The sequence below is a fragment of the Lithobates pipiens genome, unplaced genomic scaffold, assembly GCF_037356315.1.
Source record: "Lithobates pipiens isolate NorthernLeopardFrog02 unplaced genomic scaffold, aLitPip1_a1.2 Scaffold_13, whole genome shotgun sequence".
NCBI classification, from domain to species: Eukaryota; Metazoa; Chordata; class Amphibia; order Anura; family Ranidae; genus Lithobates; species Lithobates pipiens.
The window spans coordinates 306,998,967-307,071,055 of record NW_027507718.1 but is presented as its reverse complement, the minus strand read 5'-3'; the positions used below and the strand labels follow the sequence as shown (position 1 = coordinate 307,071,055).

The window sequence follows — 72,089 nt, the reverse complement described above, 5'->3', positions numbered from 1 at the left end:
CATTTCTTAGGTCACTATTTTCACTCAATATTTATGACATATACTGAATTTATATATTTATTATTCTGTCACTATTAGGGATATCTCTGTGTGATTTAATTTAGGATTATTTTGATTTAACACTGCTCCATGCATATATTTACTATTTGATTGTGCATGTGATTGACTTCTGGTTGTGGCAGCTTTATCTATGTTATTGTATTACTATTATTATTTTTGAATTTTATTTTTCTAACATTTTAGCCATTTATTCCTTTGACAGTTCCATATATTTTTCTGCACCTACGTATTTATATGCAGAGTAGTGCACCAGCCACCTATTTTACTTATTTGTAATTTTTTTACTGCTGTCTGTGCCCCCTTTAGAGAAATTCACTCTCTTTATTTCTATTGTTTTGCCTTATCATTGAAAGTGAAAGAAAAAGAAAATACCACATTTTGGGTTGATATCAGAGCACTAATAGTGGGGGAATCTGTGCCCCAACATATGAAGAAAAAAAAAAACCCTGACAGGGGTTCTAACCCTCCCTTACTCATCCAAAATGGAAAATACAGTCGTTTTTGCTATGATATTTGGCAAGGTCATTGCTATATATTTGGGCGTGTCTGTTTGTCTTGTTAGAGAATAGCTATTTTCATTCTCTGTCGTTCTTGAAAGTGTCACTCTGGTATCCAATTGCCAAACCATAAAATTGATGACACCCCTCTCCTAACAGATCAAATTTTACACTTGTGAATACTTGTCTATTCCTAATCCGCTTCTGGTTTGCAAAAATTTGCGCCAAAAATATGTAAAAATAAATAAATAATTATAATCATATGACATATGTTCTAACAAGGGATTAGACCATTGTAATATGTACTGTATGTACATTATATTATGTTTGGAGTGATTTGGAGGTCTATGCAGCAAATCATCTTTATGCTTGTATATACTGTCTCAAAAAATCCAGTGAAATGACAAGAGAAATGTAAAGAAAAAATAGATATATTTATACATGTGATGATTTACTAAAGGCAAATAGACTGCAGTTGCTCTAGAGCTTAGTAAATGAAGCTCTGCCGACTTCCATCATCCAATCATGTGCAAGAAAAAATGCATTTTTTTAAATTTCCTTGCAAATTATTGGGTATTCTTTTTAAAATGAAGTTTAATTTACTAAGCTCTAGAGCAACTTACAAAATGTACAGTCTATTTGCCTTTAGTAAATCAACTTCAATGTTTGTGTGTTTTTCCATATTTTAGTTTCAATGCACTACCTTTGAGAGACTGATACAAAAAGTTAGAGACTACTCCACATTGGCTTTTATTTTTTTACATTCCTTAAATATCACATTCCTGGATCACTAGTTATTTCAAGTATGCATTTATTTCCTTTAGTGAATTTACTTTAATGCTGTTTTATGAGGTGTTTACCAGGCAGTTTAACCTTTTTTTTAAGGTAGATACCGCATAAGGTGATAGTGAATTGACATTTTAAGCATTGCATGTGAGATATGGGAAGAATGTGTCAGATCACCTAAATACTGCATGCAATCTGCTTCCGTCAATGGAGCCCATTGTGTGACAAATTAATTTTAAATATCCACTTTGTCTCTCACATCTGTTCAACCCTTATGGACCAGAGCTATTTTCAAGTTTCTGCTATGAGCCTGTTTATTTGACGATAATTTTGTCATTACTTAACCAGTTGCCGACCGCCGCACGACGATGTACGTTGACAGCATGGCACGGGCAGGCATATGGGCGTACCTGTACGTCCCTGCCTTCCCGCGGGTCGGGGGCCCGATCGGGCCCCCGCCCGGTGCCTGCGGCGGTCGGTTTTCGTCCGGGAGCGATCCGGGACGAGGGGGCGGCCATTCATTCATGGCCACCCCCTCGCGATCGCTCCCGACGAATAGAAATCCCCCGTGACATCACTTCCTCTCCTGTAATGTAAACACAGGAGAGGAAGTGATGTATTCTCTCCTCTGTGTCGGTATTTTTCGTTCCGACACGGAGGAGAGAGGATCGGTGAGTTGCACCAACACTCTACACACACAGTAGAACATGCCAGGCACACTCACACCCCCCCAATCACCCCCCCAATTACCCCTGCCCCCCAGTCACAGTGACACCAATGTCATTTTTTTTTTTTTTGCATTGGTGTCATTTGTAACTGTAATAACTGTTAGGGCAGTTAGGGTTAGCCCCCTTTAGTTCTAATGTACCCCCCTAACCCCCCCAATAAAGGTTTAACCCCGTGATCACCCCCCGTCGCCAGTGTCACTAAGGCTGGGTTCCCATTGCAGCGGTTTATGAGAACGAATGTGATTCGCACCGCACTGCAGTGCAAATCACATCCGATCTCTGTGCGATTCGAGTTCAGCCATTCGCCGCACCCGCCACACCCGCCGCACCCGCCGCAAATTCGCACGGGACCCTTTTTTTGGCCCGCAGCAGAATCGGATCGCATGGGTGTTCACACCATGCGATCCGAGTTTGCAGATCGCACTGCGATATGCGAACTGATCTGGGGGTGTCAGTAACATTTCACTGACACTCCCAGCAGTTCGCATAGGGCAGTGTGAACTGCCGCCGGGAGGCATGCGATGCGGGAACCCGCCGCGGATTCGTGGCGTTCCGGCATCGCTCCAGTGTGAACCCAGCCTAATAAGCGATCATTTTTCTGATCGCCGTATTAGTGTCACAGGTGACGCTAGTTAGGCAGGTAGGTATTTAGGTTCGCCGCAGCTTTTTATAGCGCCAGGGACCCCCATATACTACCGCATAAAGCCCCCTGATTGCCCCCTAGTTAACCCTTTCACCAGTGATCACCATATAACTGTTACAGGTGACGCTGGTTGGTTAGTTATTTTTTTATAGTTTCAGGGCACCCGCCATTTATTACCTAATAAAGGTTTAACCCCCTGATCACCCGGCGGGTGTCATTTGTGACTAATAACTGTTAGGGCAGTTAGGGTTAGCCCCCTTTAGTTCTAAGGTACCCCCTAACCCCCCCAATAAAGGTTTAACCCCGTGATCACCCCCCGTCGCCAGTGTCACTAAGGCTGGGTTCACATTGCAGCGGTTTATGAGAACGAATGTGATTCGCACCGCACTGCAGTGCAAATCACATCCGATCTCTGTGCGATTCGAGTTCAGCTATACAGATAGTATGGCTGAATTCGTGTCGCACCCGCCGCACCCGCCGCAAACTCGCACGGGACCCTTTTTTTGGTCCGCAGCAGAATTGGATCGCATGGGTGTTCACACCATGCGATCCAAGTTTGCAGATCGCACTGCGATATGCGAACTGATCTGGGGGTGTCATTAACATTTCACTGACACTCCCAGCAGTTCGCATAGGGCAGTGTGAACTGCCGCCGGGAGGCATGCGATGCGGGAACCCGCCGCGCATTCGTGGCGTTCCCGCATCGCTCCAGTGTGAACCCAGCCTAATAAGCGATCGTTTTTCTGATCGCTGTATTAGTGTCACAGGTGACGCTAGTTAGGCAGGTAGGTATTTAGGTTCGCCGCAGCTTTTTATAGCGCCAGGGACCCCCATATACTACCGCATAAAGCCCCCTGATTGCCCCCTAGTTAACCCTTTCACCAGTGATCACCATATAACTGTTACAGGTGACGCTGGTTGGTTAGTTATTTTTTTATAGTTTCAGGGCACCCGCCATTTATTACCTAGTCTCACTAGTGTACCCCTAAATTTAGGGGTGTCTACTTTCCAAAATGGGGTCATTTGGGGGGGTTTGTGCCATCTTGGCATTTTATGGCCTTCAAAACTGTAACGCCCTTAGAAAGCCTGAAGGCGGTGCTTGGTTTTCGGGGCCCCGTACGTGGCTAGGCTCCCAAAAAGTCCCACATATGTGGTATCCCCGTACTCAGGAGAAGCAGCAGAATTTATTTTGGGGTGTCATTTCACATATGCCCATAGCATGTGTGAGCAATATATCATTTAGTGACAACTTTGTGTAAAAAAAAATATATATATTTTTTTTGTCATTATTCAATCGCTTGAGGCAAAAAAATAAAATATTCAATGGGCTCAACATGCCTCTTATCAATTTCCTTAGGGGGTCTACTTTCCAAAATGGGGTCATTTGGGGGGGTTTTGTACTGCCCTGCCAATTTAGCACCTCAAGAAATGAGATAGGCAGTCGTAAACTAAAAGCTGCGTAAATTCCAGAAAACGTACCTTAGTTTGTAGATGTGACAACTTTTGCGCAAACCAATAAATATACAATTATTGACTTTTTTTTTACCAAAGACATGTGGCTGAATACATTTTGGCCTAAATGTATGACTAAAATTGAGTTTATTGGATTTTTCTAATAACAAAAAGTAGAAAATATCATTTTTTTTCAAAATTTGCGGTCTTTTTACGTTTATATCGCAAAAAATAAAAATCGCAGAGGCAATCAAATACCATCAAAAGAAAGCTCTATTTGTGGGAAGAAAAGGACGCAAATTTTGTTTGGGTACAACATTGCATGACCGCGCAATTACCAGTTAAAGCAGCGCAGTGCCAAAGTGTAAAAAGACCTCTGGTCATTTACCAGCAAAATGGTCCGGTCTGAAAGTGGTTAAGATAACAACTTAATACATATATTCTATGAATATTGTCTTGCAACAATCATTTTTTTCGCAATCCTTAAGACAATTAAAGGTAGTAAAACTAAACAAAAGGCCCCTTTTTTGTGGAGCAATGTTTAAAAATTTAAATTATTATTTTGTTACAAAGCATTGCAAAGCTATTTACAAATGAAGTAAAATAGTTTTTTTTTCAATTTTGTGCTTTTTGCTTCAACTGACTGCATCTAGAGATCACAGTCCCTTTCATCTGGAGATAAATAAACAGAAATATACAAAATGAAAAACAATGTTTCATTGTATCTTTCTGTATTCAGGGCTGAACAATATTGTTGATAAACATAGATAGACAGTTTTTTTTTTTTTGTTTTTTTACAGTTCATGCTGCCGGGTCCTTCTCTGTGTTGCAGCTATGATTCATTAGAGCTGAATTGCCATGTACTGTGACAGCAGGGATCCCAGCAGCAGGGCAGAAGGATTAGACATACTAGAGAAGCCCTGTGTACAATGATGACATTTTTGGTGGCGTGCCTAGTACGCACAGAGTCTTCAACTGGACATTGGTAACTTTAGCCCACTGGTAAAATGTGAAAAACATTGGGATCAGTAAAATAATATTGATAATGTGTAGAGGTGCAAGGAGTTTCAAATTTTAGATGTATTTAAAAATCTCTTTAAATCCCCCCAAGTATTGTAAATACATTGAAAATGTTTGATGGCATATTATATATAAGAATGTCAAAAGAAGATGGGCAGTCTTTCTCCTTGATTTAAAATTTTCAGACTAAAGAAACACTCCACTCATACATTAAATTTCAGCATTTAAACTTACTGTTTTCTAACAAACTTTGTTCATCATTCTGGCATTCATTTTGTGAAGTCTTCAGAGTTTCTCACAGAATCCATATTGGTTAATTTTTTGTTAAGTATACAGTGAATCCGGAAAGTATTTACTGAGCTTAACTTTTTGTTATGTTACGGCCTTATTCCAAAATGGATTACATTCATTATTTTCCCCAAAAATCTACAAACAATACCTCATAATGACAACGTGAATGACATTTGTTTGATCTCTTTTACAGACTTTGCTAATACTTTGGACCTTTGGCATCAATTACAGCCTCAAGTCATTTTGAGTATGATGCTACAAGCTTGGCACACCTATTTTTGGGCAATTTCTCCCATTTGTCTTTTTAGGTCCACTCAAGCTCCATCAGGTTAAATGGGGAGTGTCGGTGCACAGCTATTTTCAGATCTCTCCAGAGATGTTCAATTGGGTTCAAGTCTGGGCTCTGGCTGGGCCACTGAAGGACATTCACAAAGTTGTCCTGTAGCCACTCCTTTGTTATCTTGGCTGTGTGCTTAGGGTGGTTGTCCTGTTTGAAGATGAACCATAGCCCCAATCTGAGGTCCAGAGTGCTCTGGAGCAGGTTTTTATCAAGGATGTCCCTGTACATTGCTGCATTCATATTTCCTGAAAAACTTTCCCACAGCATGGAGCCACCACCATGCTTCACTGTAGGGATGGTATTGGCCAGGTTATGCTCATTGGGACTTTGCTGCAGAAATTTTCCTGTACCCTTCCGCAGATCTGTGCCTCAATAAAATCCTGTCTCGGAGGTCTACAGACAATTCCTTGGACTTCATGGCTTGGTTTTAGCTATGAAATGCCCTGTTAACTGTGGGACCTTATATAGACAGGTATGTGCCTTTACAAATCATGTCCATTTAACTTAGTTTTACTACAGGGTCCTGTAATATTTTGTACCACACCTGGATTAATCATTTTTTTCATTGTGGAAGATCGAGCTCCCAGCTTTCCTTTATCTACATGTCCTGTAGACAAGATCTAAATATGTTTCACAATAACCACCATGGATATACACATTTTGTGTGCGCTAAATGTCTTTGTAAACCTAGCTATTACTTTGTTATAGTAGTGGGGACATCATCATTGTGTTGCACAGAGCCTGTAGGTCCACCCACTACAGGCTGTGTGCAGAAAACTACAAGAAGGAAGCAGCTGCAAGACCAATCACCCTGCACATGAAGGGAGAGCATTTGTGTCCAGTTTATTTTTATTTTTTTCAAAACTTCTTTTATTGAACACAAGAAGAGAAAGATTACAAGAGCATCAGAAAGGTGTGCTACATTCACAAAAAACATAACAAGATCTTATCAAGAAAATAAAATAAATATAGGTGGCAAGTATGACATTAAGAACAATAGTAGGTTGAGACAGTAACAATAACAGTGGATACCATTTCTGCAGTTCCAGTAGGGAGATGTAACAATCTTTAAAAGTAGGTCATATGACCTCCAGGGTGTAAATGTTGTTTCCGTTAATCCTCTCTTTTCAAAATGTACCACTATTATGTGCTCTGGTTAGTATGTGTCTGTTGGGAAAATAGAATCTGTTTTAGACATGTATACTTGTACATATATGCTTGTATCCAGCACAACAATTGCATTTAGATCTGGTCTTGTATAAGGAATTAATGAGGGGGTAGTGCTTTTGAGAGGGCTAACTAAAGGAGAGTGAATATGGGAGAGGGTTTGGGAGGTTGAAGAGGAGGTGAGAGGTGTGTTATGGTGGTTATATGTGTTGTTGGGTTTGTAAGGAATGGATGAGTAGGTTTTTGTAATGAGTATTTGTAATTTACCAGCATGACAGGTTGCATTTACGGGTAGAATGTTTAATGTCAGATAAAGTATAATTTTGTCCTAGACTCCTTCGTCTGTAGCGGGCGATTTTCTTTTTTTTCTTTTTATTGCGGGAAGAAGGTTCATGGTTTGCAGGTATTCTTTGGAGGATTGAAAAAATTGGTCCAGCAATTCCATACAGTAGTTAATTTATGCAGAGAATTCCGTGACATTGAGATGAGTTCCTCCATTTCTGCAATTTTACTTATTCTTTTGTTACCAAACTGAAACAGACGGAACTCTATGCGTACCCCATAGGGTCGATGTACACATTTTAGCTGCGTTAACTAGCATCAGGGCTAATTATTTATAATATGGTGTGTCATTCAATTCATGGTGGTGTAGTAAGAATTGCACATGTGTAAATTCCAGAGAGTATGTGGTTATTTTTTTGATTCATTCTTGGTTCTGTTTCCTGAATAGTTGGGCAGTTCTACCATATGTGCAAGAGATTGCCCAGAACTTGTCAACATCTCCAGCATTTGCAGCATGTGTCAAATCTGTGTAAAATAGAGGGTTTGCAGTACCAATGTGAAATAATTTTATAATTTTTCTCTTGGATGGAGACTTTTATGGGGCCCTTGTGTACATTCTGGTATATTTTTTTCCCAGGCGGCGTTTGCCAGGTTTGTGTCTAGATCTTTGACCCAGGCCTTGCAGGCTTTTCTCTCATCAGCCTGAGTTATTGTCTCAGAGCATAGTGTAGATCTTATGCCGATCGAATTGTATGACGTACTTAGTCCGTTGAAACGCATTTCAACGGACAATCCGCTCATGTGTGGGCTTCAGCGGACTTTTTCAGCGTGAAGTCCGGAGTACTAAGAAGGTCGGTTTGCACACCAATCTTCCCGTCGTACTTTGGTTTCAGCGGACAATACGTTCGTCAGTATGCTAGTCCGACGGACTAAGAATGGCGCATGCCCAGAAAGGATTTACAGGGCGGAAGCGTTCTGTCTTGTAAAACTAGTGTTCGTATTGAAGCTAGCATATTCGTCATGCTGCTAATTTTGTGATCTTTTAATATAGCACATTCTTTTCTTCTTCATAATGCGAGAAAAGTGAAGTTGCTTTGCTGCTTATATTCACACAGAGTTATCACAAATGTCTTTATTCATCCTCATCTTATGATTAATATTCCAATTCGAGAATAAAATAAAAATAAAAATAACGGACGAATTAAGCTGAAGTCTGAAAAGCGCAAATCGTCTCTAACCAAACTTCCACTAACGCAAAGTCAGCAGAAGGAGCCCAAAGGGTGCTTTGCTGTGTCTTGGACTTCCTATTTCTAGTCCCGTCGTACGTGCTGTACGTCATCGCGCAAGCTTTCGTCGGACTGTTTGTGTATCCGTGTGTGGCCAAGTCCGCCGGATTGTCTGCCGGATTGTATGACGGACTAAGTACGTCATACAATTCGATCGTGTGTACGCGGCATTAGAGATAGCATGGCATGTGGTTTAGGCATAGGTTTTCAAATGAGGTTAAAGCTTTGGACAGGTCTGTTTTGTGTGGAATACCGTTTATATAATGTTTAATTTGCAATTATTCTAGGAAGCCTACATTTGATTCAGCCAAGAGTGTGTTCATGTGTTCTACAGTAAGTAGTTTGCCCTCCCAAAGAAGGATGCTGTATGAATAAACCTATGTCTGGTTGTTTATTGTATAGTAGATGGAGGGCCATCCCTGGAGGAAATTGAGGGTTCATTAAGATTGGTGATAGAGGGCCCAGAGTTTTGGAAAGTTTGAGTTTATGGCAGACTTTGCTGAAGCACTGCAATGTAGGGCCTATGGTGGGGTGTTCTCTTAGGTCTTTTGGTGTAAGATTATGACTAATCCATGGGATGCAGCTAAGGGGTTGTAAGGGGAAAGAGTTTTCTAGGGCTACCCAGTGTTTTACCTGGTAGTGGGTGTGCCAGTCTATGATACGTTGTAAATGATAGGACCAATAGTAATGTATGTCAGGTAAGCCTATTCCCCCTTTGGTTTTGGGTTTTATTAACTGGGTCTATATAATTCTGGGGTGTCTTTGATTCCAGAGATAGTTCCTATATATTTTTATGAATGCTTGTATAAAGGTGTTGGGAAGTTTTATAGGTATCGTTTGGAGGAGGTATAATATGCGTGGCAGGATATTCATTTTAATGATAGCCAAACCAGGAAAAGTGTGCTTTGTTTAATTTCTTAAGATCCTCTGTGATAGTCTTGAGAAGTGGTAGATCATTTTTCGAGTATAGGTTTGCTAATTTTGAGGGCATTTGAATCCCTAGGTAGGTTATCGCGTCTGTTTTTCATGCAGATGGAAAGTTTTGTTTGCATTGCAGGACTTGTGGTTTTGTTAGTTTTACATTGAGAGCGTTCGACTTTGTGAAATTGATTTTGAAATGGGCTATGAACTGGAATAGACGGAAGTCTTTGAGGTAGTGTACAGTTTTATTGTAGGAAACTCGTAGGAGATGTTTTATGCTGGATTACTGCATCTGGATGCAAAAATACAAATATTTATAAAAGAATAGCCACATATCTAACACAATCAGTACATTCATTCTTTACAAATGGGGTAAAATCAAATCAAAACTAAAAATAAAATGGTTTGGGAAAATACCACATTATGGCTCCTAGATGTAGCTGAAGTTTATAGGAATTATTAGTAACATAGTAACATAGTTGGTAAGATTGAATAAAGACAACAGGCCATCCAGTTCAACCTATATGTGTGTGTAGGAAAATTATTTGCCATACCCCCTTAAATTGTTTTCATTAGGATGAACATCCAAGAGTCTTTTAAAACTATCCATACTTCCTCCTGACACCACCAATTGTGGAAGAGAGTTTCACATCCTTACCGCCCTGACAGTGAATAACCTATGCAGCTTAAGGTTAAACCGCTTCTCTTCTAGTCTCATCGTGTGGCCCCGTGTCCTGTTACACTCCCTTGGACTGATAAGTTTCATCCTTATGCTGGGATCACCATTGAGATATTTGTATATTGCAATCATATCTCAAGTGTCTCTTCTCCAGCGAGAATACATTTAGCACTTGTAGTCGTTCCTCATAATTGAGATCATCCAGTCCCCATATTAATTTAGTTGCCCTTCTCTGGACTCTCCCCAGCTCCAGCACCTCCTTTCTGAGGATTGGTGACCAGAACTGGATGGAATACTCCAGATGTGGCCGAATCAGAGTTTTATAGTGGCAGAATAATCGTCTTATATCTGGAGTAATTTGCCTTTGTATGCATGCTAATATTCTGCTGGCTTTGGTAGCGCAGCTTGACACTGCATGCTATTGTTCAGTCTGTCTTCTACTAGGACTCCTAGATCCTTCTCCATTCTGGAAGCCCCCAGGGATTCCCTCCCTAAAGATTAACTTGGGTTTATATTTTTACCTCCCCCAAGTGCATTGCTTTACATTTTTCAATGTTAAACTTCATTTGCCATGTAGTAGGCCACTCCATTAATTTGTTCAGGTCCTTTTGTAAGTTTCTATATCCTGCTGTGTTGTTATTGCCCTGCATATTTTTGTGTCGTCAGCAAACACTGAGATTAAGCTATTTATCCCATTTGCTATATCATTTATAAAAAAAAATAAACAGAATTGGTCCCTGGACAGAGCCCTGGGGTACACCACCAACTATTCTAGACCATTCTTAGTATATGTTATTTATTACAGCCCTTAGGACACCCCCCTGTAGCCAGTTTTCTATCCAGGTACATATTCTTTGCTCCATGCCTACAGACCTCAGCTTGTAGATTAAGAGTTTTGTGGGGGACTGTATCAAATGCCCTTGCAAAATTCAGATATACCACATCCCCTAGCCACATCCCCTAGCCTACCTGTTCAAATGGCAACTCACTTCCTCTTGGAAATTTAAATTGGTTGGTTTGGCAAGAACGACCTTTTGTAAACCCATGCTGATTACTGCTAATTATACTGTTTTCATCAGTAAATTCTTGGATATGGTCCCTTATTATCCCCTCAAATAGTTTACAAACAACAGATGTTAGACTGACAGGCCTATAGTTTCCAGTAATAGATCTATGCCCTTTTTTGAATATTGGTACCATGTAGGTTTTTCGCCAATCAGCTGGTACCAATCCTGTCAGTGTGCTGTCCATGAAGATTAGGAATAGTGGTCTGGCTATAACCTGACTGAGTTTTTTAAGGGCTCTTGTGTGTAAGCCATCTGGTCCTGGTGATTTATTTATATTAAGCTTCTCTAATCCTTTAGAGATTCTGGCCTTTGTTGGCCATAAGGGTAGATCCTGTGGTGTATTGCTAATAATTCTGTCTTGGTCGTTATACCCCTCCTTTCCTGTGTGAAGACTGAGGAGAAGAAAGCATTTTAGCACAGCTGCCTTCTCCTTGTCATCTTTAACCACCTTCCTTTCCTCGTCCTTTATGGGGCCTGTGTGTTTTGTCCTCGCTTTTTTACTGTTAATATATTTAAAACATTTATTGGTATTATTTTTACTCTCCTCTGCTATGTGTCTTTCATATTCGTTTTTAGCTGCCCTGATTGCATTCTTACACCTTACATTGCATTTCTTGTATTGTTTGAATGCTGACACTGACCCGCTCCACTTTGTACTTTTGTACTTTTGTACTATGACATTTTACTTTTTGGTTCAACCACCCAGATTTAACCTTTGTTCTTCTTACGTATTACCCCTTGAAATGCACTCGGTGATACATTTATTTAATATATTGCTAAAGCATTCCCATTTTGTTCAATGTTTCAAGGATTTGGTCCTACTTAATATTTTGCAACATTAAGCACAGTTTAGAAAAGTTGTCTCTTTTGAAATGTAGTGTTCTTGTACTCCCTCGTGCCTGCCTTTCCTATTATTTATGCAGAATGTAATAATCCTTATTTCCTATGACCTTCAGCACCATCTAGTGGTCATAATGCAGTATATTCCCAAACTCCTCTAGTTTTTATGAATTAATATTGTTAAACCTGTATAAGAAATAGAAAGAGAACATTCATTTTTGCCCCATTCACACATAACAAATGTACCTTAAGTTTTCATGGAGGAATTGCTATGTCAATTTTAATTCATAAATACACCACCAAGATTGAATACAATTTGCTCTTGTATCACTTATTGCTTACTTATTTTTGTTATTATTATTAGTATTATTATTTGTAATATTACTTATTACTTTATTATTTTTATGATTTAATATTTGATCTTGTATTACATATTGTAACACAATATTCATGTTCAGCTTTAAAGCATTTCTAAAGCCATTTTATTTTTATTAAAATAGTAAACATGTTAAACTCAACTACTCTGTACATAGAGGCGATTGGCCCTTGACCTACTCTTCTGGGGTCCCCTACCAGTGATCTTGGCTCTTTCTCCTCTGAGTTGGAACCAATAGTAGGCTGCTTGCTATGGGGCAGATGTTTAAACTCAGCCCAGGAACTGCACACACAGCCTGGCTTGGCCCCATCCTGCTCTCTATGCTCACAGGGTTTGGCTGATAGCAGCGGGAGCCAATGAGATTGCCATTACAACAGACGCTGCAAAAGCCAGCTGAATTTGGCTTATATCGATTATATAAAATAAAGATACTGTAAAGGGTAAACTAAGAGGACTCTCTGGCATTACCTCCATTGCAGTGTCTTCTGGATTGCATTAGCAATTCTTTGATTGATTTAACTGATTTTACCTGTTTTCTCTGGATGCTTTTTTCGTAAATACTATGATAAATGTTTAAACTACTGTTAAGATTTTCAAGTCGTAGCAAGTATATCCAGCAATATGGAAGTGTTTTTTCACACTGGTCAATGTGCATAGTGCATTACGATTTCAAAGTAGTGTACAGCATTTACAGATGTTGCGTGTATCATTGACTCTGCAGGCAAAATCACGCCTCTTCATCCCCTACTGCATATCACACTACATTTATTGAGGTGATAATGAGGTGAATTGGCAGCGTCTGGTACTCAGCCCTTCATGGTTATGAATCAAAAAGCTATTGGATTAAACTACAAATAACAGAATGTGAGTAAGGCATCTGTAAATCAGATCATAAATAAACATATCTTATTTACTAGGCAAAGTGTTTTTGGAGCAGAGATACAGTAGAATGTAAAATGCTGGAGTAAAGTGGTTCACAGATTGTGGATTCAGACAGAGAACTCTGTGTCCCCCACTTACATTTATAACTGTCAATGCCAAATTAAGTAGTATAGCCCTCTACATTTGCCGGCTGAACCGCCTGAATTTCAATTAGTGTACAGACAGTATCATGAAAAAACAATACCTGGAAAAGGTATTTTAGTTAATATACACAACTATAACATTTACTGTGAGGACAGTTGCTAACTCCAAAGTAATAAAAGTAAATCTTTGTTATTGTTGCTTTTTTTTCTTAAAAAAGGCTCCTTCGTTGCACTTTATCCCTTTAGTTTGTTCTTTTTCTAGAGATTACCTTAAAAAGGGTAAAACAGTCCAATAAAGTGTGCTACAGCTGCTGTGACTTAAGAAAATATGATCTCCTCTATTTCTATGTTGTATTCTTTGCCACGTGGATCAATTTTCGCCACTGATAATGGAAAAAATTATTGTCATGAGTGATTTATTTTATTCTGCACTCTGGGAAAATTTGGAAAATTTTAAAGCACTTTCTCACATTTGATGAATGACTTGATAAGCTGCCTTGATAGTTCATAGACCTTCAAATATCTCCAGGCTCAGAGTCATCTTTACAAATGTACTAGTCCTCTAAGTCCTTGAAGGCCATGTAGTTGTATAGAGACCTGAATAAAAAATAACTTGAGTACTGCACACAAACATTAAATAAATACGACAGAGTATACAGAAATAATTTCTATATTTTCCCCTTTCTTGATACTTGGGTGTTGATTTACTAAAGGCAAATAAACTGTGCACTTTGCAAAGAGCAGTTGCTCTAGCGCAGGGATCCTCAAACTACGGCCCTCCAGCTGTTGCTAAACTACACATTCCACGAGGCATTGTAAAACTCTGACATTCACAGACATGACTAGGCATGATGGTAATTGTAGTTCCTGAACAACTGGAGGGCCATAGTTTGAAGACCCATGCTCTAGAGCTTAGTAAATGAACAGAAGCTCTGCTGATTTCCATAATTCAATCACATGCAAGCAAAAACTCTTTTTATTTTCTTTGCACTCAATTAGGTATTCTTTGCAAAGTGAATATTTACCTAATTTACCAAGCTCTGGAGCAACTGCTCTTGCAGAGTGCAACTTTGCAAAGAGCACAGTATATTTGCCTTTAGTAAATCAACCCCTTGGCATCTCTGAGCAAGTACAAATATGGGCTTTGGGGATTTCCCTTATGCTCATAAGTACATGGTGGAAAGGAGCATTGATAACATTCTATGAAAATGATGTGTATTCTTGCAGCACCCTAACAAAGACCCTACCTGGTCCTATATACTGACAGTACTGTTACTGAAAAACAACTTTGTAGTCACCTCAATAGCCTTAGCAAAGGCACATTTTGTTATCACATTTCTTTTGGGCTCGTTTGTATATATGTTGCTAAGTCCAAAACAGTGGAATGTGCATGGAAACTCAGTAGATGTTATTATGTTAGTTACTGATTTTCCACAGTGAAAACATTTAAACCCTATATGAGACAAGAATGGAAAATATGCAATTTTTAATACAGAGTTAAGGGTTGAATTAAGCAAAAGCAGATTTCGAGATTGTTAGCTATTATCAGCTGGCCACATAGCATAAAACCTAATGGCATTTTAGAAAAGAATCAACCATTTTTTGGGAAAAAGCATATATTCAAAATGGTTTCTGGGGTCCCCATAACAATGACAACCCTGACCAGTCCTGTTTGTTTTTGAGGTATTTGTAGCTTGTGTAATAATCCATTTATTTTCATCAGTACCATCCCTTGAACCGGGTTGAATCATATTTCCATAACTGTTATTAATACGTGAATATTATTGCAATTCTTATTCAATTTGATTTATACTAACAGGGATACAACACACAACAGGGATAACAGGGATACAACATAGCTATCAAATGGAGAATCTTAAGTTTGTACCTGAAAGTATGTAAAATGTAAAATTTTGTGAACAGTGCTGTTGGCTTCTGACTGGAAACATATGATAGCTTCTCTTTAAATCACTTTAAAATGGCCACTATGAGAATAGATCAATAAATGTTACAGATAAACTAATTTTGAAAATGGAAAGTAAATTATACACATAACTGGTGTATGATGGTAGTACCACTCAATATGTACCAATTTTCCACAGAAGCACTATCTTCTGCTGTGTAATGTGTAGTTAAATACCTACATAGGTATTAAAAAACACATTTCCATGGAGTTCCACCATAATGGAACTAATGTGGAATAAAAGTTGGTAGGTATCTAAACAGCACTGAAGCCTAAAACATGGTATATTTCTGGTATGAGCATTATTGGCAGTTCCAACTCTGAAATGTTTTCTTGGATTATATCATATTTTATAAAATGTTAGTCACATCTGTTCAAATTCCAATTGAGCTGTTGCTGGAATACAGATGTTACCCATATTTATGTCTTTTGGCATTCTAAACACACACATTATAATTGAATGCATTGTTTTGTCACAAATCAGCACAGATTTTATTTAAAAAAAATGAATTCATAAGAAAGTCCACAACATTTTCATACCACTTTCTATTTTGTATCTGGCACTTAACTGGATTATAAGATGACACTTCATACCTGGCTGGCTTAAATAAGCCCTATAGTCTTGACTGGAAGCATCTCTGCTCCTGGACCATATACTATTCCTTGGACATAAAAGCTAATTTTATTCAGTTACTGTAAGTGAAGTCAGTGTGAGAAAAATTACAGCCCCAGAGCTAGCAACAGCCAGGACATCTAACAATGGCCACTTTCAGCAGCGGATATTTTTGTTATTGCTGAAGCTGTAAATTGTAGCTTCTCTTTTCATAAAATGATATACCATATGAACCTTTTTTATTTATTAATAATAAAAATGACCTTTCTAGTTCAATCATTAGCCAGCTATGATCTTCTAAACCAATCAGTTTGCAGGTTTTTTTTTTGTCAAATCTGAAGTTAGAAGCTGATTGGCTATATGCACAGCTGAACCAGATGTGCACTCTCCGGTTAAGTAACTCAACCCCATTGTACTTTTTACCTCAACAGTACAGGAGTTTCACATTAAATATTTCTAAAGATAGATCTCTTAATACTATAATATAATATACTATAATATAATATAACAAAAATGAAAAGAAAAAGCAATCAGACTTCACAGGTACCAGGAAAACCACAACATACAAAAGATTACAAAAAGCTTTATTATATCATTACAATTTTTGTACTAAGATACTAAGGTAATATAGCAAATAACAAAATAACCATAATGACTCATACATTTTTTTTTTCCCTAAATTTCAAGGACTTTACTGCACTAACTATATTTTGGAGCATTGATACAGTATATGTATACATATTTTAGCAAATTACTTTTTTATTGCAATTTTTCATTAGAGTACAAAAGTGTACAGCAACAGCATAAAACCGCGGTAGCGGAAACCAGAGAACCACTACAAGAAAAAAAGAAAAACAAAACAACTAAACAAAATATTTGCCCTGTCAAAGATGAAAATTTAAGAACAAGTAATTTCCATGATGCCAATGTTGGGGCAGAGGACTTCTTCCAGGACAAAATAATCACTTTCCTGACATAAAACAGTAAAAGGGTGCATATAGCTCTAGTGGTAGCCAGAGGTTCAACCAGGCTTAGTAAACAGACTTCAAATGAGGGGGGGGAATCGAGATGGAAGTGACTGACTGTATGCATGCAGCAATTTCCTGCCAAAAGGGTTTAATGTTAGGGCACTCCCAAAAAATATGCAAGAAATTTGCGAGAGGTGTGGAGCATCTCCAGCATAAAGACGATTGGCCCCTATATATTCTAGCCAGGCTATCGGGAATAAAGTAGACTCTGTGTAAAAATTTGTAATTAATCAAGTGGTCTCTAGTGGAGACTAGGCACTTAAATGGAGGTTCCCCAAAAAGTTTTTTTTTAGAAAGATCAATAATTTTGTTACTAATCAGATTGCATGCTTTTCAGAATAAATTGACTTTTGTTTCCTCTTTACATGTTGTATGTCAGGCATAAAAAACTGATAATTTCCCAAAAAACTAGTAGAGATATTCGTGGAAGTGGGCATTATTCAGCAATATCACGATACTCAGCCTATATTACAGTCTGTTCAAACATGAGCACTATATTGGTGCTTCCAAATTGTCACCTACTAATGTACTCAAAAATAATATATGGCAGGGGAGAACATAAAATAGACATTTTGATCATTAAAGTGCACCTATACCAAGACTATGGACATTAAGTTATTCATTACCGACAAGCAGTAAAAGCTCTGAACTATCTATCTGCTTGTAATGTGCAGTAATTTATTCTCAAAGAGCACAACAAATATAGGTTTGAATTGGTTTCTAATGGCCTGGAAACATCTGCTGTGTATTTATATTAGAGGACCAACAGAGTGCTATGCTTCTGGTGCCATAGAAAGCATTAAAAAATGAACATTTCTGTACCCCAATGTGAATTTTGAAGGCAAAATTATGCGCATTGTCCAAATAAACATAAGTAAATGAGAAAGGGTTTGTTTTGATTTTACTGCTTGGTTGGGATAATTGGATGCAGGGCTCAAGTCCTGCAGGAACTCACGGGAATGGAGTTCCTGTACTTTTTCCACAACAGGAACTCAGTTCCCATTAGCAGCCATGTCCTGCAAGACTTTGAAGTATGCGAGCTGTATGGCAGGTGCTACACCAGCAGCCGCCAACACAGCTCACAATAGTAAGTCCCGCACACCTGACCATTCAGGCATTGCCAGTAGGGGGCCCCATGACAGCTTCCGCTTCAATCTACCTGTCAATCACAGCTAGCTGACGGGTAGATCAGGTCCCTGCTGCTAAGAGATTGTATTTAGTCAGACCTCTCTTGATACGCTCCTCCCCGCTGGCCCCTCCTGATTTTCTGTCTCCTGATCCTCCCCCCCTTGTCCTGCATACTTGCTCTGTGTGTCCCGCTGAATGTCCCCCTCCTCTATCTTCCATATGATGAGAGAACCCAGAGGAGGAGCACAGCTATTCTGCTCACAGGACATGCAGGGAGAGAGGTGGGCTGAGGGAGGAACATCCGTTTGGGGTGGTAAGCTGAGCACAATACCTGGCAAAGTTTAATGCCAGGAGGGAAGTTTATGTGGAAATAGCTTAGGTTGGAATAGCAGCGAGTGTGTGTTGGAGCCCTGCAGAGTTTGCAGCCCCCCAAGCTAACATAAATCTCCTAAGCAGGAACACATCACTATCTCCCCAAGCATTCTGTCCAGATAATGTGCAGTTAATTTATGACCTTTCTGTTTAACCCTGTGTTATCCAAACTCTGTTCAATGAAAAGTGTAAACTCACCACATAAACACTCTATATACAAAATAAAATTCCCCAATAAAGATCAGAACACGATGTTAACATTTGCATGGAAGCACAATTGAAAGAATGCTGATTATTCAGAGAATTACCGTATTTATGTTTATTGAGAATTGTTTTTTTTTTATGTACTAACAGTTAAGCTTCATACAAACAATATGAAAATTGGATGAAAAATACCAATTTTGAAGCATTTGTGCATAGGAGCGTATAATTTATTTATTTTTGGTGGGGGGAGTGGATCTTGGGTGGGAGTTCCCACACTTTTTCCCCCAGGACTTGACCCCTGATTGGATGGAACTGCGGTGTATTCTCCATGTCCTTTTGGGTAGTGCTATATGAGCCAGCTAAATTCTCTGTACAGGATCAGAGGTGCAGAGTAAATGAGAAGTAGGGGCATTGCTAGGGGGTGGCTATTAGGGCTATAGCCCTGAATCTGGGGCCCATAGCCCTGAGTCTCTTGCCGCAGGGTCCCTGCCTAACCAGTGGGTCACAGCTGCGGCTGTTGTGGCAGACGGACTGGCTGCATGAGACAGGCGGAGGAGAGAAGTGAGTGGGCGGACAAACAGAGATGACATCTCTCGCCGCCCGCTCCACATAAGCGCTCTTTACAGCCGCGATTCTTCAATATGGGAGCAAGGTGTGGCAGGAGCAGAGAGATGATATCATCTCTCACTGCCCGCCATACATCAGCACTCTTCTGCCCTCACAGCGCAGTGGCGAAGAGGTCACATGCTTCCTGTCATCAGTGGAGCTCTGTTTGCTGCCAGTCTCCCTTGCTTCATTGTCAGAGGTGCAGCAGGGAGCAGCGAGATGACACATCTGGTGGCCAGTGAGATGGCAAGTGACAATCTGCAAATGGTGGCAGGTGACCTGGCAAGTGAAAATCTGCAAATGGTTCCAGGTGACGTGGGAATTGATAATCTGCAAATGGTGGCAGGTGACGTGGCAAGAGACAAACCACATCTGCTGCCAGGTGAAAGTGGCAAGTAACAATCCACATCTAGGGGCAGGTGACGTGGCAAGTAAAATCATATATCAACCACGGTGCCATGATGATTGAAGTGCCAACACCAAAAATTGCCCGCAAAATATGGCTTACCACCGGTGTGCCCCCCCACGGGCCTGCAAAAAGGTTGGTGACCGCTGCTATGGGCTCTAGCCTCAGATTTTTTGCAGACCTAGCAATGCCCCTGATGAGAAGCATGAGAAAAGAACCTAGACAGCCCCAGGGGGCTGCTGAACAAAGGTGTGGATAGTCACATCAGAGGGGCCGCTGGTGACGCAGATTACATCTGGTGAAAGGGTCCAGAATTTAGAGACCAGTTATTTATAACAAAAAGCTTTTCCTAAGGTGAATGGCCACTTCACTAGAAGGTGGCTGGTGGAGTTCACTCATTCACTATTTTCTAAGGTTTGAGTATGTCTGGTAACAGGGGTCAATCGATTGTGGATGAAGCACCTGCATGTTTTTTGGACTATTACGTTACATATGTAGTTTCTGAAAAGAAAATGTTTCTAACACAATTTATTTTGAATTTATCTATAAATACCAACATCGCATATGCAAAAGGACATTTTATCGTAATATAAGTCAATTTAGGCCAATTTGTATTCTTCTACATATTTTTGGTAAAAAAAAAATGCCAATTAGTGTATAATGATTGGTTTGTACAAAAGTTATTGCGTCTACAAACTATGGGATATATTTAGGAACTTTTTATTTTTTTTATTTTGTACTAGTAATGGCGGTGATCAGTGATTTTTAGTGGGACTGCAACATTGTGGTGGACACATTGGTCACTAAGTGACACTTTTTGTGGACCAGTGACACAAATACAATGGTCAGTGCTAAAAAAAATGTACTGACACTGTATAAATGACACTGGCAGTGAAGGGGTTAACATCGGGGACAATCAAAGGGCTAAATGTTTTCCCTATGTGTGCTTTCTAGCTGTGTGGGGGATGCTGACACTAGATAAAGAGAGATATTGGTGTGCTTGAGTAGTCTCTCTTCCTCTGTGACAGAAGAATGGTCTGCCTTGTTTACAAAGGCAAACTGCCATTCTGTCATTCCCCCGAGCAATCGTGGGTGGGCATTGCAGCCTCCGGGCCCGCTGATTGGCTCCTGCTGTGTCCAATCACAGCGGGAGCGGGCTGCCAGCGGTGCGCGCGCATGCTCAAAACCAGGAAGTGCAAGCAATGTACAGGTATGTTGTTTCGCACGGCCCGGAAGTAGTTAAAAATGTGCCTGCTTTAAAAGGGCTTGGATTATGGAAACCTTGCAGATGACAATTTTTAGATTTTGCCGGAGGAACCACTTATACTTTAGTATACCTAGTCTGGCACACGTTCACTTTAAAATTGAAACAATGTGGTCAAGTGCTTTACAAATCAGACTTAACTTGACTGCCATCTAGGTAATGGATTATAAGCTGCCTAAAGCAAAGGTAAGTAAAGGCAATGCCAAAGAAAGAAAATCAGTTTTGTTGTTTCTAGGGAACCCAGAATATTATACTCTTGTCCCTGAAAGGAAAACGTTACAGTATACCTGCTATCAATAGCATAGTGTTTGTGAACTCTCAACTCATTAAAACGTGGTTTGTCACTTGCATTTCCAGCTAAACCTTGCTTGAGATTATTAGAAAAGGCTGCACATTCATTCTGTCTCTACTAGAAAAGATTACAGGCTTAATATGATTTATCCAGGTTCCACTGCTGCAGCAGTAATTCATTCTAAATGCCTTGAGGTAAATAATAACATTAGATAATGAAGGTTCTAGCATCAGCAACATATTTTGTTCTTAGAAATTCTTTCGTATTGTCTGCAATTTATACACTTGGCACTAAAAGTGAAATTGTGATGCTACACTTCAAAAAAACAGAAACTTATTAAACAAAATGAATTGTGTTAATCACTGAAACTTAGCTGTGTTTTCTCCCACATGACATATGGTGATAGGAACCTATCATTTTTTAAAGAATACAAAATATCATTAAGTAAACGTAGTGTTCCTAATACAAAAGGTGGACATAACAATACCAGAAAATAGAATGTGCATTAGACTTCCCAAATTACCTTACTAGACTTTCCAAATTTAGTAAGTTAATTACTGTACAAGCATTGTTATAGACATTGTATAGGAATGGTATAAGGCAGGGGTAGGGAACCTTTTTGGCTGAGAGAGCCATAAACGCCACATATTTTAAAATGTAATTCCGCAAGAGCCATACAATATGTTTAAAACAATTTTTTTTTTTTAATCGACTAATTTCAATTATAACTGTAATATCCACGTCATCTCCCCCACTGTAATATCCACATCTCCCCTACAATTGTCTGCTTGCTTACCACTACACAGGCAGGCAGATCCACGAGCAGTTGAGGTGGGTGACGATGACGTCAGCACGCCGGGTGTACCAAGGTGGCTGCAGCTCCAGAGCTAGGCCGAAGCTGTGGCCTTTCCTATGGGCTCAATCCACGGATCGGCACACCGCACAATCTTGAGAGGTGAAAGCCAGATGCAGCCATCCAAAGAGCCACATCTGGCTCGAGAGCCGTAGGTTCCCTACCCCTGGTCTAAGGCATTGTCGAAGCAAAAAATGCAGTACAAAAGCAAATAGGGTCCACTCATGAACTTGTGTTCTCACTCAGCAAATGATAGTTGCTTCAGTATTTTGAATGACTGATCCACAACACCTAATCCGATAAGGTGTTCTGTCTTTCTTGATATACATGCTTGTTTTAGATTATTGACACGAGGTGTTCTGCATAACATCAAGGTGGTTAGTATTTTCACAGATCCAATGACTGTAATTTATTTATTTTATGAATGGTTATTTCACTTAAAACAAACGTTCCCAAATATCAGTACATCTTCCAAGTGAGTCACCAAGCCCTACTGAGAAACTGGGCGTTTTCCTGGGTCTGTCTAGAAAGGGGCCTGCTCCTTGGTACACCTTCCTCCAGACTAGGGATGAGCCGAACACCCCCCCCCCCCAGATCGCAGCAGAACATGCGAACAGGCAAACATGTGTTCGAACACGCGAACACCGTTAAAGTCTATGGGACACGAATGTGAAAAATCAAAAGTGCTAATTGTAAGGGTTAATATACAAGTTATTTTTATAAAAAGTGTTTGGGGACCTGGATCTTGGCCAAGCAAACATGTATGAATGCAAAAAAGTTTTAAAAACTACAATTTTTTCAGGAACAGTGATTTTAATAATGCCTAACTGCTTGCGGACCAGCCGCCGCAGTTTTACTGTGGCAGGTTGGCTCCTCTGCATGAAATCACAATATTGTACATGTCATTGTGAGGCTTGGCTAGCAGACGGGCGCGAGCTCCGTGAGTCCGATCGTGGGTCATCGAGTCTGCGGGGATACCCACGATCATCTCACGGAGAGAAAGAATGGGGAAATGCTAATGTGAACAAGCAGTTTCATGTTCTGCCTAGTGCAGTGATGTGTCACACACAGCCCATCCCCCCTACAGTCTATGCATTAAGATAAAAGGCCTTCTATGTGCAGTAGCCCCCCCTCAGCCCAACTAATACTTACCTGAGCCTCTTCTCTGTCCAGCGATGTTCACGAATGTCTCGGTAGTCCGAGACTCTCCCTCCTGGTTGAGAGACAGCAGCGGCACCATTGGCTCCCGCTGTTGTCACTCAAAGGCAGCTGTAAACCTGTCCAAACAATTCCACTAGTGGGGTAATGTGTCACCCCACCTCCATATATCCCAGCCCCTGCTGTCCCTCTTGGGATGTTCATAGTGGATGACAACAGGGAGAGTGGAGGACAATCTGTGAACATCTGTTTTATGTCCTCTGCAGTGAATGAAGCTAAAAACGACAAGCATTTTGTCACTGGTTTTAGAGCTGCCATTGCCTGGTTGCTGTGACTGGGAATGAAGCTAATCAAGCACAGTAGATTGCAAGAGAGACATTAGGGGTCTATTAAATGCTTGCTATCTCATTAAAGAGAACCTGTCACTTCCATTGTTCATTTTACATAGCGGGATTTAATAAAAAAAAAAAACAAAGTTAAAAAATGAAACAATGTACATGTACAGGCGCATTCAAACAAAGCTGTTTAGAGAGATCAAGAAAAATCAGTTATCAAATGCTTTGTAAATGCTTACATAGGCTCCTGCTGTCCACTGTAGCGTTCACAGACTAAGATCAAGAAATAGCCCTAGGTTTAGAGTCTTGGAGTTTTCCTCTTTTTATCCCACAAACACTTGCTGGTTGCATCTTGCAGGATGTCAGGATAGTACAAGTGATGTGAATTGACTTAGTCATGGGAATTGCAGTAATGTTTGGGATGTGTTACATTTTAGTGTTCATCATATACTGTAAGTAACCATAGAGAACACCTGTGTTATCTTTAAGATGTATTTATCACTTATTTATAAAGTGTTAGAAGCGTCTTATTTTTTTATATGGTATACAAAATATTTTTTTAATTAAAAACACAAGTCGAATGAAAACAGGTAACCCGCGATGTAGACTGCATATCTTGTGTTTAAGTAGATCGTTAGACATCCACAAGTTTCAAATGGAACCCCAAAAAATAAATAGTTGTTTACCTTTGGAGGGGACCCAAAGGAAAAGCAATAGAAATGATCACAGTCCTAGAAAACTTTCCAGATGGTTTAATTTCAAAAACAGACTGAAGATTTCCCCACTGTAACTTGAGAAAATTAGAAAGCTAAGCTGTCCTGAGGTTACTGATTCAGACCTGCATACCTACTGTTTTCCAGTATGACTTGCTTAATGCTTGGCCATACTTTTGAAGGGCTTGGCACTGGCTGCTTCCATAACAGTAGATTGCCACAATATCTGAGACCACTTCAATCCACCATAATCCTGTTTCATACGTTTAGAATTCTGGTCCATAACGCAACTTTTTCTTTTACTTTTTTTTTATGAAACCCGAGTCTAAATCATAAATACTTTATGGAACAGGAATGTATTCTGGCCATTATTTTTGTGGCTGTCGTCTAGATGCTTCAGTAATGCTCTGTCTGATGTGATCTCAGGCTAACAGCATAATAATAAGAAAAAGAACAAAATGTAAACTGCATAAGAATATATTGTATATTCTATCATTATAATTTCCTTATTCTAATTAAAGGCGAATTCTTTTTTTTCCTTCAGATAGCACTACGCTTTACAATTCTTACAGCCAAACCCCTTGTTTCCTGTTGTTTTGGATAGAGTGAGGAAAATTAGTCAGGTTTTATTATACTGGTTTATATTACAATTATTAAGTAAACCCTATCACAAAAATGCCATATAATTTTTTATCAACAGCTTCTATTAAAATAATACCTGGTAACAATACCATGAAGGTTCCTGTTCTTGTTCTTCAAGAATGTACCAGCTTCTCTACTTCATTATTACTCTGTTAACCCCCCCCCCCTTTCCTGGAGATTATAAGCGACTGTGCTGACATTCATTATTATTATTATTATTATTATTATAATACAGGATTTATATAGCACCAACAGTTTGCGCAGAGCTTTACAACATGAGGGCAGACAGTATAGTTACAGTACAACTTAGTACACTAGAAATCAGAGGTCCCTGCTTGTTAGTGCTTACAATCTTCACATGTTCCACCATTGTCACCAGTAAGAAGTCTGCCCTCAGCAATGACATACATCTGCATACATGGTGCTTTAGTTAGCTAAATGCCATTCATTTAGGGTTGACAACTACTTAAAAGGACAATAGTACCTCTGTTATCAATTATCTTTTAATGAATGCAGTCCCCTTCCACTCTGAGTGCAGCCCACCTGGTCCTATACTTGCCTTCATTCTCGATCCAGTAATTTTCACTCTACATACCCACATTAAAAAAAAGGGGCGTCTTCAGACTGTGCATGCACACTGCAACCACGTTCATTTCTTTGGGAGCCCTACTTATTTTTTTCTCAATGAATAAATACTTCTATAAAACTTTTGAAATATATAGTTTCCATTTCAAGTTAAGGAAAAGCATGCTTGTATGAAAGTATAAATGCTGACCATATAAGCTTCTATAGCTGGAGCAATGTCAGGTGTGTGTGCAAAAGATGGTCTTCATTGTCGTAGAATTGATATTGGCACATGAAGAATTTCTACATATGTTAATATTTTGGTCTCAAGGCATGTGCTTGAACTACCTGCTTGATTTACTAATCCTCTAACAAGCTGTAAGCCATAGTCTACTTGTCATTTCCTGTTGCGATTTAATAGACCTTAAAGATCACATTTGTAGGCTCTAGAATACATCACTGAAAGGTTTATACCTTAGGGCATGGCACATAACTGCCTCTTTGGTATTCTTTACATGATATTTTAAAGATCGCTTATCTGAAACAGATATATAGCTTTACAATCTAGGATTCCCAGGGTCATAGTGTACAGTGTGACCATTCTTAGCGAGTGGAACCGCAATGGCAGTTTTACAACTGTCTGGTATGTACATTGCCTCTAAGGAGTCCTGAAATTCTCAGCTAGGGGTTTGTGTTTATTTTAACTCAGTGGTGTATATTTTTACTGGACTCTGGGACTTTACAGAGTCTAAAAAAAAAAAAAAAAATCCTGAAACTCAGCTGAGTTTTGGTTAGCATTCATGAAGCCAACTTATTACGCTTAAAAGACTAATTTCAGTAGATATTGATTCACAGTGCTAATCCAAGTTACTAACTTACATCCTTTTAGATTTTTTTTAAGGTTCCACATTTGTAAACATAAAAAAAAAATGGGTAAATTAATTAAACCAGTGAAAAATTACTTGCTAAAGACATATAGAACCAGATAGATTTTTTAGATGCAGTAGGTAAACAAATAGCAGAAGTGACTCCAGGCAATTTTTGGGGAAGTGTTGTGTTGGTACTGGCAGTATAAGTGGGGGAGCTAAAGCGACCCCAAAAAAGTGGGTATGATCAAAAGCAGGCATGGCCAAAAGTGGTATTTCTTTACAGTTTACGGCTTGTAGTGTGCCAGCTTTTCCCTTTTATAAAGACAAAATAGGGGTTTGGGGCACACTGAAGAGATTGTGGCAATGGTAACCCCCTGTAAGTGCCAATAACCCCCAGCAAATGTAAAGACAGCAATGAAAACTCCCAGCAAATGTCAGGGCCAAAAATGATAGCCCTCTAGAAAATACCTCCAACATATGTCAGGGCCAGCAATAACCCCAGATATATGTCACAATAAATTAACCCAGAGCATTGCACAATAATTAACCCCTGGCAAGGCATAAAAATGAACACTGAGAATAGCACAATAATTAACCACTTGACCTCCCAAAGGTTTTGCTATTCAGCACTGAGCCACTTTAACTAGTAATTGCGCGGTCATACAACACTGTACGCAAATTAAATTTATATATTTTTTTCACACAAATAGCTTTCTTTTGGTGGCATTTGATAACTACTGTTTATTTTTTATTTTTTGCTATATAAATGAAAAAAGACCAAAAGTTTTGAAAAAACAATGTGTCTTCTGTATACTGGTCAGTGTGTTCCCTGTATACTGATCAGTGTGTCCCCTGCATACTGATCAGTGTGTCCCCTGCATACTGATCAGTGTGTCCTCTGCATACTGATCAGTGTGTCCTCTGTATACTAGTCAGTGTGTCCCCTGTGTACTGGTCGGTGTGTCCCCTGTACACTGGTCAGTGTGTCCCCTGTACACTGGTCAGTGTGTTCCCTGTATACTGCTCAGTGTGTCCCCTGTATACTGATTAGTGTGTCCCCTGTATACTGATTAGTGTCCCCCCTGTATACTAGTCAGTGTGTCCCCTGTGTACTGGTCGGTGTGTCCCCTGTACACTGGTCAGTGTGTCCCCTGTATACTGATCAGTGTGCCCCCTGTATACTGATTAGTGTGTCCCCTGTATACTAGTCAGGGTGTCCTCTGTGTACTGGTCAGTGTGTCCCCTGTACAATGGTCAGTGTGCCCCCTGTATACTAGGTAAAGTGTTGTAAATGATACCAAATAAATTACACTACAACAATAGATAATCTTAAATAAAATATAAACGTACTCCACCAAAAATATAAAAGTGTATATTATCACCACTAGTTGCCAATTTTGTGCTGGGTAAATCTTTACCATATTGTGAAATAATAAACATTAGATAAATCATCAAATGCTGTTCCACCCTAAACTGAAGAGAGTCCATCGCAAATATGTAAAATAAACGTCCTTGGTGAATACACAGATAGTTCTTTGTTATGATCTTCAAATATGTAAATTACGCAATTCCTCTCCACCTTAAACTGTAAGTGCTCCACCACCAGCAGAAATGCACGCTCACATGATTTGCAAAGTTTAGTGATATCACTTCCAGTCTGGAGTTGTAATCTGGACGTCTTTCCGTTCTATACTGGTTATAGAGCCTGAAGGCTCAGGTTTTATTGTGAGTAAGACAACGTGCTTTTACTTATTGTGACTCATATAAAAAAATACTTCACTATCTGGGGCTTCCCCTCTTCCCTTTATGAGTTGTATAGAGATGATGCCGAATTTCTAAAGGGGACCCGCTGGAACTAGAAAGAGGACCTGTTTGTACCATCACTCCTTATGTGATGTGGATGAATGGATTTTTAGTGCAAAAAAGGAGCTTTTGGAACTTGTTGGGTCCATGAGTCAGGTGAGCATGCATTTCTATTGATGGTGGAGCACTTGCAGTTAAAGATGGATCATTACAAAGAATTATTTGTGTATTTACCAAGGAGATTTATTTTACATATTGGTGGTGGACTCTCTTCAGTTTAGAGTGGAACAGCATGTGGCCCACACTGGACCACCAGGGACGCCACCAGACCACCAGGGATGCCCAGCACCAGGTATGTCACCCTAGACCACCAGGGATGCCAGTCAGTACCCACAATGGATGTCAATCAGTGCCCACAATGGATGCTAATCAGTGCCCACAATGGGCATCACTGATTGGCATCATTATTGTTTGGCACTGATTGGCATCCATCAGTACAATATAATACAACACAATGCCGCCTATCAGTGCCCATCCATGACACCTATCAGTGCCCATCCGTGCCACCTATCAGTGCCCATCCATGCTCATCCATGCCGTCTATCCATGCCCATCTGTGCCACCTATCCATGCCCATCCATGCCGCTTATCCATGCCAATCTGTGCCAGCTATCAGTGCCAATTTGTGCCACCTATCAGTGCCCATCTGTGTCGCCCATCAGTGCCACCTATCAGTGCCCATCAGTGCCACCTACCAGTGCCAAATATCAGTGCCCATCAATGCTACCTCATCAGTGCCACTTCACTGGTGCCACCTCATCGGTGCCCATCAATGCCGCCTTATCAGTGCCCATCAGTGAAGGAGAAAACATACTTATTTACAAAGTTTTGAAACTGAAACAAAAAAACATATTTTTTTTCAAAATTTTCCGTCTTTTTTTATGCGTTTAGCAAAAAATAAAAACCGTAGAGGTGATCAAATACCACCAAAAGAAGGCTCTATTTGTGGGAAAAAAATGATAAAAATTTCATTTGGGTACAGTGTAGCATGACCGTGCCATTGTCATTCAAAATGCGACAGCTCTGAAAGCTCAAAATTGGTCTGGGCAGGAAGGTGTTTAAGTGCCCGGTATTGAAGTGGTTAAAAAAATATATAAAAAAGTGTTAAAAACAAATAAAATCACTTTTGAATGGTTTTCAAAGAGGTTTTTGAATTCAAATAGTTTTAAAATTTGAATTTGAAATGTTTTTGAATTGAAATAGTTTTTGATTTGTTTTCCAATTTCCAAAGAGAATAAAATAGAATAGAACATAAAGGAATGGATTGGAATAATAAAAAAAGAATAGAATAAAATAGAAAGAATGTAACCATCTTCTGAAATTCGAATTTCAAATAGAATAAATTTTAATTTGACTATATAAGAAAAAAAGAATAGAATAAAAGAAAAAAGAATAGAATAGACTATAACAGAATACAAAAGAATATAATTCAAAAAAAGAATAGAATAGAAGAAAACACAATACAAAGAATATAACCATTTCCCAAAATTCTAATAGAATCAATTCAAATTTGAATATAATAGAAAAGAATAGATTTGACTAGAATAGAAAATAAAATAATAGTATAGAAAAAAACAGAATAGAATAGAATGAATATAACCATCTTCTGAGATTTGAATTTTGAACAGAATACATTTTAATTTGAATAGAAAAGAATACACTAGAATAGAAACGACTAAAATAGAATAGAAAAGACTAGAATAGAATAGAAAAGAATAGAATAAGCAAATAAAAAAGAATAGAATTAAAAAAAACAATAGAGTAGATTAGAATAGAAAGAATATAACCATTTCCCAAAATGAAAATAGAATCAATTTAAATTTGAATAGAATATAAAAGAATAGATTAGAACAGGCAGATGGTTCTATTCTTTCTATTCTATTCTGTTTTTTTGTATACTATTCTGTTATTTTCTATTCTATTTTAATCTAATATTTTCTATTATGTTGAAATGGGAATGCAGAGTCTTGGGTTTAGTAACACTTTAAAAAATATTCTTCTTGCAATATGCTCATGAAAATATTATGTAAAAATCTAGAATAGTCTTTCTATAACATAACATAAATATAAACAGGTGTTTTGCCTAACAACCTCACTTTTATTATCTGCAAAAAGCCTAGGTTTATAAAATGGAAATTTAATAAGGGAGGAAATGTACTCAATGGAACCACAAACTAAAATGAAAAAAGAAAAGAAAAAGTTCCATCCCAATGTAAACATTACTATTATTAATACTTGTTTTCAAATTGGGAAGTTTTGTCTTCACTGCCTTCTCTGTGACCACACGGGAATTGAGGGAAAGTCTCCACAATGGAGAAATCCCCTTCCTAAAAATAGAAATACCCCCACCTAAGCAAAAAACATCCCCCCCATAATCAAATGGCCCAGTGAACTGCACATAAAAATGGCATTGTGGATCAGGACTTGGGACACCTGGAAAAATATATGCGACATGTGTGCTGGGTTGTGGTGGAAAGAAATGCTCATGATTAGCTATATTTTTTTTCCATCATTATTTATCTCATATAAGGTCATCTGCACATTATTACATAATTTAACCACTTCAGCCCCGGAGCATTTGGCTGGCCAAAGACCGGAGCACTTTTTGCGATTCGGCACTGCAACACTTTAACTGACAATTGTGAGGTTGTGCGACGTGGCTCCCAAACAAAATTGACATCTTTTTTTTTATTACAAATAGAGCTTTCTTTTGGTGGTATTTGATCACCACTGCAGTTTTTATTTTTTGCGCTATAAACCAAAAAATAGCAACAATTTTGAAAAAACACATTATTTTTTACTTTTTGCTATAATAACTATCCCCCAAAAATATAATAAAAAACGTTTTTTCCCTCAGTTTAGGCTGATATGTACAGTGCCTTGCGAAAGTATTCGGCCCCCTTGAACTTTTCAACCTTTTGCCACATTTCAGGCTTCAAACATAAAGATATAAAATTTAAATTTTTTGTGAAGAATCACCAACAAATGGGACACAATTGTGAAGTGGAACGAAATCTATTGGATATTTTAAACTTTTTTAGCAAATAAAAAACTGAAAAGTGGTGCGTGCAAAAATATTCGGCCCCTTTACTTTCAGTGCAGCAAACTCACTCCAGAAGTTCAGCGAGGATCTCTGAATGATCCAATGTTGTCCTAAATGACGGATGGTGATAAATAGAATCCACCTGTGTGTAATCAAGTCTCTGTATAAATGCACCTGCTCTGTGATAGTCTCAGGGTTCTGTTGAAAGCGCAGAGAGCATCATGAAGACCAAGGAACACACCAGGCAGGTCCGTAATACTGTTGTGGAGAAGTTTAAAGCCGGATTTGGATACAAAAATATTTCCCAAGCTTTAAACATCCCAGGGAGCACTGTGCAAGCGATCATTTTGAAATGGAAGGAGTATAAGACCACTGCAAATCTACCAAGACCTGGCCGTCCCTCTAAACTTTCAGCTCAGACAAGGAGAAGACTGATCAGAGATGCAGCCAAGAGGCCCATGATCACTCTGGATGAACTGCAGAGAACTACAGCTGAGGTGGGAGAGTCTGTCCATAGGACAACAATCAGTCGTACACTGCACAAATCTGGCCTTTATGGAAGAGTGGCAAGTAGAAAGACATTTCTCAAACATATCCATAAAAAGTCTCGTCTAAAGTTTGCCACAAGCCACCTGGAAGACACACCAAACATGTGGAAGAAGGCGCTCTGGTCAGATGAAACCAAAATCGAACTTTTTGCCCACAATGCAAAACGATATGTTTGGCGTAAAAGCAACACAGCTCATCACCCTCAACACACTATCCCCACTGTCAAACATGGTGGTGGCAGCATCATGGTTTGGGCCTGCTTTTCTTTAGCAGGGACAGGGAAGATGGCTGCAGCCAAATACAGGACCATTCTGGATGAAAACCTGTTGGATTCTGCAAAAGACCTGAAACTGGGACGGAGATTTATCTTCCAACAAGACAATGATCCCAAACATACAGCAAAATCTACAAAGGAATGGTTCACAAATAAACGTATCCAGGTGTTAGAATGGCCAAGTCAAAGTCCAGACCTGAATCCAATCGAGAATCTGTGGAAAGAGCTGAAAACTGCTGTTCACAAACGCTCTCCATCCAACCTCACTGAGCTTGAGCTGTTTTGCAAGGAAGAATGGGCAAGAATTTCAGTTTCTCGATGTGCAAAACTGATAGAGACATACCCCAAGCGACTTGCAGCTGTAATCGCAGCAAAAGGTGGCTCTACAAAGTATTAACGCAAGGGGGCCGAATAATTTTGCACGCCCCACTTTTCATTTTTTTATTAGTTAAAAACGTTTCAAAAATCCAATAGATTTCGTTCCACTTCACAATTGTGTCCCACTTGTTGGTGATTCCTCACAAAAAAATTAAAATTTTATATCTTTATGTTTGAAGCCTGAAATGTGGCAAAAGGTTGAAAAGTTCAAGGGGGCCGAATACTTTCGCAAGGCACTGTATTCTTCTACATACACATTTGGTAAAAAAAAAAGCAGAATAAGTGTTTATTGATTGGTTTGCACAAAAGTTTTAACATCTACAAAATAGGGGATTGTTTTATGGCATTTTTATTAATAATTTTCTTTTTACTAGTAATGACGGAGATCAGCGATTTTTATCATAACTGTGACATAATGGCGGACACATCAGACAATTTTGACACATTTTTGGGACCATTCACATTTATACAGTGAAAAATGCATTGATTACTGTGTAAATGTGACTGGCAGTGAAGTGGTTAACACTAGGTGGTGCTGCAGGGTTTAAGTGTATCCTAGGGAGTGATTCTAACTGTGGGGGGGAGGGGCTAAATGTGACACATCACTGATCACCGCTCTCGATTACAGGGAGCAGTGATCAGTGACACTGTCACTAGGCAGAACAGGGAAATGCTTATTTACATTTGCATTTCCCATTCTTCCTCTCCGTGAGATGATCACAGGTATCCCCGCGGACATCGAGTCCACAGGACCCGTGATCCTACTCAACGGAGCACGCAGTGGGGCGGCAAATTCAAAGAGACGTACGTGTACGCCCATTTGTGCAACCGTGCCATTCCGTCGACGTACAACGTTGTGCGCCGGTTGGGAACCGGTTAAAGTCAGGTTGTGATCAGTAAAAGTAGAAAATGTTGGTTTGGAAGTTAAAGGTTCTGTGCCTACAGGCTTCAGTAAAGGAAAGCCAGCTCTCTCCATGAGTTTTTGTAACCTCTGTAGATGTCCCAATAGATTTCAGAGAAAGAACAGTCCAGTATCAACTTCCCTAACCTATTGCAGGTGTTACTCCAAGATAAGGCTGGGGAAAGAATGTTTAGTCAGTGATATGAATATGCATGTTTTTGCCATGTTTCTTCAAAAGAATATTTGGTTTGCAGACAGACTGACAACTCCAGTTTTTACGCAAATTTGAAAAAAAAAACACCCTCCTCTATTATACGGACACCACTCTGGATGAATGAGCACAGTGGGCAGATGATGACAGCAACATTGTCAGTCTTAATCTTAAATGTACCAACAGATTTAAATGCACTAACAAATTGAAGCTGGACCCCAGCAAATACTTTACAATCAGTTACAGCAAGCATTTTTTTCTCTTTTGGGATAAATGTTCTACAGAAATAAATAAAAGCTGACCATTTTAAGCACCCCTGTCAGTGTTAAATGGTCTGTCCCATCTATGTAACTGTAAGGCTGGCCATACATGTTCAACTCTCTTATACAATTTTTCTTTAGATTTACAAAAAACAATATTATATGAGGTCAAAACTAAACAACACTTTCAATTTTATCCAGTTAAGCAGGCCCTTGCATTACATAGTTGAAGGTAAATCTAAAGAAAATTGTACAGAAAATTGTAAGAAAAATGTATAATGTATGGCCATCCTAAGAGGGCTTGTTCTTTTGAAAAACAATAGACTTACTGGCTGTATCATCAGATGGAAATTGAAGAAAGAAAGCCTAAAAAAGGAAAATAATGCAGCCATCACATCTATAAACAGCAATATATTAAATGTTTGCTTTTGGGTTTGATACTACTTTAACCTCCCTGGCTGTAATATTATTTCGGATTTTAGGTGCTAAAAGCGGTACCATTATTTTGCATGAAAATTTGGTGTTTTATATTGTAGTCCTGCAATTCTTAGGAATAACTCACTTAAATCTGTCCAAACCAGAGTCTAGCAGACATCCCGGGTATAATAAAGTTTGAAAAATGAAATAATAAATTATAATATAATAAATAATTATAAATAATTGTACCAAATAATAATATAACAATAATAAAAAATATTCAATAATGTAATCAAATCAAAAACACTGAAATTTGCTCAGTTGCAGAATTGTCACTGTCATTACTTTTCAGTATTTGATGACGGATCTCCCCACAAATCGCTATCGCTCAATTCTGCGAGTGATTCCAATTTATTATCGCTGTTTTCTAGCTGGTCTAAAACCATTTTTGATGTAAAGGGACAGTTTTGGTTGCTATGGACAATCTCCAGTTTCCAGGCATAAAGAACAGTTTTTATTACATAAAACTGCATGCAGGACAATGGGCAGACCACTAGGGACAAAGGGGGTGTGAAATATTTACATACAGCAATGTAATCTGTAAGATTACATTATACTGTATGTTTACGGTTTGTTTCACTTTTTGAATTTGGCGCCGATCTCCGTCCCCGTGCGTCGCAGCGCTCGCAGGGCACGGAGATCGGCGATGTGATGCATCGAGCGAGACACGGCTCGCTCGTACAGCGGGGAGACAACGCTGGATCCGAGGGAGAAGGTAAGTAAACCTCCTCCTGGATCCAGCGATGCAGTCCCGAGTCTGGCTCGGGGATACCGCTTTTGGTATGAAAATTCCACCCCGAGCCAGACTCGGGAATACCGCCAGAGGGGTTAAATAAAACACTAAGGGGGTATTTACTAAAACTAGGTTTTGGTTACTATGCTCAGCTCCACCAGATTCTGAGTGTTCCAGTTTAGTAAATCTTCCCCAAAATGTTGACAGAACAAATAAACCCAAATTATCACATTGTTAAACTTACTATTTTAAAACTTGGTAAAACTATCAATATCTTCACAAATGGTGAATGGAAGCTTTTTTTCTCTATGTATGACACACTAGTGAACTAATTTTAACCCTTTCACGCTTAAGTCTATTTCTGACATTTGTTGCTTAGAAGTTAAAATCCATATCCGAAATTACTTAGAAACCCCAAACATGTTATATATATATATATATATATATATATATATATATATATATATATATATATATATATATATATATATATATATATATATATATATATATATATATATATATAAAAGCAGAGACCTTGGAAATAACTAAAATGGTGATTGTTGCAATATTTTATGTCACACGGTATTTGCGCAGCAGTCTTTCAAACACAGTTTTTTTGGGAAAAAGGAACTTTCATGAATAAAAAAAAACCTGAACTGTAAAGTTAACCCAATTTTTTTTTATATAATGTGAAAGATGATGTAATGCCAAGTAAATAGATATGTAACATGTCATGGTTTGAAATTTCGCACACTCGTGGAATGGCAACAAACTATGGTACCTAAAAATCTCCGTAGGCGGCGCTTTAAATTTAACAGTTACCAGGTTAGAGTTACAGAGGAGGTCTGGTGCTAGAATTATTGCTCTCACTTGATCGCGGCGATACCTCACATGTTTGAACATGTATTTTTTAGATTTTTTTTATAATACTTACCTTACTTAGATGTCTTCAGTCCAGACACCAGTGGTGATGTCTTCTTCAGCGAGCACCTGCTGCCTGTTTCGGCCTACTCCACCCTTATCCCCTATCGTGCTCGCATCCATGCTATTCCCCATTTCCCACTCCTCTCTCCAATCCCTTCTCTTTCCTCTTGTATCCTACTACCCCCCTTACCGCACTTTATTACACTAAACTAGCTAATGTACCTAACCATGGCTGCCAGCAGGTCTGCCAACCATGGGAACCCCCTTAGATGTATGTAAATACCACCCTATGCAATTTGCCATCCTGAAGACTATTCTCATCCACTACCATACAGAGATTTTCCTAAGCAATTTCTCTTGTCTCAAGAAATCAGCTCAATCCATAACATAGTCAACTCCAAAACAGACTTGACTACTCTAAAAATAGGGTCCTTCCAACGTTCATACTTACCATATAAATCCTGCAACTCATGTGCATTTCCTTTAGCATATTATAGTGTTGCTATACAACTTTTTGTCAGAAACGATAAACCACTGTTATGGTTATGGCATGCATGTATATCTTTAGGCCATTGGGCCCATGTAACTTCTGTTTTTCTATGCTCTTCCCTCTCTGTATCCCTACTTTAAATTTTTTGAAAACAAACTCTTCTTCAGCTGTGGACAGTCTTCAGATAGTAACGCTGGGTGCCACCGAACCCAAAAGACTGAAGGCATTTAGTGGCGGAAAGAATAATACCTGCACGGAACAACACTGGATATGAAGAGGTGAGTATGGCAACTTAAACTGCTTTTCATTTTAAAAGGCACTGGGTAATGCTTTAAAAATTCTCCACTCATGCCCCCTCCCCACCACCATCGCCATAGTCTTCTGGTGTGAAAGGGGTTATTAGAACTAATGGAGCTGTCTATTCATAGAAGTCAATACTATAGCTTCTATAAATGAATCAGGATCTATGAATGGAAGACAAGTGGATGAATAAAAAGTCTGCCACCTCCATTCATAAATACTGTTTCATATATAGAAGGTGCAGTATTGGCTTCTATGAATGCAAGAGTTGGAAAGGTGGTAATAGTCAGGCTTTCTTGACTAGTGCAAATGACAGCTCCCACTGTTCTATTAACCCCACTGCATCAGATGATTATGGCAGGGAGGATAGGAGTGATTGTTAAAAGAAGGAGAGCCCTAACAAACACAGGGTTTATAGAAAAAGCACCTCTATTCATTACCTATATTTTAATTATTGCATTATTTCCATTATTTCATATTGTCTTCACATAAAAAGAAGAAAAAAATACATGAACGCTATAAACAATGTTAAGAAATAATAAAAAAATGATACTTTACTTAATTATGCACATTTGCTATTTTGCTCTATGTTCAAGTATAATTATATTTAGAAAAATGAATGTCAGCTGAATAAGTACTGAGATATATAAGGAAAACACTAAATGTTGAAAGAGCAAAGAAATCTAAATGATCTGACTGTAAAACGTTCTATCCTACAAATTGGTGAAATTATTGATGTCTTCCTAAGAGTTGAATGGAAGTTTTCTTCTCTGCGTGTGACAAGTGCCTATCAGCAAGTAGAAATGCCCCCCTGTGCACAAGACAAAAACAATCTTTCTTTTCAATAAAGGTCTATTCACATTTCACTTTATGTCATTTAACCTTTGAACTGTTTCCTGTACATTTAGGAAATTGATGTGTATGGCACAACATAGAAGGGACTGCTGATTTGTATCTGGAGAGCATCATAGTAGCTTAAACAAATGTTTAGAGAGCATCTCCAGAACCTGTCTAAAGGACTCCGGAAATTAAAGGATATTATTCTGAAAACGAGACCAGAAAAAAAGTTTTTACATTGTAAGGGCAGCAAACTGATTGTGGAATTAGGAATTAGAGCTGTTTGTTCAATTATATTTATAAAATCTTATCACCTTCTATTTTCTTCATAAAGGTGTTTCACACTTTTATTCAAGAAAATGGAAAGTGTTTTTAAGTTCTATGTCTTTTCTGTTGTGATGTTGTTTATTATATATGAAATTATCTAGATAAGGGAATTTTATATAAAATAGGGATGCACCGATACCATTTTTTTTTCAATGAGTACAAGTACCAATACTTTTTTTTTAGCACTCACCGATACCAATTACTGATACCTATCACAACTGTTTTGTTTTAACTTCAGCTGTCAGCAATGGTACAATGCATTTCAAAGTTATTTACAAATTAAATGAATAGTTTTTTTTTTTAATTTAGCATTTCTTCAATGTGAAATGTGTAAATATATGTTAATATATATATATATATATATATATATATATACACACACACACACACACACACACATATATATATATATATATATATACATATATATTTATGGTTCAGAGCCCTATGTCCGGTACGGATAAGGATGACAAACAGGGTAACACAAACTTACCACTTGAAATGGACCTGAAAGTGTGCCTTGGTCTAACGTACGTTATACCAAAATAAGGGGGCATACCCTAGATAAGAAATGAGGATTAATGAAATGAAGATGAAATTAAGTGAAATGAGTACTCTCGTGAGGAGTATGATGCTTTGAGAAATGCCCTAAAAAGGGGATGGGAGGGTGGGTATCGCGCACAGGAACCGACAAGGAACACAGCCGAACGGGCTGGTTAAATACCCCTCCGGGCTCCTCCCATAATTTCAGGCCACCATATTGGCCTTCTTATTTATGGTTCAGAGCCCTATGTCCGGTACGGATAAGGATGACAAACAGGGTAACACGAACTTACCACTTGAAATGGACCTGAAAGTGTGCCGTGGTCTAACGTACGGTATACCAAAATAAGGGGGCAAAAACATTCTGGTAGGGGATAGTTCTTTATTGATTGAGTTTGATCACTGAGTGAGTTTAATAAATGCCTGAGCCATTTCCACTTGAGGATTGTGGCTGTGCTGGGCGAAGCAGGCAGACTCCTACCTGCCTAGCTTTTCAATGACATGGTCTGGGGCCCCGTGACGGGATGCTGCTGAGGCTGCCCCAGTGCGGAAGGAGTGACGAGAGTACCGGATAGGATTCAGGTGAAAGTTGCGTAGAAGTACTCTGATGTGTTTCATAAACTGACCAGTACTCAAGGGCTTGACGAGAAAGAAAGAAGGGGACTGGAGTCCGACTGTTGGGGGAATAGCGTCAACAGTTGATTGAGTGTGGCAACTGGACACCCGCTATTATCGATTTTGTAAAGTGGATGTCTACGCTGGAGCCTACTTGCTGCTCTTTAGAAACCGCTAGGTGAAGTACGAAGTGATCTTTGTAGCAGGCTAAGTAGCATTTACGTAGCTCTCGGCCTGCTGGATTACCGCAGGTGAACTTTCCAGGTCGCAGGGACCTGTAGTAGGCCAACACCTGGCTGCTTGTAGGACCATGCTAGGGGAGAGACCAAACGAATAGGTAGTCAGGATGGTCGGTATACCCTTAAGGATGTCACCTGTTCGGGTAAGCATTTGGCACCGACCATCGGTTGGAGTTCTTGGACTTCACGTAGCATGGTTCAAATAGCGTGGGACATGAATAAAGAAGGTTTGCGGGGTCCCGCAAGGACAAGAAATGTTGCATGCCGGCTAGGTATAGCCGAATAGTGTTATGGGATAGGGCCAGCTGGGTATGACAGTATGAGATAAAGGCCAGTATCTTCCTGATGTTGGAAGTTTCACAGGAGTGGTGTGTTCGGAATTTTGAAGGCCCTCCAGGCCGTCTGGTAGGTTGAGAATGTTGCGAGAAAGTGAGACGTTTACGAGCTTGGTCGCTGTTTGTAGATATTGTGCTAAACAGGGGTTTAGGTGAGACCGACCAAGGACAATGGCTGACACTGGATCGGCTCCAGTCAAACACGACAGCGCATCTGCTGCGAGATTGCTCTAGCCCAGGAACAATGTACAGTCAACTTTAAACTGAATTTATAATGACAGCTGTACCAGCCTACACAGGAAGGACATGACTGCTAGGGATTTAGACCTATCTTTGCAATAATCTCTGCTGGTTGTCGGTGGTGAAGGCCATAGTGCCCTGTCGAGCAATGACCCTAGAGCTGTGCGGCTGTTACTATGGGACAGAGCTACCATGACGGGGTGTAGCTAAAGAGAGAGGAAATCCGGGTAAACCCGGGGTTTAAGAATATTTCTGGAGGCCATGGTCCTGCATACCAATGGTGGCCAAAAAATTGCAGCGAAGCCTGTGATGGTCGCTACATCTGTCACTACCTGGGGTGATAGGGGCAAGATAGACGGTATGAACATTGATATACCGATCTACGTAGTATGGAACCTCTGACATTGAAAGATCCGTGGCGTCCAGATTAAGGGTCTGACAGGGGCCCTGAATCTGGGAGGGGAAGACGAGGATGCGTGACATAAAGATGAACCCTGGGGAATGACCATATTGCAGAACTGAGCATTCTCGAAACAGACTGAAGCTGCTTCTAGGTATACCCCTGTGTGTGGGTGAAGCGTTTGAAAAACTGACCTGATAGGGTCAGCTTGTCAAGGGGGAAACTGGCGTGCGAGGATATTCTACATGTCCCTAAAGATGGCAGTTTGTGATGGGCAAGCGTCTAGCGTCAGCTAAAGGCTGATGTTTCTGGATACCAGTTAGAAGGGATCTTACTGTATGGGCCATAAACAGATGGCTCACCGGGGTCCTGTAAGGATAGAAATGTCGGATGCTGGCTAGATATAGCCTGATAGTGTTATGAGAAGAAGCAAGCTGCGTGTGGCAAATTGACATCTGGTGTAGAACGGAAGCTGAACTCAACTGCCCAAAGGGAGAAATGAGCGCCAGGAACGGCGAGTGGCTCGTATGAAAAATGCCACTGGGGCCAAGTGGCCAAATGAGTACCGCTGAAAATGATGTGTGGCTGAGTGCCACCAAAAGTGCTTGCAACGATTACAAGTTATGCTAAGTTGCGCGCCTAGCCATGATAGCAAGTGTTGCGCTTAAATGTGTGCTTAGAATGATAGCAAGGGAGTTAACGTCACTAGAAATGTGTTTGTGATGGCTGGGCTCGGTCGTGTCGCAGACGTCCGGACACAGGGCTGTGAGCAGTATGACTGCATGTGCTTGCGAAGACTGAAGAAGTTATGCCAGGATGCATGCTTGCTACGATTGCAAGAAGTTATGCTAGGATGCATAGTTAGCTAGGTTGAAAAGACAAAAGTCCACCCAGCCCACGACAAAATCAACAATTTAGACAAACAACATTGCACAACCCGACACACCCAATGCTATACCCACAGCTGATCCAGAGGAAGGCAAAAAACCCCTGCAGAGCATGCTCTAATTAGCTACAGCAGGGGAAAAAATTCCTTCCTGATCCCTCAAGAGGCAACCAGATTTCTCCCTGGATCAACCTACCTACAATATAGCAACCCGTTATACTACGTACGTTAGGAAAGTATCCAGGCCTTATCCAGCAATGCACTGAGCCAGCTAGAACTGCTTGCCAGCAAGGATAGCAATAAGTTTGTGCCTGGGGCTTGCTAGCGACAACTGCAAAGTTTATGCTAGGATGTGTGCTAGCAACCATTGCAAGAAGTCTATGCTTGGATGCGTGCTTGCAATGATTGCAAGAAGTTTATGCTTGGATGTGAGTCTGCCACGATTGCAGGGAGTTATGCCTGGGTGTGCTTGCGGTGATTGCAGGACGTTTGTGATTGGATGCGTGCTAGCAACAATTGCACAAAGTTGTACTTGGATGTGTCCGAAATGAATCCGATATGAATCGGATGTAGGTGTGAAATGAATCCTATGAATTGGTTGTATGTGATAAATCTGACACAAACGATCGTGGAGTGTATGAAATGAATCCGATATGAATTGTTGAGTTATACCCGTAAGGCTGAAATGACGGGTGCGGATCAATGCATTGCTGGTTTGAGTGGATTCGACTCGGTAAGCGATAAGTATGTGAAATGAAATAAATGAAATGTTTGCCGTGATATAGACAAGAATTGGTATGTTGTGATTAATGATGAGTTTAGACTGTGGAGCACAGAACGAAATTAGGTCAAGACAACTGGGGCATGCCTAGACGAATCAGTGCATGGGGGATGCTACTGGACTCGACTGACCTGCAAATATGAAGGCAAAACCAGTTGAGAATTCCATACCTGTCATAGACAACTGGCTAAATGGCGACTTTAATTGGAGTGGTGAGTTTTGAAATGAAATGAAACGAAATGAAATGAAATGAGACAAACAAACACAATGAAATGTTTTTTCTTTATTTTTTTTTCCTTTTTTTTTTTTTTGAAATGAAATGAGACGAACAAACACAAATGAAATGTTGCCATGGAATGAGACGAACAAACACAAATGAAATGTTGCCTTTAGGTGAGAATCTGCCATGACAGAGGTGCAGCTCAGACGTGTCGCTGACGCAACTGACAACGAGCCGGACTCTGGAGCATGTACTGAAATGAGGCAATTAGTGAAATGAGGCCAAATGAGCATGGCCCCCCGGCTAGAACCTGAACATTTTAAAACAACTGGGTTTGAACCGAGGTGCAGGAGGTGACAGTAAAATGAGTGAGTCCGCCATGATAGAGGCCTGGATCGCCATGCCGTAATTTTGCGACTGAGCACGAAATGGACTCTGGAGCATGTACTGAAATGAGGCCTGTCCTGGGGCACGCCGAGACAAATGTTTTTTCTTTATTTTTTTTTCCTTTTTTTTTTTTTGAAATGAAATGAAATGAAATGAGACGAACAAACACAAATGAAATGTTGCCATGGAATGAGACGAACAAACACAAATGAAATGTTGCCTTTAGGTGAGAATCTGCCATGACAGAGGCGCAGCTCGGTCGTGTCGCTGACGCAACTGACAACGAGCCGGACTCTGGAGCATGTACTGAAATGAGGCAATTAGTGAAATGAGGCCAAATGAGCATGGCCCCCCGGCTAGAACCTGAACATTTTAAAACAACTGGGTTTGAACCGAGGTGCAGGAGGTGACAGTAAACTGAGTGAGTCCGCCATGATAGAGGCCTGGATCGCCATGCCGTAATTTTGCGACTGAGCACGAAATGGACTCTGGAGCATGTACTGAAATGAGGCCTGTCCTGGGGCACGCCGAGACAAATTAGTGCACAGGCGTGACTATTTGTGTCGGAGCGTGATAGGTGAAACAAAATGATACCCATGACAAAGACAAGGATCAACGGCTGCGCTCATGATTTGATAGTGAACCCTGTCTCTGGAGCATGTACTGAAATGAGGCCAAGCAGCTGGGCACACCGGAACGAATCGGTGCATGCTAACTGCGACAGGATTCGAATCGGAGTGTAATAAGTGACACGCCATGACGGAGACCGGAATCAACGACTGACCCAACGATTCGGTAAAGAATCCGTCTCTGGAGCATGTACAGAAATGAGGCCAAACAACTGGGCATACCGAGGCGAATCGGTGCATCGGTAGAATGCAACTGGATTCGCAACGGGGCGTAATAGGTGACCAGAAATGATATGCCATGACAAAGATAAGAATCGAAAACTATGCCTGAACCTGCGAATGATTCTCTCTCTGGAGCATGTACAGAAATGAGGCCGACAACTGGGGCACACCGGAGCGAATCGGTGCATCGGAGATGCGACTAGATTCGAATCGGAGCGCAACTCGTGACCGAAATGAAATGATTATGAAATGATTGAAATGATTCGGTTGATTAGAACTTAGAACGTCTGTTTGAAAATTTTCGAAATGATCCAAACGATTCGGGACGTTTGGTAGAGACCAGTGATTTGGTCCACATAGCGAAATGACTGTGAAATGAAATGCTCGATGTGGTGTCACGGACGAGTGACAACGACTTCTTTCGAGAAGCTAAGGAGCACAAATGTTTGAGGTAACGAATGTGTGAAACAATATCGGAAAATACGATCGTGACATTTCAGTGAGTGGTTCGTGAGTTAAACGTATCACAGTTTAGTGACATAAAATAACATGAAATGAGAAATGGGAGCCGAAGCCCTACCTGCGACAGCCGGACCAGATGCGTTGTACGACACTGGCAAGTTTGGAGTATTGCGACACTCAAACAAATACACGAACGCTCACGAAGACAAAAAACAGACTTATAACACGAAAATAAAGACAGGACTTTTAACGAACACGGGAACTCATGAACACTGAACACTGGAGTTAATTAAGGCTGATTAGAGTAAATGAAGGGCTATTATGGGATTAAACAGAGGAACATTTGTTCATCCCTTTGATCTGCAGATGCAGAAACAGAAATATACAAAAAAATAATGTTTTTTTATTTTAGGTGTTTCAGGGCTGAGCAATGTTGTTAATAAACATTACAGGCTGTTTTTTTTTTGGACAGCTCCAATTACTGGACTTCTTTAACACTGGGGAGACCCACTGATAATTCAAAGAACTGAGCCTGAAAGTATTGGTTTCAGGTATCGGTGCATTTGCACGATTACCTATACTTGTGCAAAAAATCGGTATCGGCACTGATACCGATACTAGTATCGGTGCAACACTAACGTAAAACGTAAGTATTTATAATTCGATTTAGTATGGCCTGGCAGTAAATCCATGGAATCCATAACTTTTTTTAGCAGGAGTCCCATTTTATCCTGCTAGGCCCATATGGGACTGGTACTTCTAGGAGAGGTGGACATTTAAGCAGGGAGAAAGAGGGATTATGATATTAAATACTTAATGTAAACAATCCAAGTATGGACCCTACTCCTGAAAGTGTGTGACTCTTCTGGGCTTGCAAAAGCATGAATTCTTATGAATTGTGAAATTGGGTTTCTTGTGGACATTATCTATTGTGCTCCTTCAGTTTTCTGTATGCTCAGTTCACACATCTGCAGTGTGGTAACACATTTCAACGTGTGTTGTGTTAAGGTAGCCATTTTAAATTTACTGGGCTGGCCAACACATCGAAATGCATAAAAAAGTGAATTTCCTTCTGTAATGCAGTGCACCACAACAGACCGTAGTGTGCACTATGCTGTTTTTTTGTATCCTTGTACTTGTGTAATTACCTTTTGGTCTACTACATTCCTGTGTATTCCTTATCTGTTCCTGTATTGACCCTCTTTTGACCGACCTGATCCGTTACCTTACTAGGGCTCCTGAGCTAGAGCTGTAAGAGATGCCTACCTCTAGACATGTGGAATTCATGTTGGCCTGAATATAAATTCGTACAAATTTTTGGTTATTTTGAGATTCAGATGTGTTTTGTTGAAATTTGTTTAATTAAATTTCTAATGAATTTCAAATTTTCGAAACAATTCAAATTCGGATCAGGATCGACTGATTCGAATTCTGTGTAAAGAATAGCTGGTTGTTAAAGAGTGGGCCGAGAAGCCAGCTGAAGTGTCCGTAATAACTGATGACTCATCAGCTGTCAGTGGGCTTCCCTGATGATAGATCAATGTAAACAAAAGGATATGGGCAATAGAAAATTCTGGGAAAAAAACTGCGTGTGATTTCCCTCAATCCATACCAGGCCCTTCGAGCCTGGTATGAATTTTAAGGAGAACCCCATGCTAAAATTAAAATAAAAACGCCCCCACAAAATCCATACCAGACCCTTATCAGAGCATGCAGCCAGGCAGGTCAAGAAAGGGGGTGACAACTGAGTGCCCCCCTCCTGAACCATACCAGGCTGCATGCCCTCAACATGGTGAGGTGTTCTGAGTCAGAGGGAGTAAAGACACAACACTGGTTTTTGACAATTCCTTTATTAAAAATTAAAAAAAAATGTCCCTCAGTTGAAGATCCATCATCAATCACCACACCCACTGCACGGCTGGACCCGAACCCCCCCCCCCCCCCCAACAAAACCCTCAGGTCTCTGCTGTCTCCCTGCTCGACGAGGTCACCCATTGATGTAATCTGGCGGTCCCCGCGATGGGCATTGTGATTGATGTTGGATCTACATCGGAGGACATTGTTTTTTTATATTTTAGTAAAGCAATTGTCAACAACTTGTGTTGTATCTTTACTCACCTTTTACACTCATTGGTGAATGTGTAAGAGTACTATGTACCCCATGCTCATTTACATAGGGGGACCGGGATCCGGGGGCCTTCTTTTTAAAGGGGGCTTCTAGATTCTGATAAGGCTCCGCCTGCAGGACCCCGGGAGGGGTTTCGAAAAACAAACATTCAGCCATGAGAGCAAATGATAGTGCCATTATGAAATGACTGATAAATCGTTCAGTGGACATAAATGAATCAATTTTTTGTTTGTTTTTTTACATATACCTAGTGCAAACAGTTCGGGCGGGAAGCACATTAACCTTTCAATTTATCGTTCATTCAGCAGAAAATTTCCAAACTTGTCCTTCATTTTTTTGGCTCAAAAACGTCCAGATTTTTGATTTTGTGCCCATTAACTGTCTGAAGAGCGAACGAACTGGCCAAATAACTGAATTTCGGCTGATTTTTCGTATAGTGTATGGCAAGCATTAGACTTTAACTCTCAATCCAAAAAGTGTTGGCTTTACATACACAGATTCATGCTATATAAAAGAGCACAAATTCCTTTGGGATAACTACCAAAGAATATATCGCTTTGTCTTAACCATTTTGTTTCACAGCTTGCTAAACTCATGAGCATTATTCACAGTAATTGAACATAGTTTTCAGTGCCTCCAAATAACATCATAAGTAAAAAATCATGAAATCAGCTATAACTCAATGCTTCTGGTTCGGCGATTCTAGTAGGACAAATTCTTGAACAATCCACTGTATTCTAGACTTACATGAAGTCATTCACCTATTAAATCAACAAGTACAGCTCTGGGGAAAAAAGCTTAAACAAATCCATAGGCAGAAAAAAGGTTGAAGTTGGACTTTTTTCAGGAAAAACCAAGAGCGAGGGTGAGTTTATATTGTCCAGAGCACTTTATTTGACGATTTGAGATTAAGTGGATAGATTACTGGATTTACTTAGATGAGAATGTATCTCATGCTTCTATGGTTCATCAGAGTCTCCATTGCTTATTCAGGCACACAAAAAGAAAACAACCCTGCTACTTTTGCAATACACTTTTCAAAGTTGTATTTATTTCTGCTAGAAGTTTAGAGAAGTAAGACTTTAAACCAATGGATTATGTCCTGGGGTATTTATTGTGACAGCTGAAATGACACCTGCATCTACTAAATCGAAACAGTTTTGTAAAAAGCTAAAACAAAACAAACTGAAGTTGATTTTTTTCATTAAGAACAGGTATGGCATGTATACTGTAGCTCTGACTATGGAGAACATTAAACATCCTGCCAGCATTCATATTACAGCCTCATCTACTCAGTTTCTAAACTGAATTTGTATATGTCTTTCAATTTGCATTAAACATATACTGTAGGTATTTTAAGGTATGCTTATAAAACATCCGTAGCAAACTGCAAATTACCATGCAAAATGGACCCTCAGCAATGTAGATATGCAAGCATAGTAGACAGAGATGTCATCCCGAATATATAATGGGATGCTTACCAATCCTTTCTATTTCTTTCCAGGTGCTTACAGATATATTTCTTTCTTTTAAGAAGGTCTGCATTTCATTAGTGCGCTTCTGCAAGCCATTGTACTTTTTATTTATTCACAGACCTTTGGACTCCATATACTATGTATAGAATAAATAAAAAAAATCTCCACTGGTAAAGTCATATTCCCTTATTTCAGATTATTTGTAAAGTTGGTTACTCTTATTTATGATGATTCTGTTTGATTTAAAGCTGGCACACACCAATTAGCTTTTTTATTTTATTTGTTTGAACAGAAAAACTAGCAGTATCCATGTACCACAAAAGTATCCTTCAAAGGAATATAGAATGGTTATATATATATATATATATATATATATATATATATATATATATATATATATATATATATATATAGATTTATATATAGATATATATACTGTACTTATTTATTTATTATGGTCCACATCAACATAGCTTTTTTTTTTGCAAATATGTTTTTTTTTCAGTAAATATGAAATATTGCATATGAGAAGAAATAAAATAGTTAAATAAAATTGACACAACATTAATAAATCATTTTCTATTTATTCTATATCCAGTCTGGTGGGCACTTGCATGACATAGTTATTGGTACATATTCAGCTGATTTATAATCATCAAATAGAAGAAAAATATAACTTGCATGTGAAGCTTATAAAAATTAAAAGTATGTGAGGATATTTCGTAAATCATATTGGACGATTTTAAGTTGAATAAAACAGTTGGTGATTGGACAACAGGAAAATGTTTCAGTTCTTTCTAAAAGCACTGTGTTTGCAGTGAAATTGAAGGGTTTTCTTTGCTTGTAAATAATGCACAGCATGCATAATTGATTAGCTGAAAATCGACAAAAATGTTAAGCATAAATTAGTTGACATTACAAGTTTTTTTCTTTATTTGTTTAAAAATAACAAACATTTTATACTTACCTGCCCTGTGCAGTGGTTTTGCACAGAGCAGCCCAAATCATCCTCTCTCGCCGGCGCTCTTGGCTCCTCCCTCCTGCCGAGTGCCCCCACAGCAAGCAGCTTGCTATGGGGGCACCCGAGCCGAGCCACTGCTCTGTGTGTCCATTTAGACATGGAGCCACAGCTCAGCCCCGCCCCCTCTCTCTCCTCGTTGGCTCACTGACTTTGATTGACAGCATTGGTAGCCAATGGCACTCGCTGCTGTCTCAAGCCAATGAGGAGAGAGATTCCCAGACAGCTAAGACGCTAGTGCAACATCACTGGATTCAGATGGGGCTCAGGTAAGTATGGGGGGGGGCGAGGGGGGCTGCTGCACACAGAAGTTTTTTTTGTCATAGTACATAGAATGCATTAAGATAAAAAAACATCTGCCTTTAAAATCATAGCCAAGGGCGTACCAAGGGGTTGTCGAAACCGGCCCCCGCCGGGGGCGCAGGACGAGGGGGGTGCAAATTGGCAGGGTCCTATACCCTCTGCCAGTCTTTAACCCACTTCCAGCACGTGTAGTCCCTCCTATTCCCCCCGGGCCCACCACACCTCACACCTCCCTGTCACCGCTTGAAGGCAGCCATGTCTAGTTGTTTGGCAGCACTGGCTGGGCGGGGCCTCGTCTCGCACTGCAACCTGATTGGCCCCAGCTTTTCTCATTCTCCCGGGCATGGGCCGGCTCCCCCCTGGCTCTTGAACTTTGCAGCGCGCCCTCCGGGCAAGGAGAGAAGGAGAAGAAGAAGAGCGTGGGGGGAGGGAGATGGCGGAACGGAGGGTGTCTCGGTGGCACGGTGCATTGACACTGGTAGTACTAGTACTTCCTGCGGGGCCGCCTGCTGCACACACCCGCTGGACCTGCTAGCTACTGAAGGTGAGAAGGAGAGCCGGGCTGTGTGTGCGGTATGGAGGGAGGAGGAGATGTCCTAAAACACGTGTGTGTCTGTGTGTGACTGTGTGTGACTGTGTTTGTGTGACTGTGTGTGTGTGTGTCTGTGTGTGACCTGTGTGTGTAACTGTGTGTGTCTGTGTGTGTGTGTGTGTGTGTGTGTGTGTGTGTCTGTGTGTGTGTCTGTGGTGCAGAGACATTACGTCATAGGACACGTCATACACGTCATTGTTCAGTGTAGTGGTCAGTGGTCAGTGGTCAGTGTGTAGTGTAGGGGTCAGTGTATAGTGTAGTGGGCAGTTTAGTGGTCAGTGGAGTATGTAGTGGTCAGTGTGTAATGTAGTGGTCAGTGGGCAGTGTAGTGGGGTGTCTAGTGGTCAGTGGGCAGTGTAGTGGGGTGTCTAGTGGTCAGCGTAGTCAGGGGTGTACCAAGGGGTTGGCGAAAGCGGCACCCACCGGGGGCGCAGGACGAGGGGGGCGCAAATTGGCAGGGTCCTACACCCTCCGCCACCCTTTCACCCACTTCCAGCACGTGTAGTCCCTCCTATTCCCCCCGGGCCCACCACACCTTCCTGTCACCGCTTTAAGGCAGCCGTGTCTATTTGTTTGGCAGCGCTGGCTGGGCGGAGCCTCGTCTCGCACTGCAACCCAATTGGCCCCAGCTGTTCTCGTTCTCCCGAGCACGGGCTGGCTCCCCCCTGGCTCTTGATCTGTGCAGCGCGCCCTCCGGGCAGGGAGAGAAGGAGAAGAAGAAGTGCGTGGGGGGAGAGAGATGGCAGAGCGGAGGGTGTCTCGGTGACTTTACCGCTAGTAAAAGAGCTAGCAGAAGATAGCGGAGGAGTCCGGCGAGAAGACCCCCGAAGATGGAAGAAGAGAAGACCTCCGGAGCTGTCTAATAAAGTATTTTAAAAACCTGTGCTGTGTGTTATTTATACTTTTTTCCCCAGGTGAATGGGTAGGGGTACCATGTACCCCATACTCATTCACATAGGGTAGGGGGCCGGAATCTGGGGCCCCCTTATTAAAGGGGGCTCCTGGATTCTGATAAGCCCCCCACCCGCAGACTCCGACAACCAACGGCCAGGGTTGTCAGGAAGAGGCCCTTTTCCTCATCAACATGGGACAATGTGCTTTGGGGTGGGGGGGCGCTCGCTCGTCCCCACCCCTTTTCCTGACCGGCTGGGCTGTGTACTAGGATAAGGGTCTGCTATGGACTTTGGGGAGCGCCCATGTCGTTTTTTCGGCGTAGGGCTTCCCCTTTAAATCCATACCAGGTGACAGTGCTAGCAAGGTGTCAATCTCGCCGATGGAGGCAGCGACATTGACTTCCTGCACTAGTCCCGTCTACCTGGAGCCACGTTCAAAGGGAACAGACTTTTCTCCGTGTGTGGACAAGTCCGTTCATTTCAAAAGTCCGACGGACTAGCACACAGGCGGGGGGATTGTCCGCCGGACTGCCGAGTCCGGAGGAGAATTTTGAGTCAAAAGTTCTTTCTAAGTCCGCTGGACTTTTGGGAAGAAAAAGTCTGCCGGAGCCCACACACGGGTGGATTGTCCGGCAGACTCTGGTCTGCCGAACCAAGTCCGTCGGATAATCCGATCGTGTGTACGCGGCATAACAGGCTTTCTTCTAAGATTGACCTGTATTTGGTTCTATCCATCTTACCAACAACTCTGACCAGTTTCCCTCTCCCTGCTGAAGAAAAGCATCCCCACAACATGATGTTGCCACCACATTGTTTCACGGTGGGGGTGGTGTGTTCAGGATGATATGCACTGTTCCTTTTCTACCACACATAGCGTTTTGCTTTTAGGCCAAAAAGTTCAATTTGGTCTCATCTGACTAGACACCTTCTATAATATATTTGTTGTGTTTGCCACATAGCTGCTCGCAAACTGCAAACAGGACTTCTTATGGCTTTCTTTCAGCAATGGCTTTCTTCTTGCCACTCTTCCATAAAGGCCAGATTTCTGGAGTACACAACTGATAGTTGTCCTGTAGACAGATTCTCCCACCTGAGCTGTGGATCTCTGCAGCTCCTCCAAAGTTACCATGGGCTTCCTGGCTGCTTCTCTTATTAATCCTTACCTGGCCTGTCAGTTTAGGTGGATGGCCATGTCTTTGTAGGTTTGCAGTTGTGCAATACTCTTTCCATTTTCGGATGATGGATTGAACAGTGCTCTGTGAGATGTTCAAAGCTTGGGATTTTTTTTATAACCTAACCCTGCTTTTAAACTTCTCCACAACTTTATTCCTGACCTATCTGGTGTGCTCCTTGGCCTTCATGATGCTGTTTGTTCACTAAGGTTCTCTAACAAACCTCTTAGGGCTTTAAAGAGCAGCTGTATTTATACTGAGATTAAATTACACACAGGTGGACTCTATTTACTGATTAGGTGACTTATAAGGGCAATTGGTTCTACTATAATTTAGTTAGGGGTATCAGAATAAAGGGGGCTGAATACAAATGCACCCCGAAAGTTCGGACCCAAATAACAAACCCCAATAAAGTCAAAAGGACCCAAATGTCAAAAATCAAAAGTGCTCATTTTGGAGGCTTATATGCAAGTAATTGGGCATACAATGGTTATAGTGGTCCGGGTCCTGCCCTGGGGGAAATGTATCAATAAAAGAAAAGTTTGTGAAAAACATCATTTTTAAATGAGCAGGGATTATTTTATTTTTAAAGTGAAAGCATAAACATTTAAAATTCCTCACAATATAGTGCCTGGGGGGTCCCCTTAGTCTACCTGTAAAGTGTCAGATCTGTACCATGTCTAGAATCTGCTGTAGCAATAATTGCATTTATAAAGCCAAAAAAATGCCATTTTCCCTGCAAGCTGCCTTTACTTGGGAACAAGGTTAGATATTTTTTGGATACATTCTGGTGTCACTTTCACTTTGGATAGAAGTAACGAGTGTGTAAAAATTGGCCTTTGGGTGTCGGTGGTGCCTTCCCACCGAAACCCTATAGAGGTAATCTTGATGAAAGCAAGAATTGGCATTGCTGTAAAAAATTGCAATAATATGCACCTGTCAAACAGGTGGCGAAAAATTGGTCTTTGGGTGTTGGTGGTGCCTTTCCACTGTAACCCTATAGAGGTACTCTTGATGAAAGCAAGAATTGGCTATGCTGTAAAAAATTTCAATGATATGCACCTGTCAAACAGGTGCAGAAACATGACTCTTTGGGTGTCGGAGGTGTCTTCCCACCATAACCCTATAGAGGTAATCTTGATGAAATCAAGAATTAGCTTTGCTGTAAAAAAAATTGCAATGATATGCACCTGTCAAACAGGTGCAGGAAAATGAATCTTTGGGTGTCGGGGGCGCCTTTCCACCGTAACTCTATTGAGGTGCTCTTGATGAAAGCAAGAATTGGCCTTGCTGTAAAAAATTTCAATGATATATACACCTGTAAAAGGTGCTGAAAAATTGATCTTTGGGTGTTAATTGTGCCCATGAAACCTATACCAAATACATTCTTCCAGATTAAATGATTGAACTCCCCCAAAGTTAGGCAGCCCCAAAGTCCCACAGAGATTCCACATCCCATAAAGACTTAATCTGTGACATCAGCATCAGGGGCTTCATAGCTGGTAATCCATGACTGATTCATTTTTATAAAAGTCAAATGGTCCATGGAGTATGTGGACAGACACGTTCTATGTTCAGTAATGATACCTCCTGCAGCACTGAATGCCCATTCTGAAAGCACCCTGGATGTAGGGCAGCCCAACAACTCAATAGCATACTGGGCAAGTTCTGGCCAATGGTCTATTCTCATGACCCAGTAAATCAGTGGATCTTCAGCTGGAAAGCTCTCCATCTCTCTTTTGGCCCTGAGGTAATTGTCCACCATGTGATGCAGATGCTGCCGATGGGATGTGGAAGCTGATAGCCCTGGGTGGCAAGGACTAAAAAAATTCCGAAATGCCTCACTTAAGCGGACACCTTCTCCAACTCTCCTGTCTTGACCAACAGAAGACTCAAAACTATGTTTTCCATGACACTGTAACCTACTGGAGTCAGGAAAAAATGTTCAAAAAAATTCTCTTTAATGTGTCCTCAAGAGATTTTATCTTCTGCATTCTCTGTGGGGACAGGATGAGTTCTGAGACCTTCCCCTTATAACAGTGGTCAAGGAGGGTAGCTAACCAGTAATCATCCTGATCCTTTATGCCACGTATTCTTGGGTCCTTTTACAGGCTTTGATAGATGAGGTTGCCCATACACCTTAAATTTTCCGAGTCTTGAAAAGCAGACTCCTCTGGGTCACTCAGGATGACAGCATCTGGAACTCCTCCTCCCAGCCATGTGCTACTCCCAAGGATCCTGGGGTTGGAAGGCCATCGCTTACAGATTGATGCATGTCTTGCTCTTCTTCGAAGCCTATGAAAGTAGCAGAATCCTGTGTGTTCTGTCACATAGGACTGATGGTGTCTAGATAAAGTGGGCCTTGAGAGGAAAGGAAGTCCTCCTCTTCCTTCTGCTGCTCTGCCTCCATTGCCCTGTCCAAAATGCCACACAGAGTCTGCTCCAGCAGGAACACAACAGGGATTGTGTCACTGATGCATGCACTGTCATTGTCCACCATCCTTGTGGCCTCCTCAAATGGTAACAATACAGTGCATGCATCCTTAATGATCAGCCATTTGTGTGGGGAAAAAAAAGCTGAGGCGACCTGAGCCTGTCGTCATGCCGTACTGGCACAGGTACTCGTTGACAGTCCTCTGCTGCATGTATAGCTGCTGCAGTATTCCTAAAATTGAGTTCCACCCGGTGGGTATGCCACAAATCAGGCGGTTTATGGGCAAGGGGAATTCCTGCTGAATTTCAGCCAACCAAGCACTGGCTGTGTATGACCTCCTGAAATGGCTACAGACCTGGCCTGCTTTAGTACATCTTGAAACCCTCGGTATGTACTTAGGAAACGCTGCACCACCAAATTGAGGACATGTGCCAGGCATGGCACATGTGTCAACTTTCCCTGTCTAAGAGTGGGCAGGAGTGAGCCATTATCAGGCAAAACCATTCCTGGCTCAAGCTGGTAAGGTGTGAACCACCTCTGGGCTTGTCCCCGCAGAGCTGCAAGAATCTCTGCTCCGGTGTGGTTGCTATACTATAAACACCAACTGAAGCATTGCATGCCACCTTTTAGCCTGACTCTGGGAATGGCCCTTTGAATGCTTAGGGGGTAACTGATGTTCATAGGACAATTCTGCAGAGGAGGGCATGGATGTGGCGGAGGAGGAGGAGGAGGAGGAGGGTGTAGAGCTCACAGGTCTGGCATCATCCCCACCAGCTGTATGGAGACATGGGGGCACAACAAGCTGTAGCACCGAGCCCTGCCCTGCATCCGTTTGAGTTGCAAGCAGCGTTACCCAGTGTGCTGTGAACAAAATATATCGTCCCTGCCCATGCTTGTCAGACCACGTGTCAGCAGTAGGGGGGATTTTACGTCTGACTTCCTTGCCCAATGATGCCAGAACATTCCCTTCTACGTGATGGTAGAGAGATGAAACGCCCTTACGTGAAAAGTATAGCGACTGGGAACTTGCCATTGTGGTACAGCACATTGTGTAAATTCATGGAAGGGGGCAGAATCCACCAGGCTGAAAGGCAGAAGTTGGAGAGCCAACATTTTTGACAAGCTTGCATTCAGATGCTCTGCATGTGGGTGGCAGGGACTATTTTTTTTTCCGCTGCAGCACATGTAGCAGAGAAATTTTCCTGGCTACAGTCTACAGCTGGTGGTGTGCTGCTGGCAGATTTGCTGCTAGGATCTGGGACACCCTGTGCTATACCATAATCCCTGTCAGTGGAGGCTGCTGAAAGGTAATGACTCGGTATCTCAGGGGAAAACTTAAGTGGGTAAGGATGAGGAGGAGGGACAGATTTGTGCCCCTTTTGTGTGGCTTTTAGGTACTCTTGCCAACGGGCTGAGTGGTTGGATGTTAAATGCCTTTTTAAGCATGTGGTACCCAAATGGTTGGTGTTTTTGCCACGTTTGATGTGCCTGAGACACAGTTTGCAGATAGCAACAGTGTGATCTGTTACAGATGTGCTGAAAAAAGCACAGACAGCTGAGATTTGGGAGTGGCCTGGGAGATAACAGCTGCATAATGTGATGGAATAGGGTGGCTGCTCTCTACTATTTCTTGATATCGGCCTCCTCGGGGTTGTGCTGCCTCACCTTCAGCTTCCTCCTCTGCTCTATCTGGCATCCAAGTCGCATCAGTGGTCTCATCATCATCATCTCCATCTTCATTATTACCACTGGAGTCAAGTTGGCAATACGCTGCTGCTTGGGGAACATGAATGTCAGTTTGTCTACCAGTGTTCCTCCCTCTCTCTAGGCTCATATCCCTGTCAACCTCAACCTCAGAACCAACATCTGAATCCAGTAATGGCTGGGTATCATCAAGAAGCAAGTGGCTGACGCAGTGGTCAAATAACTTAGCTGACTCCTCAATGGCTGATGTTGGGGCTAGGGTAGGAATAGATGTGGACAAGAAGGCAGGTTTATCCACTCTGGCTGCTGCGGGGGACTGCACACTTGTCTCTGCTTGTGTGACAGAGGATGAGGAGGATGAGGAAGGTTTAGTAAGCCCGTCCACCACCTCATCTGCATACTGTGGCTGAAAAGCATGGGCAAGCTCACTAAACAGAGGAAATTATGCCCTGCCTGAGGACTGACCACCACGTCCACCTTCGCCTGTGGACACATTTGTTGCTGGCCCCCATTACAGTGCCAAGAGAATGTCTTCCCCTCCTTGTTGCCCTCTCAGACATTAATGGGAGGGAGGGGCCGGTGCTTATAATGTAAAGAAGAAGTTAAAATCTGTACGTAGATGCACTTTAATCAATGTAAAAAGGTGTTTGTGAACTTTAATTTGAGTACTCACACTACACACAGATAATCCATGGATACACTTTAATATACTGCAATATAATGTGCCAATCTTACAGTGACGCAAAGAACTATATGGCATTAAACTGACAGTAACACACACAAAACTATATGGTGTTAATCTGGCAGTTATGCACATAAAACTGTACGGCGTTAAACTGGTAGTAACGCATGCAAAACTATATGGCGTTAAACTGGCAGTAACGTTCACAGAAATGGCGTAAAAACTGGCAGTAATGCAAGAAACGATATGGTGTTAAACTGTCAGAAGCACACACAGAACTATATGGCGTTAAACTGGCAGTAACGTACGCAAAACTATATGGCATTAATTTGGCAGTAACACACACAGAACTATATGGCGTTAAACTGGCAGTAATGCACACAGAACTCCATGGCGTTAAACTGGCAGTAACACATGCAAAACTGAATGATGGTCCTCCTCTCTACACTCACACTATCCCCAGACTGACACTAAACTAATATTCTACACTGACAATTGAAGCAAAATAGCACAGTATAGCACACTAAGAAGAGGAGTGGAAAAAAAGTGGCAGAGGCCCTCGTTCAGACTTTTCAGACAATGGACAAAAGTATAATAAAACAAATATTTTATTAACAACAGGATTGCAACAGACAGGTCATACATAGAAAAGAGTTAAAAGTATACAATACATATTGACAAAAAATTTACACCGAATAGATGCTAGTGAGCCCCTGTGCATCAACGCGTTTCGCTATTGCTTCTTTAGGACACACAGGGTTTTGGTTGAAAGAAAACATGTCTCACTCACAGATAACCGGTTGTCTACACATGGAAATCTCCCGGATGATCAGCAGTAAATCACCATGTATAACAGAAAATGGCTGCCATTGAAAGAATACTTTTATACTGTGCGGCGGGAATGAACCATCATTGGATAAAGTCATGATGACAGTGTCCAATCATAACTCTGACAGTGCTCTGTGTCCTGATTGGCTGAATCTTTCACTGCTTCAGCCAATCAGGGCTTGCAATACACTGTTCAGCGCTGCAATGCATTGTGGTCGGTTCGGGGGCTGAACAGACGAATGCCCCATTTGTTGGACTGTTTTCCGAATGACTGGACAGTAAAAGTGTGCCCTGAACTTATGCTCCGGCCGAAACCGGTCGCCCATCACTAGTACTCACAAAAAGAAACCTTCAATGAGCCATAAAATCACACAATGTGGAATAGTGCAAACACATGTGCTTCACACATCACGGGTTATAACCTGATGCATTTTGGGGGCACAACCCCTTCCTTAGAGCTCTGAGCCTAGCTCTCAGGAAGGGATGCACCCCTGAAATGCATCAGTTTATACTCCGTGATGTTTCAAACATGTGTCCACACTATTCAACATTGTGTGATTTATAGCTCTTTGAGTGTTGCTTTTTGTGAGTACCCACCTTTTTATTGATTTTATCATTTATTAAATGTCATTGGTAATGCACTAGGTGTGTGTGCCTTCCTTTTTGTTTTTTCTTTAGTTTAGTCGAGTTTTAGTTTTTAGTCTAAATATCCCATCTGAGGAAGGCAGCAACCACATGACAAAATGTGGAAAATGTCAAGGGTTATGAATACTTTTTCAAGGCACTGTATCTAGGTGGTTATGACTAAGGCCTTATAGGCTGAAACGTGTCAACTGATTTAATCTGCGTTTGTTCACTGTGGCTATTCAATAAAATGAAGATATTTTAAGAGCAACAACCGGAATGCAGATAATTTTTTACACTGTATCTAGCTTTCTATAAATTGCCCAGTAATTTTAGCCTGTATCTGTACCATACACCTGGATGTTCTTAATGTATAGTTTGTCAATCAAGTGTGAGGATGATTTGCATGGCTTATCTTTTTTTAAGGATAAGTCATAGAATAAAAAGAACATTGTATTGTATGAAGGCTCTTCTGTGCTAAGCACTGGTTCAATGTACATTTTTTGGGGTTCTTTTAGTGCTTTCTCGCCATAAACGTCTGGGTAATACATTTGCTTAAGCCTTCCCCTCTTTGTTGAAGACTATACAAATAATGTTCGTTAGAGTTGGGCTTTAACCCCTCACGCCTAAGGGTAAAACAAATCTAAATACCTAAGCACAACTTTGCAACTTTGTCATATGTTAGTAAAACTGTATATATCCTCACAAATACTTTGTGCATACAGGTGGATTATACCTTTTTTTTTCCAGGACAAATTGGACTTTATTTTGGTGATAAATGGTAATGGATATCTCCTTTTTTTTCATTAGCAAAGGAAAATGGCCCAAAATAGTAAAAAAAAAATATATATATTTTAAAATTTAGCTGTATATTTCTTGCTATTATCATAATTTACCACCAAAGAACAGTACAAAATAAATTCTTCTGCTCCCAATGATTGCAGTGATACCACATATGTGTATATTAGTTGTTGTTTGTACCCATAGTACAGCCCAGAAAAAATGGTGCACATTCTGTATTTTTTTTATCCTGCCTTAAACACACAGACACTTACGGATACTGATACCAATTTAATTTTTTTAATTAAATTTTTAATTTACATTTTTTTATTCTACCCAAAATATACTGACTGAGACCTTTTATTCTGACCTTGACCTTTAACCCTAACACTAGCCCTGGCAACAGGCTCCCCGTTTTTTTTTTTTTTTATTCTTCATTTTTAATTTTTATTAGATTTTTTTATACACTTTGGTTTGTTTACATTTTCCTCTCCTGCAAAAAAAAGGAAGATACAATGTATCTTTTTCTTCATTCAGAAGAGGAAGGAAACCCAGGGGTGGATTCGCTGTGACCAATCAGAGGCTAACACATGGATCAGGTGACCCGGAAACGACAGTCCCAGTTCGTGCAGTACGCTCCCAGCACAATGAGAGGTAGGCATATAGGCTGCCCCACGGTAAAAATCCCACTTGCAGTGGGGTGAATCTTTCATATCCAATCATTGCAATAATAATTATGTGTAGCACTAACCCCCGAAGGAGCTGCTGGTTAGTTTTGGGCTTACCGTTACCTCCTGTTTTCCTCATTGTACGTCTAGGGGTTCCGGTGGTAGATGGCCATGCAACTTAGAGACTGACAACAGATCCACTGAATGGATTTTATATGCAAAAACATAGACAATGAAACAGTCTCTTGAGTTGGGATCAGAGGGTTGGAAAGGGAAGTTCAGGTACTCTTAGTGTAAAAGTCAAATTTGTTGAAAAACTTGCTTACTTTGACTGCATCCAGAGAATAGCTATTTGCAACTGGATGATCACTCAGGTTGGACAGTCCTTCTCTCACAAGGCCTAGCAGCCAACAAGGTGCTTACTCAGGAACAAGTCTCTGCCACAGACGTTGTTGTTGAACATACAAGATAATGTCTCTGCCACAGACGTTGTTGTAGAACACGTAGGAAAACTAAGCTTGAAACACTTGTAGGATACCTGGTTCTTTCATCCAGCTTGGCGATATCCACAAGACCGGATTCTGTCGGTTACTTCAGCCCTTTCAGGCTCTTACTAAGAAGCCAACCCACATGTGGTCTTCCTCTGAAGAGTCCTCCCCTTGAATGCTTGAAGTCACTGGGTCTCTCCCGAACCAGATTTGGCACCCAACCACCTCAGAATCCTTCTCTTCGTTTCCTTGCCTCAGGCTAGACATTAAAGTCGGGTGTATCTGCACCTCAGGCCAAAGCCTTCCTGGGGGCTGGTCAGGAGGACCAGGACCATGAAGTCAGTACATCATTCTGGACCGGAACCCCCGAACCACATGACGTCCGCATCTTAAGTACCCTCTCCCAGAAAGCACAGCGAGAGCATCCCTCCCACTGGGCGGGCTCTGAGAGAGAGTAACTTAAGCACCTAACCAGACCATAGTTCCATGCCTGCCAGAAGAGGTAGTGCCCCCTGTGGCCAGGCTGAACATCTCACAATCCAGTCAGACTGCGGAAGTCTAATTTAGACAATTGTACCCAAACCAAACTGCAGTTCAGGCAAAACTTTAACTTTGGAAAAATGCATAGCGCGCGCTCTTCAGGAGCCGCCGCTACATATGCTATTAGCTTTTAGATTAGATTCTTATGTACTGGGGAAGCAATTTCATTGGCCTCACCTCCTGCACTCCACTTCCTGTGAGTGTAGGAGAGCAGAGGCTTCTGGAAATGTATGTACCAATAACATAATAGGAACACATTGAGACATAACTACAAAATAGTAACCCAAACTATACAATAAGAAATAAAATGTGCTTGTCAAATAAATCAAATCCTTTTTTTTCCTGGCTGTGAATTTTGATTGCTCTTTCACCCTGACTTAGACTCATTTGTTTGTGTTCTGCTGTGCGTACGGAATGTTCTACATGTTCATTTCAATGGCTTCTCCACTGCTATTATGGAATCCTCAGACTAATTTAATGGCTTTTGAGCCCAATGTTATATCATCTTGCCAGGTACATTTGATATTTTTCTTTACTATAGTCATCCCTGAACAAATGGGCTATACATTACCATCCTCAAATAAACTGTATGTTGTTCAACCTAACTTACCAGCTGGCCTGAGGCCATGTGCATCTACTGGTGAAATTTCCATAACACTTTGGGGTATACTTATGTATCCCTTACTTCAAGGAATCTAATAGTAAACACATGTCTGCTGCTGAGCATTAAATCAGTCAGTCCAGAGCTAATTTTGCCATGCCAAAAGAAGTGTATTTCAATGAAAGTACAGTGTTTTCCTCATTTAGGTGGTTGGAGTTATTTCATGTTCCTGGCTTCAATGTGGGATGAAAGGAAAACGTATGGTTAAGTGTATGGTTAATAGGGTTAGCATCTCTAGGATGTTGCTTGCTTCCAATCACATGTTTTAATACTAACATTTGTCTAACTGCCTAAACTGGAAATAGAAAAACAATGCAATTAGAAGTGAAATGATGTCTTGTAAATCCATCTTCACTTGGATTGTTGTAGCTGGAAGCTTAGCATGGAAAAACACATATTAACATCATTATTCTTTTATTATGCCTGCAAACATAAATGTCATATGTGTGTAATAGGAATGTGAATAATAAATACTTGGGAATATGCAGATTATATGTTTCTGCAAAGTGTAAACCTGGAATAATAAGATGCAATCTGTAAGGTATACCAAAGTTGTATCCTAGTTATCAACAAAGTTGGAACTGAATGGTGTTGACATTGTCCAGAGAATATCCAGCTGTTTCCAAATATACAGGCTGCTAATGGAGTTTTCCTGTGAGCTCTTTTTCCCTGGTGAACATCAGGTTAGACAGTTAAGGATAGGATTGAAATGACAGTACGCTAAATGTTCCAGCTTGGATACACTAGAGGAACATTCTAGTCAAATATAAAAATGTTGCATGTGAACTGACTCAAGGTCACAGTTAACATTCTGAGCAGTTATACATTTTATCATGGCAGCCATGTTTTGCATGTGTCTAGTCGTTTACTTAATACCTGTATTTTTTGTTATCCTCATCTTTGCAAAGATATAGACAATCTTTTTTCAACCAGAATGCCATAGCACCCTGGAGTGCCTTCTAGGTGCTTTAATGTTGTCTTGGCAAAATGCCTGATGGCTGCCCCAAAACTGCCCAAAAAGTGTGTAGAAGCCAGCAGGAGGATTGCGTCTGTCCTTAACCACTTGCTTACTGGTCACTTATACCCCTTTCCTGCGCAGGCCTATTTTTAGCGTTCAGTACTGTCCAATTTGAATGACATTTGCAACACTATACCCAAACTACATTTTTATAATTTTTATCGTTTTTTTTCACAAAAATAGAGCTTTCTTTTGGTGGTATTTAATTAGCACAATTTTATTTAATTTTTTTTGCTAAAGAAACAAATAAAGACCAAAATAAAAAATAGTTTGTTGTCAAATTTTGCAAATAGGTCATTTTTCTCCTTCACTGATGTGCACTGATGAGGCTGCACTGAGGGGCACTGATGAGGTAGCACTGATGTGCACTGATGAAGCTGCAATGATGGCCATTGATGAGGCGGCACTGGTGGACACTGAAGAGGTGGCGCTGTTGGGCACTAATGAGGAGGCACAGATGAGGCTGCACTGATAAGTGGCACTGATAAATGACACTGATGTGCACAGAGAGGTGGCACTGATGGGTACTGATAGGAGGCACTGATTGGCACCGATAGGTGGCATTGATGGGCACTGATAAGCACTGGTAGGCAGCACTGATAGGCAGCCCTGATAGGTGACACTGATGATGAGGCACTGATGAGTACTGAGCGGCAGCACTTATAGGCACTGATTGGTGGCACTGGTGGGCACTAATAGGTGGCACTGGTTGGCACTGATTAGTAGCACTGGCAGGCACAGATTAGGACCGATGTACATGTAACAGAAGCCGGTTACCGGCTTTCTTCTATTCTCCTCACGCTGATTATGAGGTGAAAAAAAGCTGATAACCGGCTTTTGTTTACTTCCGTGATCAGCTGTCATTGGCTGACAGCTGATCACATGTTAAATGGCTACTGTGATTGGCTTTTTCCCCTGTTCTGTGATCAGCCGAGTCCAAAGGACTCCACGATCACAGAGCATTCCGGCCACACACCGCAGGGGGCACACAAGCAGCTCGATCATGGGAGGATGTCTATTGATGCCCCCCTGGCACTAAAAGCCTGTGCTGTAACCGTCTCTGGGTTATGGGGGGACACAAAAAGTGGTTAAAGTGACTCTAATGCCCCGTACACACGAGCGGACTTTTCAACATCCAAAGTCCGTCAGACCGAGTCCGTCAGACTATCCGATCGTGTGTGGGCTGCAACGGACTTTAGCTTCGCAAAAGTCTGACGGACTTTAGAAATGAAGCATGCTTCAAATTTTCCCGACGGAACTCCGCCGGACCCGGTCCCCTTCGAAAAATCCGCTCGTGTGTATGCTACTCCGACGGACTAAAACCGACGCTAGGGCAGCTATTGGCTACTGGCTATGAACTTCCTTATTCGAGTCGGGTCGTACGTCATCACGTTCAAATCCGTCGGAGTTTAGTGTGATCGTGTGTGGCCAAGTCCGTTCGGCCGAAAAGTCTGTCAGAACTCCGTCGGAACTCCGGCGGAACTCCTTTGGAAGTCTGTCGGACATAAGTCCTCTCGTGTGTACGGGGCATAAAGGTTAGTATATAACATTTTTATATTTACCCGCCCTGATCCTCTTCTTTTTGGGTTTCCTGCCAAAGGTTCTGGCTCCCCCCCCCCCCGTCAATTGCCCCCAATAGCAAGCTGCTTGCTATAGTGACACTCAAGCAGTCTTGCTTCTGAGTCATGCTCCCATGAATGTCCATTCACACACAGAGCGCATGGATCAGCCCTGCCCTCTCCTTATTGGCTCACTGACTGTAACTAATAGCAACAAAAGCCAATGGTTCTTGCTGCTGCATGAGCCAACGTGGAGAGAGATATCCAATAGATTGCGATGAGATAAGTCTATGGGGGGGGGGGGTTGGGGGGCTGTACCCAGAATGTTTTTTACCTTAATGCATAGAATGCATCAAGATAAAAATCATTCTACCTTTAGAATCTATATTAATTACATAAACCCACAGGTTTGCACTGGGCAGCAATACAACCTTGGGCAGCATGCAGGCCAGCCACCAGTAGCCATGTTTGCAAAAACTCTTATGTGGATTCCATTCACTTCCTGCAAACACTTTGCATTTTATGTTATAGACCGACACAAAGTGGCACATAATTGTCAAGTGGAAGGAAAATGATAAATGGTTTTCAACATTTTTTGCAAATAAATATATGAAAAGTGTGGCGTGCATTTGTATTCAGCCCCCTTTACTCTGATACCCCTAACTAAATCTAGTGGAACCAATTGCCTTCAGAAGTCACATAATTACTAATTAATTAGTACATAGAGTCCACCTGTGTGTGTAATTTAGTCTCAGTATAAATAAAGCTGTTCTGTGAAGCCCTCCGAGGTTTGTTAGGGAACTTTAGTGAACAAACAGCATCATGAAGGTCAAGAAACACACCAGACAATTCATGGATAAAGTTGTGGAGAAATTTAAAGCAGGGTTAGGATATAATAAAATATCCCAAGCTTTGAACATCTCACGGAGCACTGTTCAATCCATCATCCGAAAATGGAAATAATATGGCACAACTGCAAACCTACCAAGACATGGTTGTCTACCTAAACTGACAGGCCGGGCAAGGAGAGTATTGATCAGAGAAACAGCCAAGAGGACCATGGCAACTCTGGTGGAGCTGCAGTGATGCACAGCTCAGGTGAGAGAACCTGTCCACAGGACAAATATTAGTCGTGCACTCCACAAATCTGGCCTTTATGTGTGGCAAGAAGAAAGCCATTGTTGAAATAAAGCCATAAGAAGTCCCGTTTGCAGTTTGTGAGAAGCCATGTGGGGGACACATCAAACATGTGGAAGAAGGTGATCTGGTCAGGTGAGACTTAAATGGAACTTTTTGGCCCAAAAGCAAAACGGTATGTGGTGCAGAAAACGAACACTGCACATGACCCTGAACACACCATCTCCATCGTGAAACATTGTGGTGGTAGAATCATGTTATGGGGGTGCTTTTTCCTTAGCATGGACAGGGAAGCTGGTCAGAGTTTTTTTCTCACCATATCAGCAGGTAGTGAGTGGGCTGTGACCCATACTTATTCATGTGGGGTGCAGTAGCTGGGGCCCCACTTCTAGATTCCAATAAGCCCCCCACCCGAAGACCCTACAGCCACCGTGAAAGTGTTGTGGGGAAGGGGCCCTTGTCCTCATCAACATGGGGACAAGGCATCTCCTATGTTGAGGGCATGTAGCCTAATGTGGTTCAGGAAGAGGGAGCCGCATGGTTGTCACCCCCCCCTTTTACCTGGCCACCCAGACTGTATACTCAGACTAAAGGTCTACACTGGATTTTAAAGTGTTTCTAAAGGTAGAAGGTATTTTTTTACCTTAAAGGGGTTTTAAACCCTCAAGGTTTTTCACCTTAATGCATTCTATGCATTAAGGTGAAACACCTTCTGTAGTGCAGTAGCCCCCCAGAGCCTCCCTTTTACTTACCTGAACCCGATTGTTCCAGCAAAGGAGATGAGCACAGCAGCTCCAGCCGCTGTCTCGGGTCCTCATTGGATAGATTGATAGCCATTGGCTCCCGCTATTATCAATCAAATCCAGTGACGCAGAGCCAGGGGCGGGCTGAGTCCTGTTGTCTCTGTCAATGGACGCAGCAACAGGACTAGAGAGCGCGCCCGCATGAGTGCCCCCATGGAGGTACTCGAGAAGAGGAGGAGCGAGGAGCACTGCCAAGGGACCCCAGAAGAAGAGGACCTGTGCAAAACCCTACAGAGCAGGTAAGTATGACATGTTTATTATTATTTTTTTAAAAGAGCCTTTGCAATCCCTTTAATGCATAGAATTAAGGTAGAATTAAGGTAAAAAACCTTCTGAGTACAGCCCCCCACCCCATTCTTACTTTAGCCCCACCTTGTTCCAGCAATGTGTTTGAGAACAGTGGCTCTCCAGGGTTTCTGTCTCCTCATTGGTGCACACAGCAGTGAGACCCATTGGCTCTTGCTGCTGCCAATCACAGATGGTGTCCAAGCCATGCCAAACGCGATGATGTCACTGCCCACCTGATCCGTAGCACCAATTGGTTTTCTCAAAGGATGAAATCAGGAATCAGCATCACGCTCTAAAAATCACAAAGAGGACTCTACTTCTGCTTTATGACTTTAACAAATACCTTAACACATTTTGTATCAATTACTTAATTCAAAAATGCAAACTCTTGCAAATCTGGTCATTTGTAGAGATACTAGGCATGCTATTGTTAAAAAAAAACACATGCACCTATATGAGCATGGGGGACCTGTTCCAATGCCAATTATTTTTAAGAGAAAGCAACAGCGTGGATGCCAAATTGGTATTTTTTTCTTGCATAATTAGTGTTATATACAGACAGCAGCACCCCAAACAACTATTGTCTAAGCATGTCCATATTTTGAAACACAATGCACAGACAGATGTCATTACATAAATAAACAAACAGTGTTAGCCCTCAGATACAGATATCTAAAAATTGGATAACATCAGAACAATTTGTCTTTTGGTAGAACAAGGCTATCCAGTCTATGTCCAGCTTGTATTTGTACTCAAGGGGTAAAGGTGGTTTTGTTACCCAGTTTTTGTATTTGTTTTTGTTTTTTTCAAGCTATGCAGCAGTGTACTACAAACAAAGAAAAACTTAAAACAGATTTTCAGTAACAGGTCAAATGCTACACATTGAGCACCATGAGCACTAAAAAAAATAATAACACTAAAATGTGCGGGCGGCATCGATAGTTTAAATTTCTATTAGATAAGCACCTGAATGACCGCAACATACAGGGATATACAATGTAATACTGACATATAATCACACACATAGGTTGGACTTGATGTCTTTTTTCGACCTCACCTACTATGTAACTATGTAACTAGATAGTAGTCCGAATAAGGAATTTTTGTTTAATTGGAAAACTGTGAACACAGAGGGGATACACGAGACAATGTACCCTACTACTGCAATGTGTTTATTTGCATGTTCTAGCAATAGGTAATCATGATTGGGTATATCTCTCAGAAGGTGAAAAGAAAAAAACTAACAATCACAGTGCCAACAATCACCTTGTGGCGCTACAAAGAATAAACACTGTTAAATAGCAGTGTACTACAATGCCCAAAACTGAGCTGCGTGAAAATTATAAACGCATGTGCATAAATGCATTACAATAAACAATGAAGTAAAATGTGATTAAATGGCAATCAAAAAAATCGCATAAAGGTGATAAAGTGAATATGTGACAAAACATAAATAAAACAAATAAACACAATATTTTTCTGCTACAAATAGTGCTCTTAATGGAAATGTGCAGTTCCAAAGTATAATTAATCTTAAAGTTCGATCTTCAATCAGACACAATTGTTGAAGAGTAAAAACTGTGATGGTAGCATTAATTGAAAAAACTCCTTTTCCAGTGAAAGTTCTATAACAAAGTGTCCATAAACCGCAAAGCCTCCACCGCACCCTTGGTGATCGTGCCCCCCTTGTTTAGAACACTCACCCGCAGTATTGCCCAGCACTCTCGTATCGGACAAAAAACGCTTATAATGTATACAGATGATAACTGTTTCTCCAGCCAATTCTTGTGAAAAACTTTGCAGCAGAGGGTAATCAATTAATATCTCAGAGTTACCTCAGGGAGACAAAAGAAACTTCCCATAGTGCAAAATTGCAAAACTATTTTTAATCTCAATAAAAAACTCGATTAAAATCACACTCACATGGATCCAATTAAAAGCAGGCACTTCAGATAGACATTCCACTTATCAATTAGGAGATCCTTCACTCATAGGCATTGGTGAGCACACTGGAAGCAAGCTAAGTTCATGTCAAAAAGCACCGTCTCTAAACAAGGTAGCTGTGTGGTACCTGACAGCAGACAACCCAATTTGAGAGCAGCGCCAAATAGTGATATCCAGTCCTTCAACTTGTGTGTTCTCCTTCCTCCATGACTGAAGGATCTCCTAATTGATAAGTGGAATGTCTATCTGAAGTGCCTGCTTTTAATTGGATCCATGTGAGTGTGATTTTAATCGAGTTTTTTATTGAGATTAAAAATAGTTTTGCAATTTTGCACTATGGGAAGTTTCTTTTGTCTCCCTGAGGTAACTCTGAGATATTAATTGATTACCCTCTGCTGCGAAGTTTTTCACAAGAATTGGCTGGAGAAACAGTTATCATCTGTATACATTATAAGCGATTTTTGCCCGATACGAGAGTGCTGGGCAATACTGCGGGTGAGTGTTCTAAACAAGGGGGGCACGAACACCAAGGGTGCGGTGGAGGCTTTGCGGTTTAATGACACTTTGTTATAGAACTTTCACTGGAAAAGGAGTTTTTTCAATTAATACTACCATCACAGTTTTTACTCTTCAACAATTGTGTCTGATTGAAGATCGAACTTTAAGATTAATTATACTTTGGAACTGCACATTTCCATTAAGAGCACTATTTGTAGCAGAAAAATATTGTGTTTATTTGTTTTATTTATGTTTTGTCACATATTCACTTTATCACCTTTTATGCGATTTTTTTTGATTGCGATTTTTTGATTGCCATTTAATCACATTTTACTTCATTGTTTATTGTAATGCATTTATGCACATGCGTTTATAATTTTCACGCAGCTCAGTTTTGGGCATTGTAGTACACTGCTATTTAACAGTGTTTATTCTTTGTAGCGCCACAAGGTGATTTTTGCACTGTGATTGTTAGTTTTTTCTTTTCACCTTCTGAGAGATATATTCAATTATTTAAGTGGCAGCTGGGGAGAGGGGGGTGTTTGAGCGCTGTGATGATATACTAGACGGGTGGCCATTAATAGTGTATCTTGAGTTTTTTCTAATCATGATTGGGTATTTGAAGACAGCGCAAGTTCATTTTATTGACTAACAATTATATTGCAAAGCCAACCACTTGTACTTCTTTGGGTATTCAACAGCACCGTTTGATAAATGTTGATTTACAGAAGTAGACCTTTAGAAGTCGGTCATTATAAAAACTACTTGAATGCTTGTTCAACAGGCAAAAAACATTAATATTAAAATATAATGTGCCTTGTAATATCTGGCAAAAAGAATACAACGATAACATTGATGAATATCTCATCTATCTGGTATGTGTTAAAACAAAGAATAATAGTGTCAGTCCTCCATTCAACTGAACTCAGTGTTTTATGGCCATTGCCTATTGTTAAGGTCAATAGACATTCTGCAACAGCAATCATGAAAGCTAAATATATTAGAGCTGGCTGTGAACCTAACCAGACTTTTCTAGAGTGAAACCATTGAAGCTCTCAGAATTGATACACTTGGATGTAAGTTCCCTCAAAATCATAACTAGCTGTCCGTAAATATCCACAAATATACAACTAGAGTTTGATTCCTTAACTATTCCCTTGACATATAGGTGGCATATGCATGACCATCTTTAGCAATTTATTGATTCACTAGGCTGGACACTTTTGATAATTAAAGCAGTCGTAAACCGCTAGGAAAAAAAACAAAAAAAATCTGCAAGACAATGGCATAATGTGCTAGTATGCTAGCACATTATGAAATTCTTACCTTAGAATGAAGCCCCCGCAGTGGCACCCGGTTCCGGCGCGTTATTTTCCAGAGCCGTGATGACATCACTTCAGCGCATGTGCACAGGAGCGCTCGGTTTTGGCAAGAAGCTCTAAAGTTCCTGCACTATACGCAGGACCTTCAGAGCTCATGCGTTGCTGACGTCAGCAGCTGCATGCAGGGTGAATATCTCCTAAACGGTGTATGTTTAGGAGATATTCATTTTACATACAGGTAAGCCTTATTATAGGCGTACCTGTAGGTAAAAATCACAAAGCAGGGTATACAACTGCTTTAAAACACTGCCCAGAAATTGATCAGAATTCAGTCGGTTCAGCAGAGACCAGCAGAATTTCGATCCATGTATGGGGAGGCTGGTTGTACATAAGTCAATCTATCGATCAACTTGCATACAACCAGCTTGTCTGTTTTTTCCCGAATGGTCAGTGCCGCCGGCTATAGCCAGCAACACTGGTCATCAAATTGTGATGGCGGGGAAGGTTGCCAGAATACAATGCTACAGCTGGAAGGATTCCCCCATCCACACATTCAATGTGGATCAGATAAAAAAAGAATAATGTGTTGCTAGCGTAAGATATAATGGGGGAGATTTACTAAGACTGAAGCACAAAGAATGGAATGTGCCTGTGCATAGTAACCAATCAGCTTTTAGGCTTTATTTTTAATGCTTAAAGAGGAGTTCCACCCAAAAATGGAACTTCTGCTTTTCGGATTCCCCCCCCTCCGGTGTCACATTTGGCACCTTTCAGGGGGGTGGGGGGAGCAGATACCTGTCTAAGAAAGGTAGTTTGCTCCCACTTCCGAACATAGATTCCTGAGCCATCCCCACTGTCTTCTGGGAGACACACAGGTCCCAGAAGACAATAAGGACCAGTGGGATCGCACAGCGTGAGTCGCGCATGCGCAGTAGGGAACCAGGAAGTGAAGCCGCAAGGCTTCACTTCCTGATTCCCCTAGTGAAGATGGCGGCGGCAGCACCTGAGGGCTGAGGGAAAGGTTGGCTTCAGCGTGCCGACATCGCGGGCACCCTGGATAGGTAAGTGTCCATATTTTAAAAGTCAGAAGCTGCAATATTTATTTCAATAATTTTTATTGAAGATTTTCAGTATAACAAAGCAAAATAGATGAACATTCCTTATAATAAGCAAGTAAAATCCACTTTTGCATATACAAGGGTAATCTAGAAAAACATAGATCTAGACAAAAACCTAACAGTACAGATCTGTATAACAACCAGACATGGTGTTTCCATATCAACTGCAGTGTCAAGGACCCATAGCATACAATTAATTCCCAACCGTGGAAAATGTCCAGGCAAGGCTCACAAGCCCGTAGTCCCTGATGCCCCAAACGGGATCAAGCTGCAGACCAGGGGCCGGGCTCGCTCACCAAGACCAGGGCACTCCCCATCCATCTCATCCGAGGTCCAAAATTTGAGGTACCGCTAGAAAATTGTGTAATCAACTAATCCAAAAGATAGCTACTGTCTGTCTTCTAACCCCTTTCGGGGTGCCACATAGTACACCAAGAGAGGTGGCAAAGGAGGGAAAAGAGAAAACGTTGGAAATGATAGAAAAAGGAATAAAGAATGTAAATTGCTATTCAGGCATTACTCACTCCATAGGCCAGGGTTCCAGGCCGCACCCCCGGAATGAGAGAAATATTACACTTTGTTGCCCAAGGTTCCCAAATCAACCGGAATCTCTCTGTTTTGTCTTTCCATTTGGCCACTATTTGTTCTTGTACCATAATCCAAGTTACCTTGGTTTTAAACATCTTAAAGGAGACCGTGTGTTTCTTCCAGGCTTTAGCTATCGTAACTTTGGCTCCAAGAAAAATAAAAAACGCCAGTTGCTGCAAATGTTTGGGTAGAGTCGGAATAATGTGATTTAGCAGGGCTGTACTGGGATGTGGGGCTATGGTGGTCCCTGTAATGGAGCTAATTGTGCAAAACACTTTCCGCCAAAAAGTGCGGATGCGAGGGCAAGACCACCAGACATGAGACATGTCACCTTCCAGACCACAGCCCCTGAAGCACACTGACGAGGAGCCCTGAAAGATCTTGGCCAGCCTGGAAGGAACATAGTACCATCTAAATAAAACTTTGACACTCGCCTCTACGAGCGAGATATTCAGGATACCTTTGTGAGCTCTCATAGCAACCCCATACCATTGTTTCGACTCCCAGGTGTGGCCCAAGTCAGCTTCCCAAGCCCGAGCATAAGGGGGCTTATTGTCCGTCTTCAAAAGAGCCGTGTAGATCAGTGAGATGCCCCCCCTCTGGTCCGTAGCCTGAGCACACCATTGTTCATATTGTGTCATAAAAGGGGGAAGTGGCTTAGAGGTCCAAATGGAATTTAAAAAGTGTGAGAGTTGTGTAAATCTGTATAATTCCGAATCGGGCATATCTAGTTTCTTTCTGCAGTGTGCTAAGGATAGAGGGCCTGTGGGGGAAAAGAAGTGTCCAATTCTGTATAACCCCTTATCCGTCCACCATTTAAAAGCT

The 72,089-nt window shown here is 41.0% G+C and overlaps 1 long non-coding RNA gene across 1 annotated transcript; it reads right to left on the bottom strand.

Annotated features, from left to right (window-relative positions):
- Window positions 1–13,736: 13,736 nt before the first annotated feature.
- On the bottom strand, window positions 13,737–67,536 carry LOC143976112 (uncharacterized). Its single transcript, XR_013272514.1, has 3 exons — window positions 67,498–67,536; window positions 13,931–14,057; window positions 13,737–13,843 (listed from the first exon to the last, which is right to left on the bottom strand). It is a non-coding gene; the product is annotated as an uncharacterized LOC143976112 (long non-coding RNA).
- Between the last annotated feature and the right edge of the window lie 4,553 nt (window positions 67,537–72,089).